The sequence below is a fragment of the Euprymna scolopes genome, chromosome 10, assembly GCF_053919585.1.
Source record: "Euprymna scolopes isolate OS-2025 chromosome 10, ASM5391958v1, whole genome shotgun sequence".
NCBI classification, from domain to species: domain Eukaryota; kingdom Metazoa; phylum Mollusca; class Cephalopoda; order Sepiida; family Sepiolidae; genus Euprymna; species Euprymna scolopes.
In genome coordinates, this window is record NC_136491.1 from 146,635,568 (window position 1) to 146,707,656 (window position 72,089).

At 35.3% G+C, this 72,089-nt stretch overlaps 1 non-coding gene and 1 pseudogene across 1 annotated transcript; both read right to left on the bottom strand.

Annotated features, from left to right (window-relative positions):
• Positions 1-12,073: 12,073 nt before the first annotated feature.
• LOC145286751 (U2 spliceosomal RNA) lies at positions 12,074-12,271 on the bottom strand. Its single transcript, XR_013869164.1, has one exon. It is a non-coding gene; the product is annotated as a U2 spliceosomal RNA (small nuclear RNA).
• A 123-nt stretch (positions 12,272-12,394) lies between these two features.
• Positions 12,395-12,519, bottom strand: LOC145286741 (U2 spliceosomal RNA; annotated as a pseudogene).
• Positions 12,520-72,089: the final 59,570 nt, after the last annotated feature.

The following is a 72,089-nucleotide window of genomic DNA, read 5'->3' on the forward strand; positions in this document are numbered from 1 at the left end:
ATGATGAGGAGTGGTTCTGTCATGATTTCTCCATTGCTTATGACCTCACTCAGATTGTTCACGAACCCACCCGTGTTCCCGATTCTGACGGCCAGTATGCAAGCCTCCTAGACCTCTTTCTCACAACTAGCCATGAACTGTGTTTAGCTTCTGTTCTATCTCCACTTGGATCTTCCGACCACTCAGTTGTATCAATTAAGATAAAAATGAAATGTAATAAGCCCCCAGACGTACCTCTCCATCGTACAGTATATCGATACTCTATGGCTGACTGGGATAGCTTCCATACATTTATATCGGATCTACCTCTGCGTTCACTGTTTAAAAAGATGCGTCTTCTATACTAATCAGACCTGACGGAATGGTTAATTGTAGGTATAGACCATTTCATACCCTTGAAAAAGTTCCAGCAAAAACCTACCAGCCAGCCATGGTTCTCTCCAGAAGGTGCTGCTGCCATTGCGCACAGAAATAACTTTTTCCACTGCTTCCAACGTAATAAATGTATGGAAAATAACGCCGCTTTCAGGACTACCAGAAACCATTGTAAGAAAGTAATAAAGAACGCAAGAGAGTTGTATGCTCAATCCGTCAAGTCCAGCGGCTTGGGTCCCACCAGTTTTGGCAAATAGCAAACAGAATCCTGAACAGAAGCGTGTGCTCTATCCCAACTATCATCAATGGACCTGCGGTAATCTCGTCAGCATCAGACAAAGCCAAACCGTTTGCCAATAACTTTGCAGCTAAGTCTACCCATAGCGGCCAATGCCGCCAACCCCCAATATTTCCACCTGTATCAGAAAACACGCTATGTGATATACATATATCTGTACGTGATGTTGCCAAGCTAATCAAAAACCTTGATTCCAGTAAAGCAACTGCCCCTGACAGTATTCCAATTATAGTACTCAAAAAACTTCAACCAGAACAAGCGCCCATACGTACAAAACTGTTTAAACGTTGTCTTAAAGAGAATAGCTTCCCATAACCCTGGAAAATCTCATCAGTATGCCCTGTATTTAAGAATTCAGGTGATCGGTCATCACCCTCTCATTACAGGCCAATAGGTCTTCTGTGCGTCATGAGTAAGTTGCTGGAATCTGTGTTTAATACAGAAGTAATCAACTATCTCAAAAAAAATTACCTTCTTAGTGACACTCAATATGTTTTCCGTTCTGCTAGATCTACATCAGATGTGCTTACAGTTATATCTCATAGGATTAGCGAATCACTCGACGGAGTCACCATTTCTAGGGCAATTGCTCTTGACATATCTAAGGCCTTTGATAGAGTATGGCATAAAGGTTTACTTCACAAGATCTCCAGCTGTATTATAGCTGGAAATGTATTCTCAATTATTAAATCATTTCTTTCTGATAGGTTCATAAGAGTAGTAGTTGAGGGGCATAAATCAGAAGCTCACAGTATTTATGCTGGTGTCCCTCAGGCGTCCATCCTGGGCCCAACTCTTTTCCTGATCTACATTACTGATCTTCCAAATCACACCCTTACATCATTTGTAGACATTTATGCTGATGACACTACCATTTATGGTAGTACATGTAAGACAGTAAACGTCCAAGTTCTCTCCAATTCTCTCTCCTCTGATCTCAGGAACGTGGTGCAATGGGGAAAGGAGTGGCTGGTTACTTTTAATGCATCTAAAACCAAGCTTCTCTCTTTACATCATCTACATTCTTATCCACATCTAGCATCAATTGAAATGAATGGCTCTCGTCTTCAGGAGGCCTCAAGTTTTGACAAGCTTCTGGGCTTGACCATTACTCCTGATCTTAAATGGAACACGTACATCAAATCTGTTGCCAAGACCGCCTGAAAAATAGTGGGATCTTTCTATCGATACAGTAGATATCTCATGCTGATGCAATTCTCTATCTCTATAAGAGCCAGGTACGTCCAAGGATGGAATACTGTTGCCACATCTCAGCAGGAGCTGCTAGAAAGGACTTGTCCTGCCTTGATAGAGTTCAAAACAGACTTCGTAGCCTCGTAGGAGATGATCTTTTTCTCTTCCCTGCAACCTCTATCTCACAGAAGAGATGTTGCGAGTTTGTCTCTGATGTATCGTTATTTTCATGGAAAGTGTTCGACTGAACTTCTGTCTATGGTCCCCCCTCGCCAAACTTTCACAAGAAACACTCGTCTAGTTGAAAACACTATCTATAATTCACCCACTCTTTATCTGTGCCTAAACCAAAACGTAGATTCCATGAACAAAGCTTCTTTCTTAGAACTGCACGCCTGTGGAATTGTCTTCCGTCTTCCTGCTTTCCGGCTGACTACAATATGGTTGTCTTCAGGTCTAACGTAAATAAGTTCTTGATGAGCCGTTCCATATAAGTTAAAAAAATTACCGAATTTTCATTGCTAATGATTACTATATTGTCCAATTTCTACTGTACACTGTTTAACCCTTATACTTGAGTCGCATCTTGGCCTTGATAATGTGGTGATGCCTGTGTAAAAAAAACAAAAAACATGCTCGATTACAAAACGCGCGTATGAAATATATTTGAAGAAAGTGAATGAAAACCTCAGGGAGCAGCCATTAAATTAAAACCAGTTTACGCAGGGTGCACATACCCTGTGGAGTTCCGAAAAAACTGTAGATGATATTGATGCGCCACAGCAACTAATTGTGAAAATCAGGGAGGATGGAAAGTCCGAGGTGGAAGAGTACTAACAAGACCTCCACTGGAAGTTTACAGTTCAAATCTGGTATTTGGGGAGACATTTTGTCACCTAACCCCCAGGAAACACCAATGACTGATGCCGATGATAAATCACAGGTAAACGGCTGTTGTGATAACGTGCAATCATCTGCATGAGTGATCAAGAGGTCGAGAACATTGAAAAATCTAGGGAAACTTTTTGTCACGCGGTCTCCAGCGATTACCACAGGTTACTGCCAGTGACCGATCAATGATGATGGCCTGTGAGACAACTCGTAGTGGGTGAAACAATATTAATAATGCCCCCTCCCAAATTTACGACCATGCTGATTTAATATCAAACATGGTTACTATATATTCTTTGTTTTTAACCAGTGTTCACATTATAGTATGGTTGTCTTCAATTAGTTATGTGGATTTCATTTCCGTATTCATGTATTCTGCACTGATATGAAAATGAAAACTATAGCGGAGTATAGGATTCCTAACCATATAACTGATGAAAATATGCTACACATTTTGATGTAACACATGGGGAAAATGCACATAGAAGAACAGAAAAGCAAAACTTTAAATGTAATTTCTCTATTAAAAGTAAGATATTTAAATATTTCAACATGTCATCTTGTGAGGGAAATTCAGCTCCCCAATAAGGGGCACTCTGGATAGAAACAAATATAAAAATTGTCTTAGTCATGACGGATTTCTCCTCCACCGGCCGAGGATAGAAAAAGGGATTTGTACCATCAAAACAGATACTCCTACATTGTGATCTTGTCTCGAAGGCCAAGAATTGTTTGTTTTATGTTTCTTTAATTGTTTGTTCCCCAAATTCATAATTTAGATTTATCAGTATTAGATTATATATTGTTTTAAAATTACGTAATTTTCATAAAAAATATTTATATTTTATATTTTTTTTTTTTTTTTTTTTTATTCAATTTTCACCCCAAACAAGGCACAGTGCCACTTTGAAGCAGGGGGCTACTATTAGGGAATTAATTAGCGGGGTCATTATGAAGGGAGAAGAGTAGAAAGATGTTTGTTAACATTACACTTGAACTTCTGCATATCATTGCAGTTGGGAAAGCAGAATCCCGGAAGGGAGTTCCAAAGACCCGCAGTTCTGGGGAAGAAACTATTGGAGTAAAAGGCTTTCTTGCACCTAGGGATCTCCACTGTAAAGGGATGAGACTTAGTAGCTTGTCGGGTTTGTCGGGGGTAGTTACGTCGGGGAGGTACAAGTGTTTGCAGTTCGTCAGAGCATTCACCATTAAAGTATTTGTAGAACAGGCAGAGGGATGCAACATCTCGTCGATGGGACAGAGGTTGAAGCCCAGATGACAGTTCAGGACCTATCAGGTTTGCGACTCTTTTTTGAACCCTGTCCAGGAGCGAGAGACAAGCAGCAGATGCACCAGCCCAGATGTGACAACAGTACTCCATACATGGGCGAATGGTTGCCTTATAGAGGTATAGGATACTGGCAGGCGTAAGTAGTTTTCTAGCACGGTAGAGGGAGCCAACCTTCCTTGCAGCAGCCTTGGCAATGCTCTCAATGTATCTATTCCAGTTCATATTCCCTGTAAACGTTAGGCCGAGGAGTTTAAAAGAAGTACTTTCAGGCAATGTGTTCTTGGCCATTGGTATTGGTGGTAGAGAAGGTTTCTTGTAGTTATTGAAGGAAACAAGCTTAGTCTTAGCAGCATTGAATGAGACCAACCATTTTTGTCCCCATTCCACTACGGATTGGAGGTCATCCTCTAGTGTTTCTGCCATTTTCTTGGATATGTGTTCATTTGTTTTCCCCTCATATCTGTTATAGAGAGTGGTGTCATCGGCAAATATATCCATCTCCGAAACAATATTATCAGGGAGGTCGTTTATGAATATCAGGAACAATAGAGGTCCAAGGATAGACCCCTGAGGCACTCCCGCATTTATGTCATATTGTTTGGATGTACGTCCGTCGAGGACAACTTTGATTTTTCTATTACTTAAGAAGGATTTAATTACGTTATGAATTCTTCCAGTGATTCCATATGATCTAATTTTCCTTAGAAGACCATCGTGCCATACCCTGTCAAAAGCCTTAGATATATCAAGGGCCACCGCTCTACCCTCCCCTGTTTTATCCAATGAACGGTATATACGTTCAGAAACTACAGTTAAGATATCTGCTGTTGAACGGGCTTGCCTGAATCCATATTGTTTGTCAGTCAAGAGTTTAGCAGCTGTTAGGTGCTGGACTAGGGCTTTATTAACTAAGGACTCAAATATTTTGGCGAAAAGCGGGAGGAGGCTAATGGGGCGATAATTTAGTGGGTCAGTTCTTTCACCAGAATTCTTGAAGACTGGTACCACAGAGGCGGTTTTCCATTGAATAAAGTTCAGTTTCATTATTAATCGAATTGGGTTCCTTTCTTTTTTTTTCATATGTTTAAATGCTCTTTTTTTTAAATACCGTCATATAGTATCGAAAGTAACAGTTCGACAAATCTTACCTACATTAGCTGCAGACATTTTTCAGTTAACAGGCCTTCTCGGTGGCTGTGCTTGAACACCCTCAAGCAGACATGACACTGAAAACGTTCATTGGTTTGGATGAAACAAAGAGCAACAAAAGCTGTATCATTTTGCGCTTTCATGTGATATACAACACCTGCCTTAGACAACAAAGCCCGATCTCACACCTCACAGATCCAAATATCTGCATGATTGGGCGCCTAGGTTTGGCGTTTCCTTCATGCTCTCCTGAGCTTCTCCCTGTTTATCTTGGCTTCTTCAATGTGTTCTGTGCGCCGGTATAACAGTCCCCTTCACTTACTGCGATCATACGATAGGGACTACCTATTGTCACAGGAACATAAAAGCTCACCAGACTCTCCTTGATGCTATCACGTATACGTTTTGGGGGCTTGTGCTAAGGTATTTGCAAACAAGAGACTTACCATAGAACAACTGTTTTGGGAGTCGATAGTCATTAAACCGGAAAACATGACCCGTCAAATGCATTTGATTGTTAATAACAATGGTAGCAATACTGGTTGTTTTGACCTTATTATGTAAAAGGGACAAAGCTATCACGCTTTAAACCAAGAATGTGTCTAAGGCAGTGATGATGAAACCTCTCGAGCAGTTCTATATGTTACCGGTACAAGGTCCATATTTCAGAGGCATAGAGTAGCGATGACACTACATATGTCTGATATAAATACATTTTAGTAGACCGGACTCTTTCTTGTAACCTTCCAAATGCGTCTGGTGGCTTGCTGATGATCTGTCTTGTATTCGCATCAAGAGTGCTATCATTTAATAAGGTACTACTAAGATAGATAAAATGTTTTACGACTTCAAGGCGCTTCCCACAGACGAGGTTCCACATACAGATCATCAGAAGCGGGGGTGTCCATGACTTTAGTTTTCTTAATGCTAACTGTCAGTCCTAAGCAGGTACACGCATTTATGAAGATATCCATCACTAGTTGCATATCTGCTGGGGAGTATGTTACCAGGTCAGCATCAATAATACACAACAACTCCTTAACAAGGCCATCACTAAAAAGTGTTTTGGTTTTGAATCTTCTGAAGTTGAACACCTTCCCAGTCGTTTGGAACCTAATATGAACACTCATATCTCAATCGTGAAAACCATACCAGAGCACAGCAATCAGATAGAGCGAAATCAAGGTTGGTGTAAATTACCCTACTTCACTCTATTATAAATGGGGAATTCTTCTGGAAGCCGACCATTAAAGTTGACACGACCTTTCATACTATGATAAAGTTTCTTGAACTTTTGCACAAAAGCAGGTGTACAGCAATTTTTTATCCAGCACTTTCCATATAGCCTCTCGGTTGACTGTGTTAAACGCCGTGGTAAGGCTGCAAACACCTCACAAAAGGCATACGCTGCTCAATACATTTTCCCAAAAGCTGTCCAGCAGAAAACACCATATCCACGTTTCCTCGTCCACCTATAAAATCAGACTGGGATTTCGGAAGGATATCAGGACATATATACTTCTCCAATAGGGTTAGCAAGTGTCGCGCAAATACCTTTCGTACCGGAGTCAGCAGTGAGATACCTCCATAATCTCCACAAGCAGACCCTGCACCCTTTCCTATGTACAATAAAACTAGGATGGCATCTATCCAATCTTGTGCAACCGGGTAATCCTTCCATATTAACAATATGAAATGGTGGACCGCACAATGTACATTAACACCACCATGTTTCAGTAGCTGAACAGGAATGCCATGCAACCCAGTAGCTATGTTTGAGTTTATCTGTATTATGCAGTAAACTGGTTTTAATGAGAGTCGGTTCAGCATCAAGGTCCAGATAAAATGAATATTGAGGGATACTTCCTATTGCAGCAACGTCAATATTGGTTTGATTGTGAAAAAGATCACGAATATGTTCATACCATCGATGCATAATTTCACCGGAGGTTTTCATCAAGGTTCTTCCTGGAGTAGTGTACTTGAAGAGGATTTCGGACCATAAGCCTGAAAAAGCAAAACGTAAAATGTCTTGGTATCTCTATGATCGTAGACTGTCTGTATCTCCCTGGAGAGGTCATACCACCATTTTTTTATTTGGCAAACACAACCTTGAACCCCACTCCGCACAGAAGAGAAATGGGCAGCGAAAGCTGGCCTGTCTAGAGATGAAGAGTTTATAAGTTTTAAATAAGCTTTCCGCTTTCTATCAATTTGAAGGTTAATTTGATTTAGACTATCAGCAAACTAATCTCGATCTAGGAATCTTCAATCCAAGAGCTTCAACACCTTTTGGGCACATTGTATCTCGTACTGCCTCCCAATTATGATTTGAGAAATCTATCTTGTTGAAAGCATCTTGAAAGGAACTGTGTATTACCTGCTCCTTTAATTTAAAGACATCAACACGCTGAGGCTTTTTGACTTTATTGAAACAGCTTTTCTTGCCAACTGTAATTTTCATTTTATCTCTGACCATTAAATGATTAGTACCACAGTAACACACATTACTCCAACATTGCCAAAATTTCACTATTTCTACACAATATTGTATGAAGCAAATGACCATATGTAAACTGAGGATGTAACAAGTTCTCCTTGTTTTTCTGATGAGAAAAGTGTTGACGATAACAAGATTTAGTTCACTGCAGAGATGGAGGAGCAGCATACCATTTTAATTGATTCTACCAATGCCATAGGAACTCAACAGAGACTAAGCCTAATTATCTGACCCAACCCGCGCATTGAAGTCACCAAGAATCACCAAACTCTCAGCACTTGGCAATTTGGTGATAACAGATCTAAGCATATGATATCGTGTTCTGACGAAGTAAAAGTCGTCGCATAGACAGAAAGAACATTCATGTAACGACCAGTAACAAAGGGAATTCTCAGTCTCATTGCACGGTCATTTATGCCAACTAGCTGCTCGATTTTGTCAATTAAGGAGTTTTTAACCGTAAAGCTGATTCCAGCCCCATGCCTCTCCTTTTCAGATCAGCCAAACCAGAAGATCGTGTAGCCTGACTCACGCTCAACCAGGTGATTCTCACTTGCGAAACGCGTCTCAAAAAGTGCAACAATCTCTACATTGTATCTTGGCAATTCCTTAGCCAAAATTGCAGTCCTCCGTTCTAGTCTTTTACGATTGTCAATAAGTGTTCTTACATTCCAGCAACAGAGCTGAAGTAAGTACCGTTTAGAATATTATCTTCTGCACCTATTCCTGCTAATATGAACAGCCATCAGCAGCAGCTTAGTTTAGGATGTATTTTCTCGACCCTTTCAAATTCTTGGGTGAGAAGTGCTATCCTGAAAAAACTGCTTAGTCACAAAAAACCCAACCGGACTCACAACTGCCTAAGTATTGTTGCGAAAAGCGATGTTACCCATTTTGTCATCGCTTGTGTACATGCTTCTAGCCTGTCAGGCCTACACACGTCATAATTTTTCTATCGCCACACGACTATTTTTTGTTTACAAAAACGTCTAGGGGACTATCTATGTAAAGATGTTATTATATATATATATATATATATATATATATATATATATATATATATATATATATATATACGCCCATATAAATTCGTTATTTGTTTTGTGTATTGATATTCTTATTAGACCCGCCCTTTTACAAAATATTTAAAAAACAAATTACAATTTGGTTATATATGGATCGTTGAATTGCATTCACTAGCAAACGATCTAGCTAATGTGCATATTTTTTTAAACATTTATTTTAATTAATTAACTATAGTTTTTTCGTTTTTCGTATGGGATGATCATCTTTAGTAATTTATTACACGTAATTATATCCATGCTGATATTCTACATGATTTAAACGTGTGTAATATTTGCGTAAAAAATTTATAGTAACCACAAACACTTTTCTATATGTTTATGTATGCGTATATATATATATATATATATATATATATATATATATATATATATATATATATATATATATTTATTTTCAAAAAATTGCCAAAAAACAATTAATTTTTAATCTACAGAAATGAAACATTATATATTGGGTATTAGAACACATACTAAACTCTATATTTGGGTTTTAGGCGGGAAAAATCGGTGAACATTTTTAAACATTAAACAGAATCAAATTTGCCAGGTAAAGGTCGAACACCGACATTACGAATATGCATGTATACTTTGATAGCTATCGGTTCATGTTTTAATTTTTAACCATGCAGGTAACATGTTTTCATCAGGCAAACATTAACGTGAAAGGAAGGAATAAACTGTAAGTTAAAAGTTTTGGTTTCGATTTCCGGTGGTGAAGCATGATTTTTCTTTTTAATCATTAAATCATGTAAAACTACTACACGATATTTTTGTGTTGTCTAGATGTTCCGACTGTCAACGTATATTTCTCGCTGCCTTACACTAGTTTGATGACGATCAGATGTCATCTGTCTATCATGGTAATCCCACCCAGACTCTATTCACGCTGTTTCTCAACTAGAAATTCTGATGAATTGCGATAGTTTTCCTTGCAGTTGATTGCAGTTTCTATTTGTCTGAGCTGTGTCCATCCTAGACAAGTGTACTGACAATTGTACCCAAAGGTATCTTCTCCTCAGCACAACGAAATACGAAACAATAAACAGAATTATTTCTGTTTGCTGCCGTGTTGCATGTTTAACCCTGATCAGGGGGTGGGGCTAAGTATATTTTCGAGCTTGCCGAAGGCTCTCTCACAGACAAGCGAAAGAAGGGAGGGACCTTAATTTTCCTTTGACAATAGTGCTGTCCCACTACCCATAATTTTCCAAATTTATTGCATGTTTTGCAAACTTCTTTCCCCCTGATGAGAAAAATTGTATTTTCCGAAACTCAGAGGAATACAGTCTTTCTAGTTTATCTATAAAGTAAGATAAGTAAACATTCTGTATAACTTCACAGGTTTTAATGTTTCTCTTGAGTCTTTTGAGAATTTAAATTTATTACTAATAAGATTTTTCTATTATATATATATATATAAATATATATATAACTACTTCATTTACTCACAAAAATTAATATACGAAAGTATAAATTCATGCGTAAACTTTAAGTATTTACTTCAAAAGTGCTCAATACGTAGGTAGTTAGTAAGTTATAAAATATGTATGGCGATTAAGCTACACTGAATATTCCGCGTTTCATCCACTCTATGACTCTTCAGGCTTATGCACGAATTTTGTGGTTGTCTGTTATTTTTATATACTCACTTTCTATTAATATTTTAATTAGCCAATCAGCTTTCTAGTATCCAGAACGCCCTTACTATCAGCCAATGAACATGCACTTACCGAACAAAGGCCTATTTGACCTCTGCTTGACTGCTTGACCTCTGTATTTAGCCTGGATATCTAGTTTCTTTACCTGTTTTAAATCTAGGTTAGGGTTTTTTATGTTAGTTTATATATATATATATATATATACATATATACATTCACACGCATATATACATATATACATATATACACATATATACATAAATATATGTGTGATATGTTATATATATTCATGTTTATTTAATTTATTTATTTGTTTATTTTCCATTGTTTTTCTTAGTTTTAAAACTATTTTGTATCGCTATCCTAGAGTAAATTTTTACTTGTGAACACAGTTGTTCGCTATTTCTCTTCTACAGTTTAATAGATGTTGGGGTTCTTAAAAGTACAGGATAGCCAATTTCTCATAGACGCATAATCAACATGGTTCGCCTAGGTCTCTACACGTGGTAGCTTGTCTTATTATTTTCATTGGACTACCGGTAAATGTCCGCTTTCCTTGACTTCCCAGTATTTATTTTCTATCGTTGTTTTCATACAGTGTTTTTTATTGTTGAATGTACTGAATTGGGGGTATTAAAACCAAAGCAAAATATGACGAAAGTAAAAATAAAATAGAAAAACCCCATAATTTATTATACCATACCTGTTGACACTGAATCATTTATCACAATATTCTGTGGATCTATATTTAAAAAACGTTGTTACACTATTTCAATTCTATGGAGCTCAGGACCGAATGAACACCCCATAATTTTATCATACCATATTTCTTCAAACTGAAACATAATTATCAAAGTATACTTACGAAAATAGATATGAAAAGTCTTTATTAAAGTCTGTGCCTATTTCCATTCTATGGAGGCCAGGCGCGAACGAAGACACCACAATTTTATTATACCATACCTATCTAAGTTAAAACATACTTATCAAAGTATTCTTATGTACATCTATATCAAAAACACTTGTCAACGTTGTTTTTAATTTTTAAATTTTTTATTCCCATACTTTGTGAACCAGGCGCGAACGCAGACCCCACAATTTTAATCAACCACCGTTCTGCCAGATCAAACATACCCATTCCTGTGTCTCGATACATCTTCTATCATTATATGTAATAAGTTTTTTTTTTAAATAGTCAACAATATAGGAACCTATTCCTGACCAGACACACAGACACATAGACACACAGACACACTCACACACACATTTAGCTGTATATTATAGATATATACATATATATATATATATATACATCTATATACACTTATATGTATGTATATATATATATATATATATATATACACATCTATATATATAAAACATACCGTCAGTTTATTTTATAAGAAATAAATAGACATTCAACAAGGCCGATAGCTATTAGTCGCGTGCTCTCGGGTAATGAATGAATACGTGAATGTAATATTGACATGAAATTCTTAAAGATAAACTAAAATGACCGAAAAGTGGGCTTAAATGACTTAAATAAATAAAAATAAATGACTTAGAATGACTTTAATGAACTTATGGATGAATTGAACGGCTTTAAGAATGACTTGAATGCTTATAAAATAACTGGAATCCATCAAAAACAACTTGAATGATCTGGAGAATGACTTGAATTGCTTTGAGACTGACTGGTTGTAAAGTGGGTGATCATTTTACATTAAATAAGTACAGAAAAGTGATCCCTCACTTTATATCACAATAATTACAGCATGCAGTAAGAATAGATACTACACGTTGATCTTGGCCAAAAAGCCAAGAAAAGTTGTATTTATTTGCTCCCCCACCGAGCAAATTAGGCACAAGGCGGATTTTTAATGTGAGGAGTGAAGGGGAAATGGGGGTCAACTCCCCCGAGGTGTAGGGGAGATGGATAGTGACAATTGGTATGAAGGGTTGGCCCTACATTGACCAAGGTCTTATATGTGGGGTTGCTCCCACATATGACCTTTGCTTGCAGTATCTGCTGGAACAGATACTACACTTTGATCTTGACCAAAAGGCCAAGAAAAGATGTATTCATTTACTCCCCCATCGAGAAAATTAGGCACAAGGCCGATTTTATTATACCATGTGAGGAGTGAGGGGGGAATGGGGACCAACTCCCCGGGTAGTAGGGGAGTTGAATAGTGACAATTGGTATGAAGAGTTGCCCCCACATTGACCAAGGTCTTATATGTGGGGTTGCTCCCACATATGGTCTTTGCTTGCAGTATCTACCGGAAAGATACTACACTTTTATCTTGGCCAAAAGGCCAACAAACGGTGGGTGTATTTATTTGCTCCCTCACCCCCGAGCAAACTAGGCACAAGGACGATTTTTAATGTGAGGAGTAAAGGGAAAACAGGGGCCAACTCCCCAGGGAAACAGGGGAGCTGGATAGTCATAATTGGCATAAAGGGCCGCCCCTACTCTGAGCAAGGTCCCACATGTGGACCTTTCCCCACACACGGTTCCTGCCTTCAGCATCGGCCGGAACAGATACCACACCCCGATCCTGACCAAAAGGCTCAGAAAAGCTTAAAAATCTAAGAACAGCATGTATTAACAACAGACCTTTGATATTAACCAAAAAGGCCAAGCACAAAAGTGTTACGGGCAGACACACCGACAGACTCACCGACCGACGGTCCGACGGATTGACTTATAGAGTCACTTACAAGCAACTAAAAATACTTATTACTTTACTTAATTGTAATAATCTACGTATACGAATTCAAACAGACGCATTTGTCAAGGAGGTGTATATTTGTGGAAGTGTCGCCGTATCTACATAAACAATTTATGTTAATACAGGTATGTTTGTATGTTTAGATGTGCATCTGTCAATGTATGGCCTAAGTTATCAGTCATAAGAGTATTACAGACGTAAATTTTAAAATATGATTAGAACCACAATTCCGTCCTTGTTTTCAGCTATATCCTTTTTTTTTTACAAGGTAGTTACCATTTAGCAAAACTGGGAAGCCACTTGGGGGTAAGGGTTATTGCGTGTACAGTAATCAATGAGATAGTATCGTAGTAATCGTTAGTATTGGAGATTTGATAAAGTGTCTTACTTAAGGGGAGATACCAGAAATTTTTTTATGATGGACTTGAAGACCAGGTTGTGGTCAGGTGGGAAACAGTAAAACGGACGAGAGTTCCACAGGCGTGCAGTTCTAAGAAAGAAGCTTTGTTCATGGAATCCACGTTTTGATTTTGGCATTGCTAAAGAGTGGGGAAATGTTTGATGGTGGTTTACGCTAGACGGGTGTTTATCGTGAAATATTGGCGAGGGGGATCGGAGATTGGAGCTCAGACGATCACTTGCCATGGAAATAACGATACAACAAAGACAGGCTCGCAACGTCTCTTCTGTGGGAGAAAGGTTGCAAGGAAGAGAAACGTCATCCTCCACTAATCCACGAAGCCTATTTTGTACTCTGTCAAGGCTGGATAGACTGTTTTTAGCTGCTCCTGCCCAGATGTGGCAGCAGTATTCCATACTTGGACGTACTTGGCTTTTATATAGATAGAGAATTGCATCAGCAGTGAGATATCTCCTGGAGCGGTAGAAGGATCCCACCATTTTTCCAGCAACCTTTGCAACTGACTTGATGTACGTGTTCCATTTCAGATCAGAAGTAAAGGGCAAACCTAGAAGCTTATCAAAACATGGAGTTTCCCTTGGACAAGTCCCATCCATTTAATTGATTCCAGATGAGGATCAGAGCGTTGATGATGTAAAGATAGGAGCTTGGTTTTAGATGCATTAAAAGTAACCAGTCACCAATCCCCCCACTGTACCACGCGCTCAAAATCAGAGAAGAGAGTATCAGAGAGGACATTGTCATTTACTTCTCTCTCTCCCTACATATATATATATATATATGCATATATATATATATATATATATATATATATATATATGCATATATGTATGTATATATGTATGTGTATGTATCAAAATTTATTGTAAAATGATATAGTTATGAATGCCATTTTATTCGGCAGATAAAATGTCTCACAATTCTTTGAAAAAAAAAAAAGAGGAAGTTTTCTGAAGTAAATCATATTGGTTTTCAAGTAGGAAATAAAAAAAATAACTGACAGGAACTATCATATTTGTGAAAGAACTTATGTATCTACATACATATATTTTAAGTTTATATAAATGTTGAATTATACATCATCAACGCTCTGATCCCCATCTGGCATCAATTCTGATGGATGGCTCTCGTCTGGGTGAGGCCCCGTGTTTTGACAAGCTTCTGGGTTTGACCTTTACTCCTGATCTGAAATGGAACACGTACATCAAGTCTGTTGCCAGGGTCGCTGGAAAGATGGTGGGATCCTTCTACCGCTCCAAAAGATATCTCACTACTGATGCAATTCTCTATCTATATAAAAGCCAAGTACGTCCAAGGATTGAATACTGTTGCCATATCTGGGAAGGAGCTGCTAAAAAAAGCCTATCCTGCCTTGACAGAGTACAAAATAGACTTCGTGGCTTAGTGGGGGATGCCCTTTTCTATACCCTGCAACCTCTCTCCCACAGAAGAGACGTTGCGAGTCTATCCTTGTTTTATCGTTATTTCCATGGCAGGTGCTCGTCTGAACTCCAATCTCTGGTCCCCCCTCGCCAATCTTTCACGAAAAACACCCGTCTAGCTGAATCCACTGTGAAAAATTTCCCCCACTCTATACCTGTGCCTAAATCAAAACGCGTATTCCATGAACAAAGCTTCTTTCTTAGAACTGCACGCCTGTGGAACTCTGTTCCGTCTGCCTGCTTCCCACCGGACTACAACTTGGATGTCTTCAAGTCCAATGTTAACAACTTTCTAATGAACCGCCCTCTTAAGTAAACCCTTCATAAAATCTCCACACCTACGTAATGTACTTGCAATAACCCTTATGCCTGAGTGGCTTCCGGGCCTTGATAAGTGGTGACCACTGTGTAAAAAAAAAATATATATATATATAAACACTAGCGAGAAAGCCGGCATTCCCGGTCGTAAAATATGCTTAAATATGATATTTTCATTAATACATATTTGGGATTTATCATTATTTTGGACCCAATATAATCTAAGCCAAAAGTTAAGCTTACAATTTATTTTTTTCCTTTGACGTTCATAAGTGACCTATCAAGATATGTTTGCTACAAGGCTAAAAATTAATACATGAACAATTAGTTACTATGATACGCATGGATATTCATAATGCAGGTGTTCGACTTTCACCTGGCAAATTTCATCTTTTTTTTAAATTTTTACACTTTTGTACCGATTTTCCCAGGCTAAAACGTGAAACACAGTTTCGCCTGGGTATAAATGCCTTATATTTGAAGTTTCATGTCCATACACTAAAAACTGACTGAGTTTTCTAGGCAAAAATTCTAAACAAAAATATATACTACACATAAATATATATGGAAAGAGTTTTGTGTTTACTATAATGTTTTTACGCAAATATTACGCAAGTTTTCATCATGTAGAATATTTATAGGAATTAATTAAAACGACTGTTTAAAATAATATGTAAATCAACTAGATCTTTTGCGAGTTAATACAATATCACGACACGTATATAAGAACGTTGTTTTTTTCTTTTTAAATAAATAGAAAAAATGGTTTTCAATATGAATATAAATACACACACAGACAAATTCATAGGAGTATATATTTTTAACTAGATATGTGCATGTATGTTTCAACTACAGCCTTATTAGACAAAATATTTCCGCTGCTAAGTTATAGATGAAATATGTACGCATATGTGTCGCGAAAATATTTGGTATGAACAAAATTGATACTATATTAATGTACTACTTGTAATTAGGCAAGGTAAATCTTTGCAGAATATTTACTCGATGACTATGAACAATTCTATTCTGGAATAATATATAGCCGTACAATTGTGTATGAGATTATATTATGCATATAATGTGATATATTCATTTTTGGAAATATCTTATTTGGGTGTCTGCATGTAATTTTCCGTATTCGCTTGTTTATGTGTGTCTTCGTTTCAAAATTAATGGCTCTTACTTTTTATTCAGTCTGAATCGAAATCTGGGATAGAAAATTGAATTGTAATGATGGTTGAACTTATATAGTCTGATGCCGAAAGTTTCAGCCCTTACTTGTGGGAAATTTTAAGAAATCGATTCCTACAAAATTCGTGCGTCAGAAGCAAAGCTGCGTCATTAAATACTTAGCAAATGTACATGGTGTTGACTATGTAGAATAATATATCTTTGAGCAGGTAAGGTAGCTTGTTTTTATGGTACCACTCCCGTTTTCGTATCTGTGCAATATTTTGTGTTAATAAAATCAGAACTTTATCTTTGGAAGGATTTTGATATGCCATATGGCTAAATAGCAACAGGAACAGAACAAAAAACAATGAATAGAGGAAAATCACACGGATCAGAGGAAATAATAATAATAATAATAATAATAATAATAATAATAATAATAATAATAATAATGATAACAACAATAACACCAACAGCAATAATAATAATAAAAATAATAATAATACTGATAATAATAACAACAATAACAACAGCAATAATAATAATAATAAAAAAAAAAAATAATAATAATAATAATAATAATAATAATAATAATAATAATACCATACCGTTATGTATTAACGGTTATCTTCTTGACTAAAAACACTCCAAGCGCAGCGTTCGATTCTAGCAGAAAAAAATTATAAAATGGTATTAATCTAATTTTATCTTTAAAATAAAATCAATTTCAGTTGCTAAAGCCGGTAACAGATGAGAATAGACCAATTTGTCGATAGTAAAACTCACATGTTTTAACTTAAAGTATTTTGCAGCTGACGAAAATTAGTTTCACTTATAAATATGGATTTCTATCGACACGTAATTTTCTTCACATTCCTTAAAAGCGTCTACAGGAACAGAAAACTGCTTCCTATAATCGCCAGCATACGTTAAATGAAACAATTATTCCCGAACGATAATCTGAAGTGCGATTAATTGTATCAGTGCAAACACATGTGGTGCCCACATTTTTATATTTCCATGCAATTATTTTCCGTTTTTTAATATATTTTCAAATGCAGAAATCGATGTATTATTTGCTTTCATAATTGGCTTCTCACGAATGCACGTTTAAGAGAGCTGCATGTGCTTTATTGCTTCTGGCGTTCGGAGGAAAAAAAGAAAACGTAATTACTTTTCGCGCCCCTCTCTATTCGTCTCTGATACACAAGCAGCAAAGTGTTGCCGTTCAAAGTAATAACACAAGGAAGTTGCTGTTGCCCGGAGACAACTTCCATTTGAAAGCACAACTACGAAGAGAAACGTTGTTTCTCAATTTTATTTAATGAAAAACAGCTAGCGTTGGCGTTTAAATTAAATTGGTGTCTGTAAAAACACAGTTTACACATGTTGGATTGATTAAAATTATGGCGCTATGAAAGTCGATATAAAATTTTAGGTTACGTTTTAGTTTTCACTGTTAACTAAGAAATAAAGTAACGTTTTCCGAATAATCAAACCATTTCCTTTTCAAAGTTAAATAGACAATAGTCTGAAGAAAATCGCAATGATGCTGGCGTGCCCCAATAGTTAAGTCTTGGTCAACTATTTTACAAACCTTAAAAATTTTTTATGTAGCTGAGGTCTCTTTCTCTCTGTCTATCCGTCTCCCTCTCTCTCTTTCTCTATACATCTCCATATATATGTATATATATATATATATATATATATATATATATATATATATATGATGAAAATAATGGAAATAGTATTCCGACAACATAGAGAAATAAAAAGGAACAAACCGTATTATAACACGGTTTGTTCCTTTTTATTTCTCTCTCTCTCTCTCTTTCTCTCTCTCTCTCTATATATATATATATAATCACGTTGACACACCGGTTCTCGTCAGATCATCGAAGTTAAGCAACGTTGAGCCTGGCTAATACCAGATGGGTGACCATTTGGGAATTCTAGGCGCTGTATGTGCTCTCCGCTTATCTCGGCATTGTTTCCAGTCGTTTTGTACCTCAACTTGCCACTGATATGCAACAATGTTGACTCAGGAGAGGCGTGGTTGGAGATTGCGCAACTCTTGCCACACAAATTTCACGTGCAGGCACCCTTACAGTGGGTATCCATAGTCTGTCAAGACTGAAGGAAGCCTAATAATAATAACATATATATATATATATATATATATATATATATATATATATATATTACACAATAAGAGTGGAAAATGAACTCACAAAAACTATATATTGGTAGATATAGAAGGGCCCATTCATTTAATAAGGGTATACAAACATCAAGTTGGGGGACAGAGGGGGCTTTTTATACCAATGTTTTTTGACACCTAATATTCTCATCAGAAGTTTAGAGAAGATGGTAGGTAACATAAAGGGGATGCAGCGTCTAGTGTGGGATTCATCAGGAACAAAATAAATCAATAAAATGATTGTTGTAAGGGGTAATTATATCGAGTTTTTAAGAAAAGGGGGGGCGTATTATATAAAGTGTAATGCAAAAAGGTGTATAGGGTGTCTAAAATAGTCTTAAATTTCCCCTCTTATTGTTTCCTATATAAGCTCCAATGAGCTACTATTTAACTGATTATCGTTCACGTTGTTATACATCCATCCAGGGCTTTATAGATTCATATCTGGATTACTCGCATGTGCCAATCTATATGGCATGAGCTCGTATATCGTATAGTGGTAAATAAAACAGTGTCTCTGATATGTAATGAATGCGTGTACTCAATGTATAGAAATATTTATTGTGTCTTGCATGTATATATAATGCTCATTGTGTGAACGGCCTCTTCTTTACAGTTACACGTAGTTAATAAATTTCACATATAAGCTTTTATACGCAGTTTTCCTTGCAATCAACATATATGCCATCTAGTCTTAGACCAAAACAAACCATATGCTTTCTTATTTGTACAAGTCTCCGATAGAATGCTATACCAACATTTTATACTTTACAAGGATTTTATTCGAATTATGGATTCTCCTATCAGAGTTTGGCACGCTGAGTCCCTTTCTACATTTTCACTGATTCTTCCCCTTGCTTCTAACGCGTTTTTCTCTAACTAAATAGCTTGATTTCTGTTTGCTAACTATTTCGTCAACAAAGTCCCAATCACGTGTTCAAAAACATAAATATGCAATCTCTCACGTGAGCTAAAATGGGTGTATTTCTTACAAAATTCCACAACTACGGAAAAAATTCTTATATTAGTTTTGTTTATTTCATTTCTTAGTACAATTGCTGACTAAACATTCCAAGCAGTAAATCCACCTTTTCCAAAATTTAATTATATAATATTATTAATAATAACATTAATCGATCAATTCACTCGACGTTGCCCCGGTATGCTAATATTATACTTCCAAATGACTTTTCAAATTACATTTAGAAATCATATGTTAAAAACTATGTCGCATGACTAAGGATAAGTATGAATAAAAATATCTAATGATCGAAGATTCATAGTTCACTTTTGTTCTCAATAGCAACAACTAATTAAAATCATATTTAACAAATTTTAAGACAGACATTTCATACTTCGAATAAGATTAAGAATAATTACGTAGCAATACCCTCTTCCAAATTAAGTAGTTTCCGTTATCAGTTTCAAAGCTTAAATATCTATTTAATGGACTAGGTGTTAAAAACAAAAACAAGCGTATACAAACATTCTAGCACAAATTCTAACCAAAGGCAAACCTTATATTTGTATATGCATTACTAGTATACATTACATATCATATAAATGTATATATATATATATGTATGTAATTATAAAACTCAAATTACCTTGTAACGATGTACTTAACCCACTTTCCGATTTACGACATCCGGTTGCGCACGCGTGCATGATCGCACCCTGAAATCTGAACGTTATTATTTCGAAATTATTATTCAATATGGGAAGAGTGGAGTTTAAAATAATTTAAACGTAATACAAAAATGAACGATGTAAAAAAACAAAAAAAAAACAAAAGCAGACAGTATTAACAATTGTTTATTTGGATAATTTAAACGCGGAAAAAAATAATTGGGACGCTGGAATATTAACGTTGTTATTTCGAAATAATTATTTAACATGAGAAGAGTAGGCTTTGAAATAACTGAAACGTAATACAGAAATGAACGATGTAAAAAAAGCAGATATATCAAAATTTGAATTTAACTATAATAAATATTATGGTATGTGTTCAGTGCACATTTACCTATAAGAATGACCAACCACTTATAATTCAGTAAGTGTAATTTTTTTTTTCAAAAACAATCAATTATAATAAACAGAACGACTCATAGAAATCTATCTATATTCTTTTTTTTTCATTTTGATATACTTTCATATAAATGTTTCTGCTATGTAAAAAAAAACAACCTATTTTTTTACGTCACAAGTATCACGCTCATACATGAATTCCATAGCTAATATAACATACTGACCCAACGGGTCACAGGTAGTATATATATATATATATATATATATATATATATAATTTTTTTTAAAAGCAAAAGATAATGCGGAGAAAGACCGGAATTATGAAAGTAAAGAAAGAAAAACAACACTACTCTACTCAAGCATACCCGTCTACATTTGTTTGTTTTTCTTTCTTTACTTTTATAATTCCGGTCTTTCTCCGCATTATCTTTGGCTTTTAAAAAAATTCTATATATTATTTACCAACAATGCTTCAAGGAAACTACTATCTACTCATATATATATATATATATATATATATATATATATATATATATACATTTAGATGTACATGCGTATGCATATATATATAAATATATATAATGTGTATATATGTATATATATATTTGTGTGGGGGTTGCGTGTTTGTGTGTGTGTGTGTGTGTGTGTGTGTTGCCGTATGAATGTAATGCCTAGAACATTTGCTTATTCCAACACTTCGGAAATGACCGTTTACTAAAACGTTGCTGTGTCTTCTCCAGCTGGCGCGTGGTACAATTGAATAAAGTTGTTTATCACATTTTACACCGATGAACTTAGCTCTCCGTACCAAACCAACGCTCGGGTAAATATTTTATCTACATTGATACATATACTCATCCCCTGGGATATAATCTAATATGTCTGACATTCAATCCAGGCATAACATATCATATTTATATTAAATGTTTTACCAAAGTTCCTTAAAAAATTATTGGGTAAGACTTCCAATAAAGAAAACATCTGACTCTTAATCCAACCGGCTATGTTTTTTACATCATATAGTCACCGCTCATCAAGGACCGGAGGCCAATGAAATATAAGGTTTAATAGGGATTTTAATGAAAATTTGATTATATATTTTAGAGGGCGTGTCGTCATGAGCCTGTTCCCGTCGAACTGGAATATAACCATGTTTCGTCAGTTGGAAAGATATTTGTATCCAAACTTGATGAAAAACACTGGCCACAGCGGAACAGCTGATACAAAAAGAAAATCAATGCATGAATGGGAGAAATTAATAAAGCAGCGATGTTATCTTTTAAATAAAGTGAAATGAGATGTTCACCCATTTTAGAATCACAACCCGTCATGTTAATATATTTCAAAACCTGATACATGTTTTTAAAAATATGCGTTTGTTTCAGCAGTTACTTTTACCAGTCATCTATACAGAAGGTGGGAGGTATTTTCACTCTTACGCTAACATCAACTTCTATCGCACTTACTGCTACTTTATAGATTTATTATTTGAGGCAATCACCATTTGAATTTCATTTTGACGACATTGATAGTTTATGTGACGTATTATACATTCTAAGAAGAAGAATTCCCCTTTCCTTTAATTACACTTTAGGTTTAAGTAATGCAGGCTTACACTAATATCGAACACCTTTGCAAATTTTACAAAGTATTTTCGTTACACCGCAATAAAACACACTTATAAAATTACAGTATGAGTATCTATTTCTTCTAGAACACGTTATAATTTTTATAATTTTTTGACATCCTAAATTAAATTTTAATATGAGGAAATACTTACATACATTCTATATTCAAAATAAAGTATCAACCAGAGATACCCAGCCTGTGACAATGTAAAGGAATACTGCATACAGCTTCATGCCTTTTAATATTTTTATACTAAGACTTTTCTGGTGGTTATAAAGCTAATGTGTATATTTTACTGCCCAAAATCTATGCTTTGAAATAATGCTTGTCATACACAATAACATAAAATATATTTTTCTAACTTGTGCCCGTAAAAACATACATTTATGCTGAATACATTTAAATAAATAAATTATACTTCTTTATTCATTTATAATGTGTTAACATTTATTTTTATTTAATAAGAAAACCAGTTGTCCTGTCACCGCAATGCTTTATATATGTACTTTTTACAACTATGCTCAATATTATCAAATTTCCTTACATATTTGGATCCTCCATTTACGAGCGAGTGGGTTAATTAATTATATATGCAATATACACAACTAAGTTAAGGAAGGCGTGGAATACTTTTTGTTTTAAATAAATAGATAAAATTTAAGTAGTTGACAGATAAGTAGTGAGTACAAACAGGAGAAATTGACTCAACAAAAAACAACCCGTTAATTCCACCTCGTTGGGAATAAAGTGCCTTTCCAATATCGATGCATACGGTGATTTTTTAACTAGTTGCATTGGCAGAAACTCCCCATTTATTTACTGTAAAGCTATTCACACACCAGAAGTTTTCCTGTAATTGCTTTTTTTCCATAAATTGCTTGCCTGTAGATCATTTCCCTGATCCCTGTTTCCTTAGCTTTTTTGATTTAAGATAAAAATACACCCTACTAAATCCGTATTAAATTTGGTGTTATTTTTTTAAAATTTAGTTTCAATATGCATTTTTAAGATGAATAAAAGTCTTTTTCACGTTTGCATTCTTAAAATAAGTTAAACTAATTGTATTTAAGATGTGTTTATTTGAAATTGTACTGTGTTTTTCAAGAAGTCGACGAAATTTGATTTGATATTAATTTATTTCCAAACTCATTCAAAAAAATTATAGTGAAGATAACAGGCCAATCATCAACAATTTGTACAAATGCATATTTTAGGAGATATAAACTGACAACCTAAGTACGAACTTTTAATTGCCCCAGCTTATCATTACAACACCATTATGCTTGAATATGTAGTTAAGTGGCAGTTTTAGTCAGTAAGAACTGCTTTAAAGTTCACCGCTTACCTACTTTCCGACTATATTTCAAACAATTATTACTGTTTATAGATAACCTTCTCAGCTATATTGTGGAAAAAATCAATTTTCGTTCAGTAAAACAAAATTAATGATGAATTTACTGGTGTTCAAAATCGTTAAAAAAAAAAAAAAAAAAAAAACGTGAGTAGGTGAGCGTCGTTTTTTCATGACTGGTTTCCATAGAAACCACGTCGCTTCAGTGATTACAGCTGCTACCAATTCACCGCTCACACGAAAAGAGAAGTAACAAGAAAAACAGAGAGAATTAAAGAATGAATGGTGATAATTGGAGTTTTATTTAAAGCAGGCGAGTGCCGTACATGGCTATTACATATATCTATGTTATGTTTATGGGGCAAAAAAAAAAAAGACTGAAATTAAACAAAGGACAAGTTAATTTACTGGAATCATGGAAAAATAATGGATTACATTAGAAAAATGCGAGCAGGAAAAGTAATATGGTTTAGCTTAACCATGGAAAAGTAAAGGCGTAGTTGTTAAAACTGGAAAAGAAAAGGCAAATATATTTTAAAAAATAATATAATGCATTTATAACTTAAAATATTGCAGCATTAATTTTTTTAAATTCAATAAAATTATATAATCGATTCTTTAATGCTGCAATAGTTAAAGTTATGAATTTATTATATTTTTTACTAGAATATCTTGTCCTTTTCTGTTCCAGTTTTAATAAATAGTCCTTTACTTTTTCATGTTTAAGCGTGACCGTATTACTTTTCATTTACGCATATTCCTATTGTAATTATTAAATATATAATATTACATCTATATTCGATGTTTACACAAAGCATTGTGTCAGCTTATAACAGAACAAAAGATGCATGGGACTAAACTTTATATATATTGCGCAGATACAAACACGATGGGAAACTAATGGAGGAATATTCACACGGAGCGCGTAAGAACAACAATTGTGATTGAAACTAGTAATTGTTTTTCTCTGCTATTCATTTTTATTCTGCTTGTATTTACCGTTAAGTTTCTAACGGACCTTTCTATTAAACGGCTGATTTTACGGCACCCGTTTCATCCACAATTGTTCGCTAACATCATTAATCATTACCAGACGACAGAAAAGAAAGAAAATAGTCCCCATTTCCCTCCACAGTTTTATAGTTTCATTCATTTTATTTCTATTGTTTTTATCCCCCAGGAAAAAGATTGATGAGTCACGACGAATAATTTTTTTCCGTTTTATTATTTGAATGTTGTCGTTTCTGGTTTTACGTCCCCACGCGCTAATACCAAAATATGAATGCTGGCTGATCGATAACGGATTTATTATTTAAGCGGGTGTTCATATTTCTACGGTACACCAAAGCAATGCTTTCCCAAAATATTGTTCCTTGTAATAAAAAAATAACACAAATAAATAAACTAAAAAAACAACAAAAAGAACAAATGCTACGTTTCTATTTTCTTTTTTTAAGATAGAATTGATAATTCGTATTATTTTTATTAATCTACGACTATTCCACTGGTTTCTTCACTAAGCATAATATATATATATATATATATATATATATATATATATATATATATATATATAATTAGTTGTATATACGCATTTATACGTCGCAACACATTCATAAGGATGATGCTGTCGGCCATTTACAAGTAACTAGACAACTCTTCAGGCGATAGTCTTTATAAAAAAAAAGTAGAGTCCGTAATATGAGTATAAACGACATTTTTAAAGGTAAGTAGACTCCGTAATATAATATAAGCAATGTCGTCTGAAGAGGCCTCTAGTTAATTGAAACCGGATGACTGAAACATACTATATGCAGTAGATGTTGCACTACTTTAGTATTGAGCACTCTTGTATAGACCTCGTTAAAAATTCATTTGTTGATTCGCCTTTGAAAAATATTAAACTGGAATATATATATATATATATATATATATATATATATATATATGATTAAATAACAATTATACATTTTTACCTACAGACACTAGTGTTTCATGCTTACGCAATCATAAGTGTTGGCTGACAATTCCTGCACGTCATGAGATTAAAACCAAGCCATAAATACACCTTTTTCTGCATGTGCCGATCCTCTAACTCTGAAGGAATTTGTAAATATTAAACGCCGAATACAGTAGGTAATTTAGACTGATCACATGAGCGGATGTCGTGAACATTGCATAGCCACTAGTTGATTGCCTTAGTTATTAAATATATATATATATATATATATATATATATATATATATACATATATACATATATACATATATATATATATATATATATTAGCAAAAGTACCCATCGTTGACTGGGTTCAAAAACAGCCTACAGAAAATGGACTCTGATTTATGAAAGTATGATAGGTTATGAAAAAGAAGGGTTGTAAAGAGATAGTTTCGAATTTGGAGGTATCAAAATCAAAGCAAAATGTGATGAAAGTAAAAATAAAATAGATAAACCGCATAATTTATTATACCATAACTGTTCACACTGAAACACGTATCACAATATTATGCGGATCTATATTAAAAAACCTTGTTAAACTTTGTGACATATTTCCATTCTATGGAGGTCAGGCGCGAACGAACACCCCATAATTTTATTATACCATATTTATTCAAACTGAAACATAATTATCAAAGTATACTTACGCAAATAGATATAAAAAGTCTTTATTAGAGAGTGTGTCTATTTCCATTCTATGGAGGGCAGACACGAACGCAGACCCCACAATTTTATTATACCATCCCTATTTAAGTTAAAACATACTTATCAAAGTATTATTATGTACATCGATATCAAAAGCACTTGTAATCGTTTTTTTTATTTTTAATTTTTTATTCCCATACTTTGTGGACCAGGCACGTACGTAGACCCACAATTTTAATGAATCATCATTATGCCAGATCAAATATACCCATTGCTGTATCTCGATGCACCTTCTATCATTATATGTGATCAGTTTTCTATAATAGTCAACCATATAAAAGCCTATTTGTGACCAAACACAGACACAGAGTTCAGCTTTATATATATATATATATATATATATATATATATATTGGTTTTGTTTTGATTTTTAAACGATAGTAATGTTTATGTCTCCGCCTCGGAGAACCGGTGTTGTTCTTAGAAAGTCGCCTATTTTTTATTTGGACGTATTATTTATTTATTTATTTATTTATTATTTTTTAAAAACAGTAATCTACGGACACGCGTGTTTCGGAGCCCTACTCCTTTTCAGCGTAGCTGGACTGTTGGTAGGATTCGAACTTTGGACCTCATGTATTTCAGTCCAGCGCCCTTATCCACTCAGCTATTACTACGGTATTATCCCATTGATTATTGTACACGCAATAACCATTATGCCCGAGTGGCTTCCGTGCCTTGATAAGTGGTGACTACCATGTAAAATAACTCTTTGACGTGACTACACCCGACAAACCCGACAACCAATTAAGTCCCGCCCCTTTACTGTAAAGGTCCCTAGGTGTAAGGAACCCTTTTACTCCAATAGTTTCTTCCCCAGAACTGCAAGACATTGGAACTCCCTTCTGGTATTCTGCTTTCCCAACTGTACTGGTATGCAGAAGTTCATCTGTAATGTGAACACACATCTTGCTACTCATCTTCCCTCATAATACCCTTGCAAGTTATGCCCCCGATTGTAGCCCCTTACTTCAAAGTGGTACTCTGCCTTGTGTGGGGTTAAAATTGATTTTAAAAAAATTAGATGTGCTCAACTATGTAGGTGCGATTTTTGTATCGGTTTTCTCTTGCGATTTTTTTCAATCAGCATTGATTAAATATACACTCACGCGAATAAAAATCCCATGAGATTCTATGCCAGATTGAATGATAACCTCGTCCGTCTAACATGTCTAGTGCCCGAAAATAACGTTTGATTCTAATCAATTGTTGCTTCTTTAGACTTCAAGTTATCTTGCGAATATGAAATTGACTAAGTCTCACAGGTAAAAAAAAATCCATGCAATTTCTTTGAATCAATTAAGTTAAATTGATTAACACTGGTGTGAGAGGAACCATACTAAAATCTATTGTTGTTGCATCTGTACTTGTAATATCAGTTTCCCACATTCAACCATAGACATTTTTTAAAACTTTTGATCTGCATGATTTTTCCGTTAAGCAGTGTGTTTCAGTTTTCTGTTTCTCCGTAATGTAATAATTATTATTTAATTGTATATATTTGAGAAATATTGCATTCATTTTCAGGGGGAGAGCACTCGAAATTTCCAAATCGTAAAATGCACCTGATTATATTTTAATTCATGCAGATTCTGTATTTATTTTATAGGGCCAATTCCCTTTTGGATATTATATAGTCCCTAGTATATATATATATATATATTAGGGAGTTAAAAGATAAATTCGTTGCCATTAACTAGAACCGAAACCGAAGAATCTACACAAAACATTTTTAACTACACAAAAAAAAAATTAACCCTATCAGAAAACATTGTTTTCACTACTCTGGGTACGTCCCTGTTATTCATGGCAACTCAGCGAAGGTTCGGGTTGTTTTGCACATGATAATGACAGAACTTCTTTTCGTCTGAAAAGAAGCAACGTATGTTTGGCTTCTTCAGTTTGCTGAGCAAACTGACAGACATGGTATGGCGGAGTTTTTTTTTTCTTCTCAATAATGCTATACTTGTCTGAACCCAGTAAGACCTACACTAAAAAGTCCTTCTTCATCCATTCATTCACAATTGTTGTAGTGCGCCTTAATCTCTGGCAATCTGCCGAGTAGGCTGCTGGGGAGTTTCATAAATTATTGCCTGGACATTTTCGATGAAGTCCTTGGTCCGTGTCCTTCTAGCGGCTACCTCGACCTTGGGATTCTGCTCCACCATCTTCATAGTGTAATCCGATGTGTTGACCTGTGACCTACAGTGTTGAACCGTCCAAATTTTCATTTCATGGGTGCTAGCAAAAATCATGCAGTCATAATTTGGATTATTAGAAAGTATGAGCTATACGGGGCGCATATCCGATTTCGCTCGTTTGTGCAACTTTCAGACATGAGAATATGCTCCCATCTATTGGGAGTTGTACACAACTGGCGAACTAGTAGATGGTTTGCAACAAAAGAGAAAACCGGTCCTCATCAAATAGAAATGTTACTAAGGCAAGAATTTTATCGTTTCCCACTGTATACACACACGAAGACATATACACGCACATCCATATATATAATATTATAATGAGATTAGATATATTACTTATAGAGTTTTAGTATTTCATCTATATTACTAAGTATATTTACTGTGAATTTTTTTTTACCAGTGAAGTTTGACGGTAAAAGTTTTAATACAAATAGTCTAACTGTTCTTGTCTGTAATGCTCTCTGTCAATATTTAGGAGTAGATATAAATAAGGATAGTGTGTTGAACAATTTTTTCCTTACATCTATATATATATATATATATATATATATATATATAAATGTTATGGATATATATATATATATATATATATATATAGTTATAAATGTTATGGATATATATATATATATATATATATATATATATATATATACATACATAGACACACACCAATATATATATATATATATATATATATATATATATAATATCCATATGACTACTTCATTTAACCCCATAAAATTATATACTAAAATGTAATTTTATGTGCAACTGTTCAGTATTTCCTTCAAAAGTGCTCAATACAAAGGAAAAGCTAGGTAGTAAGTTATAAAAATATATATAACAATTAAGCTACACACACGCACACACACACACACATATATATATATATATATATATATATATATATATATATATATATATATAAATATATATATATATACGAGTCAATGTACCCTAAGAATTAACAAAGCCGTAGTCCTCATTAAAATGAATCATTGATATGGAAATAAAATTCATTATACTTACTAGATATTCTTTTTTATACTGTGAAAATTAATTCGTGACTATAGGTTACAACCTAACATTGACATTGTTCTGGGTACTCAACCTTTTCCCCAAATATGAACCTAGTAGGCTTACATCGATTAGAGACGCTTACGCACGGATGTGAACCCATCTAAGAAGGATTATATTAAGATAACACCGTTCTTATTACTAGAGCTGGCCTTAAAGAATAGACTAAAAATAAATTACATAATTTCTTTAATAAATCTCGCGTTTCTATAATCACTGATCATGTTAAGAAAACCTGGTGCTCAAGATGTCTAATGTAACAAATAACGATTTTGGGACCCCGGTGAGGCAATGGTGATGATAGTTGGGGTTTGACATGGAAAAGACCTACACGAAGTATTTTTCTCAAAATCGTTATCTTTGCTTGAGGAAATGACTTTAAAAGTTGAAAAATTGAAGCGATTAAAAGTTTTTCGGTTAATTGTTAAGAACGTCCCGTCATCAAAACGAACCGTACTGTTAAGAAAATTGAAGCATTATTTAGAAAATTTTAGACTACATTTTTAAATAAAATCAGTGAGGATAATGAATTAATAAAATAAATATTAACTTTAAAGACAAAACTATGTTTTTTAAATAATAGCGACCAATGTTTGCTTTTTCATTTCAGTAACTTTTTGGAGGTCGAAACATTTTAGATTTCGCCGTTATTGATATGGAAAATTAGCGTTTTTTATTATTTAATATGAAAACGTTACGATTTAGGCTTAATTATTTAGACAGGAAAAACGAAAAAGACTTGTTAAAAATATATATTATTATATTTCAAGTGTCTGCAGTGAATTTAAACATATTTGTTTATCTTTTTTAATTTGTTTTTCTATTAGGTTGGTGCAAAAATAATGGCAGGTTTTGACGTTCAAATGAACGTCAAAAACATTATCTTTGCACCAACGTAATATTTCACATCATATTCTATTTGAAATGTTTATTAAAATATTGTAATACTCCAGTTTTATATTAAAAAAATAGTCCATACAATTTTATTCTACACATTCTTTACGAAACATAACCACGTAATTTTTATAAGTTTTTCTACTTAATAAAAAATACGTTGCAGAAAATTAGTGTCACATTTTAATTTTTTATTTATAGGGAATAATTGTTTTTAAGCAGTGTTTTTCTTCTAAAATTAGAGTTTTAAAATCAGATAACCCACAAATATTAATACGAGTAAATAAGAACACTCTTTTAAAGGTTTTTCGTTATTTGTGCATCTATGTTATTGTGCCAACATAACTTTGTTATTTAGAAAGCTATTCTTTATATGGGAAAGAGGTTGTCTTGTAACTATTCTGTACCTAATAATTTAATGAACAAAAATTTCATAAAAATTAAATTTAACTCGAAAATACTATTAAAAATAGAATAGTAACAGATGCACAAGCACTGGTCTTTCAAACTCTAAACACGAAACACTCGTTTAAAATGGCAGAGCTACAGCAAGTATAAATCTCTTTATGAATAAATTCATGTTATCGAAGGAGGAGCTAAACTCTCTAAAATATATAAATGGCTAAACTAAACACTAATATGCATCTATTTGGTTTGGTACTCTACATTCAATACATCTAATTCAACTCTACAAAGTTTTTCATTATTTCTTATAACTAGCACTTATTTTTTTCGTATGAAACTGGAAGATGGCCTAATACAGTTTCCTTCAGTTATAATCCATTTATTTATTTTACTAATCAGATTAGAATGTCAGTAAAAGCACGCCGTTAGTTTTAACCCGTGGTTCACAAAATTTACTGATCCACCTTGTCATTTGGATGAAACAGCAACCCCAACTTCACGACACGCGATCCAGTTTAGTTATTCCCTCGAAAACAGTTATCCCACTTAAAAAATAGTGAGATTTCTAAGTTAATTGCCAAGGAAGTAATTAGTATTCGGCAAGCAGTTAATCCACAAATACTCTTGTTAAGGAAATATTATATGGGACAGAAAGTCAATATATTTTGCTATAAGATGGTCAAACAGATTGACAGGAAATCTCTTGCAGCAATCAAAGTGAAAAGAATGAAGGAACAGATAGACAGACTGTTTGATATATCTTCTTGTAGGTGTAATTTTATTGCCTCGAGATGTGATGACTTTGCAGTAAAGTGCAAGATGGAAAATTGTCAAACAAGGCACATAATCCGCACTTGTCCGCCTAACAAGGAGGTAAAATTAATTCTATAGATTAACCTGCAATTATGTTCCTTTTTGTGGAAAATAAAATAATATATTAGTATTTATTATGTAATCTGGCTGTATTATTAAACATGCAATTTTAAAAATTTTCAGGTTCCCCTAGAAGAACTGCCATTTACAGCAATTTTTAAATTAATTGGTTGAACAACAAAAGACCTAACAACATTTACTGGCCTTCTGGGGAAACTTTGTATCAATAATTATAAAGATTTGCCTCAAGTAGAATTCTAAAGAATTAGTATCCCTGCTGATCATTATTATCTGAGAGCAGAAGAAACAAATAATTTAAGTGTGACGACCAGATGCTACTTTTGAGTATGCTTGTGGCATTTCTTGTGAAGAAGTTAACTTAGAAAATTGGGCCCTTGAATCAAGGAAGATGGCTAACATAAGCCACGGGATTAATGTGTTTATGGACTAGAGATGGCTATCCTCAAACACTACGGTAAATTAAACATTTTGGTCAAATTAATCATCCAAATTTATGCAGTTAGTTGGTTTGAGATTAACACTGATGATATTTTTTTAAACCAACAACAGTATATTTTAATATGATTCAGAAAACAAAACAGTTAAATGAAATCCAAATTAGTGTATTAAACAGTTCAAAAGATAGTGCTTTTGCACTACTTCCGGAAAATATAATTTCAATGATAAAATCAGATGAATTGGATGTGAGAGAAACAAACGATTTTGTCCATTAGATAAATAAATATTTATACATTAAATTTTATTAGTTTTCTCAATTTACTCAAACAATAGTTAGTTTTATTCATATTACATTGCAAAAATATAAAAAAATAAGTGTTTTGAAATAATTGTTTTTTTTTCGTGTTGCTTTTTCCAGAAATAGTGAACAGCTAAAAGAAAACAAAGTGAAAAAGATTACAGCTATCAATTTTGAAGCCACATGCTGGTCAAATTTGATTGATTTTTCTCAAAAAGTTGTATATGGGCAGGAAGCAAGACAGACACATTACAAAGTCATCGTGCCAGCAAATTAGTCCTCAATTTTCCCCAAAAGGAATTTATACAGAACAATTTAGTTCTATTTTAAGTTTATATTATTGCCTCTAATAAAAAATTAAAATACACGGTGCTGTAACTTGTATCCATTTGTTACATTGTGTAATACATCTCCACATATCTTTTTGAATTGTGAAATTTAAAAGACTTAGTTGCTAATTAGTTTTTTTTTTACAATTTTTGTTTAGTCAATGCATTAAAAGTTAATATTTTGCTAGTTTTGATTAATAATTAAAATTATGATTCATGTATTAATTTTTCTTTCAATGTATTTCATATAAATATATAAAATTTAATTTAATATTCTATAAAAATAGTAAAATACCAACGTCAGGGTTGTGAAAAATGCAATGAAAATGAAGGATTTTTCAGCATTTTTCTACACGATTTTTCAAATGAAATGCTCAATTTTCTGTTCAAGATGGGAATCTAATTTTTGGTATATGTTCTTATCACATAAAATCCCAACTATCATCACCAGTGCCATGTTGATTTTCTGAAAAAAGGTGCAAATTGACCTGTCCTGTTTTTAGCACATTCTTTAATCTCTCTCTCTCTATATATAAATTTAACTTTTGGTTCGTTCGCAATTAATAGTCTAAAAAGACCACTGGACCGATGGCTTCCACGTTTTGGTATAATATGTTTACTATATCCATGTGTATTTTTTATATATTTCTTTTTAATTATAACATTATACTAAATTTTTCTATGATAAATAGGTGTTTTTTGTACCGATAGGCTTTTTTTAGGGGCAATTATTTATTACCGCTTCCTGCCACGTGACCAGTGTTTCCAATTTAGCGGTTTTCCTGCTAAATCTGGAGATTTCGTTTGCAATCTTGCGGGGAATTCTAGAAAATCTGGAGATATTTGGCAAAAACACACCCGCAATTTTAGATTAAAAAATAAAGAAAAGCGCTTGAAAATACTTTAAAACGTAAAATAAACTCATTCATGTAAGTAGAAAAAGTAGCATTTATTGCCTTTGGTAACAATTATTTATTGATTATTTGTTTTGTTTTTCACCTTTTTTCGGCTAACCATTCTTAAATCTCGCTATAATATCGATTTTTCAAGTACATTTTAGGTGGGGGGCGTTCCAACCTCCGAAGTTTAGTTCTAAATACGATCTAAGCAACCCCGCTTAATGTAGAAGTATTTAGTCGAAAATTGTAAAAAGCAAGAAACAATAGCAAAAAAAGAAAATACAGTAGAATTTAATTATCTACCAACCTAAATACTTTTAACATGCTAAAACAAAGTTTTTTTATTTTTTTATTTTTCTAATTTCAAAATATGTTGCACCATTATTGTTATGTTTAATTTGCAGTATATTTCAATTTTACTTTTATTATAAAATGTTTGAGTTTATGATTTGTTTCCTGCAAAAACATACCCTCTCTGAAAAAACAGGTAAAACTAGCTGATAATATATGTAAGCCTTCTGGGGAGCTAACCGCTTCAATATAATTCCAGAAACATATAGTGAGAAAACATGGAACATTTGATATATTGAATATACTATATTTATAATTTTCTTATGGTAGGAAGTTATGATATGGAGTGTTGGGAGGGTTAGCGATTTTTGAAAATTTCAGATGATAAAAGTTAAAAATCTAGCGATTTTCTGGACATTTCTTTCTCCTGATCTCGCGTTTTTTTTTTAAATCTCAGTTGCCAGCACTGCATCACTAAAAGGATATTTTGGTCTCAACACTACAGGCTTTATGTAAACAGAATGTGTTTACAATATCGGTAAATTTTAAATGGGTTTAATCACCTGATTATTGATAATGTAACCATGTGAGTGAAATTTAATTTAAATTAACACCACGTTCCTATCAAATATTCATCGAAAAATGGTAAGTACAGACAGAATAAAAGCCGACGCTCAAAGTGTATAAATATTTTGACCCCTCTTTTTACTTAAAAATTCACCAAAAATCAGGGAATTAACCAATTTTAATGAAAATTGCAGTATTTATCAGATAATGATCGCAGAATATAATGAACTAATTATTTTTACTTAACTCTTAGTGAAAATGTTTTATTTTGTTAAAACAAAAATACCTTTACTAAAGTTAAGGCTTTCAGCAGTAAATTAAAAACCCTAGAATTTATTTTTGCTTTTTTTTATATAAATAAAGCATCGTAATTTGTTACAATAAAAATAATTTTTACTGTAACATTACGAAAAAAGCCACTAAAGTCCGTATTAATGAATTCGATATAACTCGAAGAAAAATGAATTTCTCGCATACTATTCAGGAAATTAAAGATTCAATTAGATTCCTATTCCAGTCACCTAAATTATTAAGGGTGAAATGAGTTTAGGAATTTATAGCCAAACCTAAATATTTTTTCTTGCTTAAATAAAAATAGCATTAATACCGTAAGTTAGATAAAACGTGCATAGAATGCTCTGCTTTACGGTTGTTGTAAAAATGGAACGGAAATTTGAATTTCGTTCCCTTTTAAATTCGGTACATTTTTACATTACGTTCAACTCATCGTTCACATTCGAAACTTCAACTTTTATAGCTTTTCGGGTATTCTGGCAAAGTTAGGGGTGTCTATTCCGAAAGCCGTTCTTAACATGGGTAAATTGGTAGGTATTTCAGAAATTTCGTGAAAAATAGTGAATAATTCCACCCCGTCTTTCCAAGCTTATAACTCCTCGAAAAATATAACTCAAGCTTTAATTTTTTTTCAATTAAAGAGCAAGGACCAAGGTTTGATTAAACAAAAAACAACGTGCTTTTTTTTAAAAAAGGTTTTAAACTTCGAACTTTACAGGTACATTTCTAAAAAACGCTACTTTCTTGTTTTAAATTTGAATATATCATTTATTGACCTTTTCTCTTCAATTTGTGATATATGCTGGGTAAATTATTTACTTTTTAATATACATTTCAAAATGGGAGGCGTGAATTATTCGATCCCCTGTCTTCCCAACCTTATAACTACTCGAAAAATGTAATTCAAGCCCTATTTTTCTTTCAATTAAAGGAGCAAGGACCAAGGTTTCATAAAAAAAAACATAAGAAAAAACAAAGTGGTTTTAAAAAAAAAGGTTTTAAACCTCGAACTTTAAAGGTAAATTTCTAAAAAACACTAATGGACCTTTTCTCTTCAATGTGTGATATATAAAATTTTGGTGAGTAAATTAATTATTTACTTTTTAATAGACACTTGAAAATGGGGGGGATGAATTAAAAAACGTTTGTCTAAAATATTATATTCAGATTATTGGAAAAAGCATACAATGTCACATTGACCCTGAAAATATCGAAAAATAGAATAAATAAAAAAAAATTGATAGATTTTTAAAGTTTAAAAATGTAAAACTATTCAGTTCGTAAAATTCATTACTGTTAAAAAATCTATTACTTTTAAAACAACTTTAATAGTTTATTTTGGAAGTATAATCCATAAAGAAAATAAACAACTCACTTTTAAAAGAGAAATTACGAGTTTTTTTTATATTTTATTCGCAGCTTTGTGATAGGGGTGCCAAAAATTCCTACAAAAATTCTGATACATCTACTAGATTGGAGTAAACGTACCCGGCAACCTATAAATATCGTCATTTCCAATGTGAATGGTAAGCTGGACTTACGTAAAAAATAACAAAAAGATATACCAAACTGACTTTTTCGTTTAAAAATGGAATTGTTTCCCTTTCGTTATTAACTTTTTTTTTTTTTAAAGATTTTGTGTTTTATATACATAAAGTACAACTGTTGAATGTTACTGTTTTTATTATATTCGTTTGGGGGCACAATTAAAAAATTAAGAAAGATTAAAACGAAGCGAAACTTAAGTTTTTCGTTCAATTTTTACAGCAACCGTAAAACAGCTCATACTCAGCAAGTTTATCGTAATTTATAAGCATAATGTTGATACACTAAATCAACATTTAATTAATTTTTTTGCATAATTAATGATGGAAGTATTTTTCTGTTTATTTTCTGAACATCTGTTAAAAAAATAATTTGTACATTCTCTTGAAATAATCAAACTTTTCTCTACATTCACATAACCATTTACAATATTCATGTAAAGCATTCACCCGTTCTGTTTTATAATACAAATTATGTTTTCAAAGAGAAACGTTTACTGCCAAATTTCTTTTAAAAAAGGTGCAAGTTTTCCTGAAAAAAAAAACTTTCACCTAACAATTTATGGTAAAAAATTAATCTTTTTTGAGGGGAAAAATAACAACTTTTATTGATTAAAAAAATTGCAAAAAATAATAAAAGTAAATAAACGAACAAAATGCACTTTTCTTGAGGAATGTGTTCCATTTTAACAAACTGAGCAACAGCAACGCGTGGCCGGGTACAGCTAGTTATACATAAAATGTTTAAAACCATTTGTTGTTTACTATCACAACCCTAATAAAACTCCAGGCTTTATGCTATTCCATTACTTGTTTTTTTTTTAATGTAAAAAAAGCGTTGTATTAAAATATAGGAATATGATATGTTTAGTTATTATGCAAGAGAAAAATTTTAATGGAATGTTGTTGCAATATTTTTGATTCATAATGGGGTATGATCCCACACAGTCGGGCGATTCTATTCATAAACGATGCTGCTAGGAACTGACGAATCAAATTAATTCACGTTCTGCTACCAAGCATTCAGAAACCAGAATTGCTCCATAGATATAAAACCTTTTCTGTAGCAATTTCGCATGTTTTTCTTTCCGCCACGACACGGCAAGAATCTTTTGCTCTGTGGAACTGTCTACTGAAAACCAATCACCTCCCAAGACATGTTTAGAACAACGAACCATCGGAAACTGTGCTGAAACTAAACATGGCGTACACTTCTAGAGGTTATGCGCCCAGCGTGCGTCTTTATTTTGATGGATCCGAATCAAAATTCGAATTATGGCAAGTTTAATTCCTAGGATATCTACGAATTCAAAAGCTACACAAAGTACTTCAAACACAACCTGAAAACAGAAATGACCCCGATTTCATTGAAAAGAATGCAACTGTCTTTACCGAATTAAGACAGTGTTTAGATGGCCGAAGTCTATCACTAGTAATGAGATAATCCCTGGACGATGGTTAAAAAACATTGAACATATTGAGAGAAATTATTTATACAAAGGAAAACCCAAAATTATTTTTTATATACTGAACTGACCTTTCTAAAACGAATGGAAGCCGAAACTATCACTGATTATATTATAAGAGCCGAAACGACTGCAAATTCTTTAAAAATATCTTATTAATTTATAAGTAACAGTCTGTTAATTTCCATGGTCCTTAAGGGATTACTGAGTTATTTCAAGCAATTTACTACCGTGATAACCCAAAAACAAAAACCCATAACTTTTAGCCAATTCCAGGTAGCACTCAGAAGTTACGAAGAAACTGAAAAAATGATCACAGAAAAAAACGAATCCACAAATATCATGAAATTTAAAAATACACAGATTTAAACACCAAAATTAAATTATACCCATGCCAGGAATAAAAACCGCAACTTTGCCAAAAACAATTTTTCTCCTACGTACAAAATTATTTGCTATAAATGTGGACGACCCAATCACAAGAGTTTCCAATATAGATACAGGACTAAAAATGGCGACTCCATTAAAAATGTGGAGAGCTCTGTTAGCGAACATACATTTTTATTTTCGTGTACGTTTAATGCTTCAACAAACAATAATAATTTTCTTGTCGATTGTGGGGGCACGAGACATGTGATTACAAAGAAATCTGATTTTATCAATTATGACCCCAACTTTAAGCCACAAAATCATTTTGTAGAACTAGCGGATGGGAGTCGAGTAAATGATATCGTTTTGAAAAAGGCGATGCTAAAATCTCGCTAAGGAACAATAAAGGTTAACTATGTTTCTGTAATCTAGAAAACGTTCTTATAATCCCAAAATTTAAACACAATATATCTTCTGTACAAGCTGCCACTAAACAAGGTGCAAATATAAACTTTGTCCCCAATAAATCAAAACTGGTATACCCGAGTTGAACTGTATTTGACACTAAAGAAAATGGAAGGCTATATTATTTAAAAAAGCGTAGTCCAATCGAAAACCGCCTACAATGATGTACAGACTTGGCATAAAATTCTTGGACATTGCAGTATTCCTGCTATCAAAAAGTTGCCGGCTGTAGTTGATGGAATGAAAATACAAACATCAAAAAACTTCAACTACGACGTCTGTACGCACGGGAAACTGACAAACTATCAAAACAAGATACCAGAGAAGAAGGCCAACAAATCCTATCAATGGTGCATTGTGACTTGAATGGTCCCCTGGAAGCGATGGCCAGAGAATATTATAGATATGTGTTGAGTTTCGTAGATGACCAGTCAGGTTTAATAATAGTTTACTTTTTAAAGAACAAATCTGATACCCTGCTATCAACTAAAAAATATTTATCCGGCATGGCTTCCTACTGTGAAGTCAAGTGTATTCGCTCTGACAACGGTACGGAATTCACCAATTAAGACTTCGAACTTTTACTAATTAACCATCATATCAAGCATGAAAAAAACAGCTCCTAGATCGCCACACAAAAACGGGGCTGCTGAAACAGCGTGGTAGACACTTTTTTTAAATCGCAAGATGCCTACTCATTGAATCAAACTCCCCTAAAACCTCTGGACGCACGCACTTATGGCGGCAGCCTATATACGCAACAGGTGTTTTAACAAAACACTAACACTCCATATGACGCTTTCTGTGGTAAAATACCAAATTTAAGCAGAATGCATATATTTGGTTCAACTTTCTTCGCATATACGGATAACAAGAGTAAATTGAATATGCAAGCCGACAGAGGTATATTTCTTTTTTTTTACACAGTGGTCACCACATATCAAGGTCCAGAAGCCACTGAGGGATATGGGTTATTGCAAGTACATTACGTTAGTGTGAAGATTTGATGAAGTGTTTACTTAAGGGGGCGGTTCATTAGGAATTTGTTTACGTTGGACTTGAACACATCCAAGTTGTAGTCAGGTGGGAAGCAGGCAGACGGAACAGAGTTCCACAAGCGCGCAGTTCTAAGAAATAAGCTTTGTTCATGGAATCCACGTTTTGATTTAGGCACAGATAAAGAGTGGGGAAATCTTTTACAGTGTATTCGGCTAGACGGGTGTTTTTCGTGAAAGATTTGCGAGGGGGGTCAGAGATTAGAGTTCAGACGAGCACATACCATGGAAATAGCGATAAAACAAGGATAGGCTAGCAACGTCTCTTCTGTGGGAGAGAGGTTGCAACGTAGAGAAAAGGGCATCCCCCACTAAGCCACGAAGTCTATTTTGTACTCTGCCAAGGCTTTCTCGGACACGTTAAAAACAATCTAACCAATTTAGAAAAATAAAATAAAAAGAATCCGATGTGTAAAATTCACAGACACGTTTAATTTTATAGACAAAATCCCGTTATATTTCCTCAAATAATAAAAACAAACGAAGACAATAAAAATTACGGAGATATGAGTATCCATGATGATGATGATGATGATGATGATAATAAAGGCGAAAGATATCCCAAAAGAAATAGAAGGCGACCCGATTATTTTGTGGTCAACAATATAAAAGATTATCAAATCGACTATTGCTATTCAATGGAAACTGCGCCAAAAAGTTATAACGAAGCAATTAATTCAGAACATTGTGATGAATGGAAAATAGCCATGAAAAAAGAAATAGATGCCTCAACCGAAAATAATACCTATACGGTAGTGCCTCTCCTAAAACAAAGACATATTATTTCTACCAGATGGGTATTTACAAAAGAGACTACAGCCTCAGGCGTAGCACAGTACAAAGCAAGATTTGTTGCTAAATAGTACTCTCAGATTTACGGTGTAGAATATTTATCTACGTTTTCACCGACCATAAACCTAACGACAATCAGCATTTTTTTGCAAATCGCATCGCAATATGACCTAAACATCCACCAAATGGACGTAAAGATGCTTATTTTAATGCCCTAATAGACTGTGAAATCTATATTTCTCTTCCAGAAGGATTTATAATGAAAAATAAAAATAGTGTGTGACGACTTAACAAGTCATTATAGTGTCTAAAGCAGAGTGCTCAGTATTGGAATACAGTATTTCATTATTATATTATTAAACAACAATTCAGACAATGCGCTGTAGACCCCAGTTTTTATATCCAACACAAAGACGATAAACTACTGATTTTGGTTTAGTGGGTCGATGATATTTTAATCGCATCAAATTGTGACGTAATGTTAACCAATGTTAAGAACAAATTAAGTAAAAGATTCAAAATGACCAATCTTGGCAAAATATCCTAGTTTTTGGGAGAGAATTTACTCAAAGCAAAGGACTTGTTACGATGAATCAATTGAGATACATCGACAAAATACTATTAAAATTTGGACTGGGAGAGTGCAAGAAACGCTCTACACCGGTCGAAAATGATATTAATAAAAATATACATACAGAATCTGAAATAATAAATGATAAACAATACCGTTAAATAATAGGGAGTCTTGTATATTTAATGACTCCAACCAGACATGACATATGCTATGCAGTAACAAAACTGTCACAAAAATTATCACGACAGACAATGAAGGATTTAAGAGCTAAACAAATCCTGCTAAAGAAACTAAAGAGCAGAAGTTAGTATTTAGAAAATCAAGAAATCCCTTCAAATTAGAAGGATTTTCGGATCCAGATTGGGGAAACGACGAAGATCGAAAAATGATATCTGGATATTGTTTCAGACTATCAGAAAATGAGCCGTTTATTTCATAGAAATCTAAAAAGCAACAGATTGTATCTCCCTCTACGTGTGAAGCAGAATTTACTGCGATCACACACACGATCCAGAAAGCACTCTACCTTAAAAATATCCTAAAGACTATTTTAGAGTCAGAATTAACTAAAACACCCGTAGTAATTAATTGTGATAATCAAGCCAGTATATTCTTAGCACAGAACACGATAATCAACCAAAGAGCTAAGCATATAGATATAAAATACCATTTCATAAAAATCGAGGTCAAAAAATAATATATTATTTTGAATTACATATCATCAGAACAAAATATCGCAGATGTATTCACGAAACCCGCAACAAGAATAAAGTTAAAGCGTTTTTTTTTATCAAACCTTGTTGGGGGATTCGACTGAATATTTTTTTCACGGCCCTGTATGTATATACATTTCTATATATCAAAAAAAAGATAGTCCGGGACAAGACGTTAAACTGTATCCATTTTGTTTGTATTAACACTTTAATCTACTAATGCGTAACTAATACTTTTACTGAAATAAAAAATGAAAAAATGTCACTTTTTTAAACCCCTTTTCTTTGTAATTTTCCTTTTCGACAAATTTTTAGCATGCTTATTTTAAATTACAATTGACTTTTATTTATTTATTTTTTTGCACATTAGTTTTCTTATTTTTCAAAAATGGCCTATATTTTTTCTGCATTCTCTTTAAACGTGTACACATGGCATGTATGTTTGTTTTCATGTATATTTATTTATATGTATATATGCATGCGTGTTTCTTTCTCCTTTTTTTACAAAACTGTATAATCAAATTTATAAAATAGCTTCTTTTTCACATACCCACCCTGTTTAAAGATAGAAATACGTTCCATTTCTTTTATTTCTCTTCTCTGTACACACATATATCTGTTTTGACTTTTGAACACAATTAAAAATGCCGTCTATTTACATGCTAAAATTTTAAGATCATAATGATTTCTCATTTTTGTTATGTATAATTAAATATGAAATAAATATGTATTTATTTTTTAGCAGAACAAACACAAGGGACTTCCCCATTATAAAAAATAGAGGGGGTGCAATATTTTTGATTCATAATGGGGTAGAGTATTTATTTGCTGCCCACCTCAGCAAAATGTGGCACAAAGCCGGAAAGTGGGAATCCAGCAGGCTCCCCTAAAGGAGGGGCACTCCTGCAATTTTAAAAATTGCCTGAGTAACCCCGTCAGCATTCCTGGTCGGAGCGCCTCAGGCAGCAAGCAATAAAATTGCACCACCGGAAAGCCCGGTGGCAAGGCCTGGGATGGTGGACCTCCTAGATCTTACCCAGGCGGCGTACCTCAGTCCAACAGGTGCTGGGCCGGTTCCCGGCCCCTCACCTGTTGGGCTGAGTGTCAAGTGACGAATCCTTGACTTGTACTACTCTGTCTCCCTGCAGCCGAAGCCGCTGGGAGACACATCCCATCACAATGGACTTGTAACGATGAATGGTGGGGTATATATATGTAATTGCCGCCCACATCGGTAATATTTGGCACAAGGCATGGAAAGTGGGATACCCGCAGGCTCCCCTAAAGGAGGGGCACTCCTGCAATTTTAAAAATTGCCTGAGTAACCCCGTCGGCATTCCCCGGTCGGGGCGCCTCAGGCAGCAAGCAATAAACTTGCCCCACCGGAAAGCCCGGTGGCATGGCCTGGGAGGGTGGACCTCCTAGGTATTACCCAGGCGGTCTACCTCAGTCCAAAAGGTGCTGGGCCGGTTCCCGGCCCCTCACCTGTTGGGCTGAGTGTCAAGTGACGAATCCTTGACATGTACTACCCTGTCTCCCTGCAGCAGAAGCCGCTAGGAGACACATCCCATCACAATGGACTTGTAATAATGAATGGTGGGGTAGATATTTATTTGCTGCCCACCTCAGCAAAATGTGGCACAAGGCCGGAAAGTGGGAACCCCGCAGGCTCCCCTAAAGGAGGGGCACTCCTGCAATTTTAAAAATTGCCTGAGTAACCCCGTCGGCATTCCCCGGTCGGGGCGCCTCAGGCAGCAAGCAATAAACGCCCCACCGGAAAGCCCGGTGGCATGGCCTGGGAGGGTGGACCTCCTAGGTATTACCCAGGCGGTCTACCTCAGTCCAACAGGTGCTGGGCCGGTTCCCGGCCCCTCAACTGTTTGGCTGAGTGTCAAGTGACGAATCCTTGACATGTACTACCCTGTCTCCCTGCAGCCGAAGCCGCTAGGAGACACATCCCATCACAATGGACTTGTAATGATGAATGGTGGGGTATGATTCCACACAGTCGGGCGATTCTATTTATAAACGATGCTGCTAGGAACTGACGAATCGAATTAATTCACATTCTGCTACCAACCAATCAGAAAGCAGAATTGCTCCATAAATATTAAACCTTTTCTGTAGCAATTTCGCATGTTTTTCCGTCTTGACACAGTAAGTATCTTTTGCTCTGTGGAACTGTCACCAGTCACTTCTCAAGACTTGTTTAGAACAACGAACCATCGGAAACTGTTCTGAAACTAAACACGGCTTACACTTCCTTAAAGAAATCCTCTAATCATTTACTTGGTTAAACTATGCATTTCCATATACTTTTTAGAAATATCTATTATATTATTATTATATTCATTTGCAAAAAGTCTAAAAACGCGTAGAGTTTTAAGTATGATTCACTGATTTACTTGAGATATTATCATTAACTTAAGATTGTTCATTTTACTCGTGATTCAGACAAAATGCGTTATGGGAGAGTAATTTACATCAAAACATTACGTACACTAAATTTTCCTGCAAAAATGCATCTAAAATATACACTATCATGAATATGAAATAATTTGAAAATATCCGTTTCTTTTTTAAATTAATATTAGCAAGTTTAAAATATGTATTTGCTAGTAATATGCAATTGTTTGTTTACTCAAGAATTAAAAAAAATCCAATAAATAAATACATTACTGGCGAGCAATATTTTAGAATCAAATTCAGTGCAGTTTGTTCAAATCCTTTAATCTTGCTCTCAGAAAAATTTACGGCGAATATTAGAAAATGTTTTAAAATATAATTTTATGATTTTCATTGAAATTGACACGAAAATACTTTACAAAAATTAATGGCTCTCATCGATTAATATAATTAATCGATAAAAAAGCGTATATATATACATTCATGTATATATATATATATATATATATATATATATATATATATATATATATATATATATAATTTATATTCAAACTGATGGTTGTGTAGTTCAAACGAGAGAAAATGTATATTTAAAAGAGTGTAGCCATCAACAATTGTGGGGGTTTCAGCCTTTTCTCCTTTTCTATTTTAGAATTATTATTTTATAATTTATATAATTTAATAATTTAAATTTTTTTATAATACATATATATATATACATATATATATATATATATAATCAGTATAGCTAAATAGATAATTATGAAAGAATTTGAATAATGTTGCATTATTTCTTCATAACTAAATTTATAAAAAAAATGAAACTTATCACTTTACTAAGAGCCAACACTTTTCCCTGGCGAGGTTTTATATCTAATGCGAATCTAAATTATTACGGACGGAAAGTAAGAGGTGTGATAGAAAGAGAGGCATAGCTTGCTACATTCAAATATATTTTCTTCGTAAAACTCTTTCATGACAGGAAATAAAAACTGAAGTAAAGGAACGAAATGTGACGTTTGACTAAGGTTTGCTCTGTTAACATAAAACAATAATATTCTACATGGAACTTTTCTAGCAGCATCAAACTTTGTATAATCATATTCAAGATATAGCAAGAATTCTAGTAAACATTCTAGTAATGTAATGTAATCGCTCTAACGAGGCTTTGAGCTATTTACTGTAGGAGCTAAACTACTACTACTTAAAGCTTAAAAACGTGACAAAGCTAAGTGTCAAATATAATAGATTATGACCTAGAAAACAGCAATTCCTCCCTCTCCTTCCGAAATATCACTCATGGAATGTGAAGAATTAAAGACAAAATAAGAGAAGTGATAATACATTATAAAAAAAAAACGGTTAATGATATATACTAGCAGGCTGGCTTCCTCTTACCTATTGAATTGATTACGAAATATTAAGTTCTTTTTTTTTACAAACATTATTTACAAATGCCTTTTACAAATACATATGATATATATATAAATCTATATGCATATATAATATTTACTTATATGTACATATATATATATATATGTATATATATAATTTCTTCTACTAAATAAAAATAATCACCTAAATAATTACATTTGTGTTGTAACCTATTGGAGTATGAGTAGAGAATCTGGAAGCTGTTTACATTCTTGCAAATATTAAATCAGATAGTGAGAAAAGGTTGACTTTTGAGACATATTGATTTAAAGTAAACTGTTTATGTTTTTATTAAAGCCTCCCCCGATAGCAATGTTTTAAAGTATATTCTAATAGTTGATTTTTTTAAAAAGGTTTTCGTTATTTCGAACAGTTTTGTGTTTCATTCCGTTTATTTAACGAATTCTTTTTGTTTACACACAGGATATTTATGTTTAAGTTTTTGTCTTATTGTACTTAATAAGTAATATGTAATTAATGATTATTTATTATTTCGGTCTCGGATTGTTAGTCATCTGGACATGCCCTTGCTTCCACCTGAAATGTCATCAAAGGATAACTTAATCAATACTCGAGCAGAAACTGGCAAACGAGTGTAAATCGTTTACGCCATCCATTTTATTGAATAGCCTCTCTTATACATTCCTTTCATAAAAAATAAACAAAGGATCTTTAAATTAACTGAAAATTATGGAAACACTAAAAACATGATTCGTTTTTGTGCTAGCAGAAAAAAAAAGTATGGTAAACTAAATGCAAAAATAAACTAAGGATTACAAGCAACAAAAGAGTTTCTCTTCAGATTGTTAACAACAAAATAACTCATTGAAAGGCAAACATTAAAAAAAATAAATTTACAACGTTATCCTACTCTAGTCAAAACAGAAAATCAGTTGTTGTCAATAACATTATCTGTTTACACACCGTCCAAAACAAAACAAGGAAAACAATTTTCCATTTTGTGTGGGCTCCTTCGTCAACACTCGTTACTGCCTCGGGTTTATTTATTTTAACTTGTGCTTTATATTGTAAATGCTTTTTTTTTATCTGCGTGAACATTCCCGGTTTAGGCTAATATTTTCACATATAAGTAAGCCATTTTGTCCAATTTCTTTTACTAAACACTGGCTTTTTTTTCATTACAGATAAACGTATACATCTAATGCGCTTACGAGATTGTAAAAGCAATTATATAATATAAGCTTGGCGCAAAAATAATATCGTTTTTTTTAATTTATGTAGTTGAACGTCAAAAGAATGTCATCATGTTTATAACAACCTAATATAATTTACGCATTTCTTCATATTAAGGAAATCCTTTCTGCATTTCCTCTTAAATCCATCTCTTGCATATGATTTATTTAGAAGTGTAATTTGTCATGTACAAAAACTTTATTGATTGAACTCGCGGCCTCTGACTATTAAGAATTTTAACTTTAAATGATCACCTTCCCTACCCAGCATAAATCTACATTGAGACTCATTCGTCTGTGAAAACACCACAACTAACAAACATTAAATTAAATAGAAATTATGTCAAATCGTTCAATGCATTGATGCGAATTTTGAAAATAAGTGAAAATAAAATGTGCAGATTTAGATTTCTATTTTAGGAAGAGTAAAATGTGTTTCCTTTACTATACCTGATTAGAGAGCTTTAAAACGAGTGTCTCTTTTCTATTTTGTCGTAAATAAAACACACACAAATATATATATTGTAAATGAACACGCACACACACACACACACACATATATATATATATATATATATATATATATATATATATATATATATATATGCAAATAGTTGATAAAACATGTTAAACAACACTTTGAAAAAGAGTTAAAAACATTTAATTTGAAACGGAAACACTAAATAAGTGGATAGTCCTTAATCCGCGGAGTTTCGAAGAATTAATTTCCTTCTCACTAGAGGGTAGGAATTAGAAAATTGCGGGATCGGATTTTGCATGCAAAAGTATTTGGTGAAACTGCAAGTAAGTCAAAGATCTTACTTGATAATAAAAAAGTGAAGCATAAGGAATAGGTTGAAAGAAAAAGGTGATTGCATGTGAATGGATAGTCTGCTGACAGGTAAAGTATCCAATGACGGTAAAATCCAAAAATGTAAATCCAAGAAAGTTAGTTAAATTTCCATTCGCACAAGTAAAATCCAAGGAAATCGCGTAATTGGAAGATGGCCCAAAATAACCCAAAAGGCCGAAATCCGTGGAATAATTCACAAATAGGTACAAGGAAAAATGGGAAAGAATTCCAATAATATTATTAAAAGAAAAATAACTTATGCGTTAAACTCGACTGCCGAGACAAAGTGTTATTAAGAAAAATGAGTGAAGTAGATAAGAAATATTATATATATATATATATATATATATACCCGTTCACATACACTTTTCACGATAAAGATAGAACCCAGAATTAGATAGAATCGAGCAATTGCATCGACAACGGGCAACGCCAGACCCAAAGTGAGTTTCGATGTACTGCATCTCATCAGTGACGTGCTCCGACATAGGCGCGAACCCAGGTCATGAAGTGTGCAATACTGACGACCCAACTATATGGGCCACGGCGCAATCTATTGACTATGCCTCGATTTTTTAAATTCTTATATATTTTTTTATCCAATTCTACATTCTACGATATGACAAGCCACGCGTTGTCCGTTGTCGATGCAATTGCTCGATTCTATCTAGTTCTGGGTTCTATCTTTATCGTGAAATGTGGATGTGAACGGGTATATATATATATATATATATATATATATATATATATATATATATATATATATATAATCTCCTCTTAATGTCTAATATATGTAGAAAAAGCGGGTCATCCTTCGTAGGGACGTGATGTCCCTCAATAAATAAGGTTGTTCCGAAATCGTGTCTGGAGAGTCGGCTAATTTCAGTTAATGTTTTTAGATGTGATATCTACCGCCTGCTAACCAGCAGTAACTATCTTAGTGGTATGACGCGTTGCTTGTCACATCGTAGAATGTAGAATTGGATAAAATATATATATATATATATATATATATATATATATATATATATATATATATATATATATATATATATATATATATATATATATATATATATATATATATATATATATATATATATATATAAGAATTTAAAAAATCGAGGCATAGTCAATAGATTGCACCGTAACCCATATTGTTGGGTCGTCAGTATTGCACACACTATGAGTGCGACGATCTGGGTTCGCGCCTATGTCGGAGCACGTCACTGATGAGATGCAGTGCATCGAACCCCACTTTGGGTCTTGCGTTGTCCTTTGTCGATGCAATTGCTTGATTATATCTAATTCTGGGTTCTAGCTTTATCGTGAAAGGTGTATGTGAATGGGTATTTATGTATCTATCTATAATATCCTCTTAATGTCTAATATATATATATATATATATACATATTATATATATTATTTATATACATATATTATTTATTTATATATATATTATATAGATTATATAGATTATTTTATATATATACACAAATAGTGTCTATTATATTTTTTAATATAGAACTGTCTCAATAGGCACGCGCATACACACAAATGTATATATATATATATATATATATATATATATATATATATATATATATATATATATATATATATATATATAGTGAGGAGCATTTGCGGAAGCTCTAAGAAGTTCATGCCAATGTCTAGATCGGGTTACCCTACGGCGAAAATCAGTTCTTCAAAAGGCTATAAAAAAAGTCGATTACAGTTATTTAGAGAGTAACCCCTGAAGTTGCCCCGATAACGTATCGTGTAAACTTATTGCCTTTGGGATCGCGTCGAATTGTCAAAGGGTGTTCGGATTCGAATCAACGGAGTTGTGCGGAACGTGTCGTATCAAATCTTTTAAGGTGTTCGTTTGTATCGCCGAAATTGTTAATGAGTGTGTTGTGTCGAATCAACGGTGTTTTTCGGCATCATGTCGTGTCCTATCGTCGGTGTTTGGGTTCACAACGACGGATCCTGTTGGGTCGGGTAGACAAAATTAATTCAGTATCGTGCAGCTGCGTGGGTTGTTTTTTTTTCATTCTCCTTCCTTGTGAGGCGGCAGGTATACGGTGTACGAGCAATTAAGTGAGAATTTTGTTTTTGTAAAGAAAACGCTGTACGCAGCCTTTTGGATCTCTTCAATACGTAAACCCAGTTTGAAGCACGCTGTCTTTAACCTGGTTAAACGGTCGTATTTTTGGCAGAAGTACTAAAGCTCGGGGTTGTTTTACGGCGTATCAGTTCTCTGCCTGCAATATGAATTCATTTATGGATTGCCTGAATACGAAGAAGATTTATTACGAGCATTCTCCCAAATCGATCACGTAGATCTGTTACACGTGCTTGCAAGCGCTCTTTTTAATCTAAAGAACTGTACGGGCGTTCCAGATCAAGCTGCAGTAGCTGCACGGTGGCACAAAGCACAATCAAGAAGACGGATATTTCCCGCAGGTGATATAATTGGAATAGACCAATTATAGGGCAACCGATGGTCTACTGGATCGTTATACAGTCGGAGGTGCTGGTATAAATCCCCGAAGAAATATCACACGGTATTGATGTCAGTTGCGTAACGCATTCTTCGGTTTTGTCCGGAAAACCATCAATCTGATCGCCAAACTGTTGTAAATGACGAATAGCTGGTTGTAACTGTTCGCATCAATCGAATATCACATACAGCTGAGTTGATACAGGATGCTCGCAGTCACTAGTGCGCAAGTCGTGTTGTAAGAAGCTAAGCATTAACATGGGAGTCTTAGTTGTGGATGCATATTTTCTCGGATTTTATTTGTTGCTTGGGCTGGACGCAATCAAGCGTCTGGGATGAGTAACTGTGCCTAGAGCCGATGAGGTCATTTTTAGATATTTCAGCAAAATCAATTTTGCTGCAATCCTTGTTGCTGAACCTGATTTCTCAGCAGAGTATGAACAGAATACTCGAAAGTTGATCTTATAGGGGAAATTGACAGGAGCCAACTCCAATTACCTTGAAAAATAGACTTAGTCTTAGCACAAATTTGTGAGTATTGTGATCATAAACTACAGATGTACATCGAAAACGGTTGGCTGATACCATATCCGGAAGACGAACTTGACCTCCAAAAGGTTCAATCCCCTTCATGGTTGCTGCGCCGGAGAACAGATAAAGTTCATTCTGTTTTGGATTATCAGGAGCTAAATGAGTAACTCAACATGTATGCTTAAAAAATGAAGGAATGGCGACAGCAAGGACCAAATGTTGCAATACTAGACTCACGTCGAGCTCATTTGCAATTACAGTTTGACACAATTTTTTACCGTTCCAAATACAGAGTGATCCCCCAAAAAACAGAGGACATTCAATTGTTTTTCTGGGCATTTTACGGTCAATGGAGAAAAAAAGAGCAAAGACCCTAGTGTTTTGGTGTGATGTCTTGAATATAATAAACTAGTTATGGCCAAAGTTTCATTTCATTCGGACAACACACTAAGAAACGGCGCCTAATTAGAGTTGGGGCCCGTTTTGGGGGGTCATCCTCTATTTAAGATCAAGGGACAATTATATTTTCGATGTCGCAGCTTTTATAATGTAAGCCATTGTTAATATCTCAGCCAGGATGAGATCATAAAAGCGGCTACGTTTGTTTATATTGACGACATTTTCTGAATGAGAGTGTGTGTTATTAACCCGTGCAAAAGAAACATTTGGAGAAGTTTGCTCTGACAAGCAAGGCCCCAAAAGAATGGAGCCTTGGTTCATTCATGTTGAGATATCGTGTCCAGGAGGAGCAAGGAAAACTGTTATGTGACCTTCCAGTAATCCCCGATAGATTTACCGTCGAATTGTATTTTCAGTGTGCAGAAAAACTGGCGGGCAATTTTCCGGCGTATGGCTTGTTACGTGTCATGAGGATGTTAGTAAAACGAATAGCACACACTATGACAACTGGAAGGGATATTCTCTTCTAGCAGAGAAGTCATTTGTTTCAGAGAGGACCATTACGATCCGGTGAAAGGTGACTGGTGTAGATGATAAGATATTACAGTGTGTGCGAACGCTACCGCAGGCGTGGTTGTGGAAACCAATAGTTTCGTCGTGTAATACGCAAACTGCTCTGAGCGAACCCTAAAAACAAGCATATAAATTTGGCTGAGTTTGATGCCGTGCTGTTAAGTGGAAACCTTGAACTGCAGTGGAAAACCAAAGCCACTCATTTAGGGATAGACTCCGCATGTCTATATCAGTGATTAATTGACACATTATCCTGACAGTAGAGAGTTCACCCACAGGAATCATCTCAAATGTTAATTAGCTGTCCAGATTTGGCTTCGAAATATGCACTGAGCATTGATTTGAGGCTCGTTAAGTTTTACGATAAGATAGCTGAACAACTTACTCGGGTACGACAATGTTGGCTTAATGAAATTCCTAAACAGATTTAGATGAAGAATCTTCGGGAGAGATGTACGACGCATTTCAGCACGGGTACGCTTACGAAAAGTAACAAGTCTATTCCAAGTCTACCTCGGGACTACTTCAGCGAAAACAGGTTCGTCCAAAGGCTATAAAAACCGATACCAGTCATTTGAAGAGTAATTACTAAGGTTGCTTTGGTAACGTGTCGTGTTGAGGAGTTCAGATTCGGATCAAGGGATGTGTTGTGGATCGTGTCGTATCAAACGAATCTGCGTGTGCTGTTTCCACAAAAAATGTTTCTCAGGTACAGGAAATTCATCGGTAAAGCAGATGTCCCGGTGTGAAGAAAACGTTGTACTACGTAAAGTCAGTTTACCCATTAATAACTGAAGCTGAAGCGCGGACGGTGGTTAAGGATTGCACGGATTGCTAATCCATGGGAAAACTCCTAGTGCATTAGAAGCCAGGCAAGCTTGACGTCCTAAAAATAAAAGTAAGGTTGACTTGGATATGACCTGCTTCGTCACTCATTTGTATCTGACATTGATAGACTGTGGTCCTGGTCCTTTTGCCATCTGAAAGCAGTTGCACCGACACGATTGTGCTAGCGTCATTAAGCAGTCGAAGATTGTGTTCTGTGAAAGGGAGTCACCAATTTAATTGCTTAACCATAATAGCGCAACATTTTGCACATTCAATTTCGGTGCATCCACCTACCTAAAGAAAACGGGAAAGTCAAGAAGTCCCATCGTATAAGAAAGCGGGTTGCAGCTAGAATATGATGTACGATATTGGAGGCAATGCACTTGCACAATGTTGCGCCTACGGACGACAATGATGCTATGACTGCACCTGCAAATGTCTATACAATCCGTGTCAATTAGATCGATAAAATGGTTTTAGTTGACAGTGTAGTTACTTATCCTTCCAAGAATGGGATGCTGTTTAGAAGAAGAATCTTCGGGAGAGATGTACGACGCAGTTCAGCACGGGTACGGTTACGAAAAGTAACAAGTATATTCCAAGTCTACCTCGAGCCCACTTCAGCGAAAACAGGTTCGTCCAAAGGCTATAAAAAACGATAACAGTCATTTGGAGAGTAATTACTAAGGTTGCTCTGGTAACGTGTCGTGTTGAGGAGTTCAGATTCGAATCAAGGCATGTGTTCGGGATCGTGTCGTATCAAACTGTCGGACGTGTGCGGGTTCGCATCGAGAAAATTGTTCGAAATCGCGTTGTGTTGTGTGGACGAAATTACTTTCACCGAGCTGCCGTGTGTGATATTTTTGTTCTCTCTTCCCTCGTGAACCAACAATTCTACAAAAATCATAAAAAAACCCTATGCGTCTTACTCAACATTTTGACGATGTTATCTATCGCGTCAATAGTTCATGCTATGAAGACTAAAACTGTCGATCTGTTGATAAATTTTTACAAGATTGACACCTTTTATCAAGGCCCGAAAACACTCGAAGATAAGTATTATTTAATGTAAAGTGGTACTTTAGTAATCATTAATGCGGAGATTGGATAGAATTTGGATTATTTAAGGGAGCGATTCAACAAGAACGTTTATATTGGAATTGAAGGGTACCATGTTATAATCGACGTGGAAGCAGGCTAGTGAAACATTTTTCTAGAAATTGGGCTCTACTCATGGAATTTGTGTTGAGAATTAAGCACAGATGGAATTATTTATTGTATTTGTAACTAGTCGAGTGTTTTTTTATTATTTGGAAATTTTCTTTTAAAACAAGTATGACTTTTCACAATGTTTAATACAAGATGGAAACATAAAAAGATGAACAATTTAATGACGTCATTTCAAGTGTGGCCGAAAACGAAAAGCTGCTAAAACAGTTTACGATATCAACCAAACTTTTGGCCTAGGAACAACTACTGAATGACAAGCCTAAAATTAGGTTAAGGAATTCTGTGGCATCTATAGGAGTTTTGAGGTTGATGAGCGTATTTGTCGGGCATCAGATGTTTAAAACGATCAATTAAGAGCCATAATCGGAACCAATTCACGCACAATTGTTCAAGAATTTTCTTCTTAATTAGATGTAAAGTACACGGTAGATTTAAAGCCACTTGAGAGATTTATAAAAGACAAAAAATCCTCACAAATATGTGCCTCACGAACTGAACGAAGACTAAAAGGAAAGGTCTTTAATAAGTATCATCTTCCCTTTTGTTTACCTACAAAAACGAGCCGGTTCTCGACCGGATTTTAACTTGCGATTGAACGTGGGTTTATTACAGCAACCGCCCAGCTCAATTCAGTGGTAAAACATCGAGGAACGTTCAGAACACTTCACTTCAGTAAAATAACGTTATACTGACAGGGTAGCGGGCTGTGACCATTCTCATTTATTACGGTTTTTGAATGCAGACGAAACAATTATAGCTAAACCAGTACGGCGGAGAAGTACTGTCAAGCAAATGCGTGAGATGTGCCATGGTTCGAAGCCGGGGGAAGAAAACTGATGCTGCTGGGGTCCAGTTCTTTTTAGAATAAATGCGAGGGAACCCGAGCAGCAGCAAGCGAGGAGCAGCAGGGCGGGAACAAAAGAAAGAGGGGCAGTCCGGATTCGCGTTTCGGCGAAAAAAGGCGATGCCTTTTTTTTTCCTGGCTCGTGGAATCAGAGGCTAATGTGAATGTTACCTTAAAAATGAAAGAACGTAATACGGTTATATCTGAGTAAGCCATGAAGAGCGACGAATATTTCTCCCATTTTTTTTACTGGGCTCCGAAAAGAAAAAAGTACCGAGAAGATAATGAAACGTTAATAAAAAAAAATTAAGTTATATGCGGTAACCGAAATGGAAATAATAAGATCCACAGTTTGGACACGCATGAGAAACAGGTTTGTGAATTTTTCCTCCTCAATCCCCCCAATAAAAAATAATTTTGTGTTTGTGTAATCTGGCAGATACTCGACCGGAGTTTACCGTGCGGGTGGACCGTTAAAGGAACTGTTGACACCATCTTGGATCTAATCTCCCCCTTTTTCTTTGGAATTAATGCCGACCGCTGTTTCTTCTCAGTCATCAATGAAGTCTCATTTTTTGCCACTTTCAATCCAAGGTCATTTTTTCGTTTGTTTGTTGTTTATTTGTTTTTTACATAAAAATTGATAAATACAACCCATATATAAACAAAGAATACATAAACTATATTTCTGCCTCAAACCTCCTTATCATTTCATATTGAAACTTTTTTACTCCTCTTTTCATGCTTCGCTTCTCAATGTTTTATTATAGGTTGGAGAAAATTCGGTAGACGTTTAAATTGCCTTACACTCGACTGGATTCACGGGACAAGTCGAATAGCTATTCTTTATTCTTCCCTAAGCCGGGGGCGCGTATTAACTCTAAGTCCGTGTGCTGGAGTTAAAGTTACTAATTTGCATTTAAACTTGGACCAAGGATGTAACGGATGCAACAGAAACTTCGATAGCAACACCCATCATCAGTAAACAAAAAAATCCCAATTTTCTTCGACAAGAATACCTGACTAAACTGACCTGTCAGAAGTGTAACGTATTGGGCTACGGATGTCTATATTATCCTCCATACTTTTCAGACTTCTCATCTACCACCTTCTATATCATCTCGACAACTTTCTGTGCTATCAAAAACGCCTTAAGCGACTTCATCGCAACCAGGATCCATGATTTTTACGTTATTGACATAAATATACATATGTTGCGTTGGGAAATGTAGATTAATTCTAATGGTGCTTTTGTCAATGAATAAATGTTTGGTTGAGCTGACATTTATTTAAAAGCTAAAAACCGCAAGATTTTCCCTGTCAACCTGCTAATTCCCAGATATTATTAGAACATTGACTTGACACACAGGATTCAGCGAGTGTGGGATATATGGTTAGAAAGATAAAAAAATGGAAGAGACAGGAAAAATAGCTTCTCCCATCATGTCCTACCTTGCCAAGATGCCCTTCGTGTATATAAATGAGCTAGCATCCCTTTCGTTCTTCTTTCTCAAAGAGCGATGAAGCGGTGTTTTGGTACAACATCTCACCGAAAACCAGACGATCCAACACCAGGGCTCGTAGTTCAATAGGCACACCTTGCACTAAGATTGTCGACCTGCAGTCGGCTTATCTCCGGGCCCCCGGAACTATGTTGAGAGGGGACCAAGTAACTTTCGGACGCCTCGGCGCAGTAGGAATTGCAGGAGTGGAAGGTGATAGAAATATCAGAACGCAAAAACCGGAGGCTTGCTGTATGACGACATTCTCGTGAAGGAAGCAGAGGTGACAGCGGAGAAAGTGAGAGGCCATGTCGCGAGGTATGGGTTGACTGCAAAACCGGCGGAGTCCCTGGATTGAGGAGCGGCGTTGTGGTTGAAACTATGCCGAGATGTCAGTGGGAAGAAAGAAAGAAAGACGGATTTTCTACTAACGTCGAAACTGGATGAGAAAAAGGATTGCCGTTTTTTTGTATGTATCGAGAGCGTTGCAAGCTGAAGAAGAAACACCCCTTTTTTGCATGAACATTTAACAGTATCGGCAGTTAAAAGAGAAAACTTTAATTGCAATACTAGAAGCTATTTCGGCATATCAAACAGGTTAACATGGCTGCCTGGAGACTCTCAACTCAGATGTTGCGACCCTTCACTGGGGAGGGTGACCTAATTAAATGGCTGGAAAAATTAAAGATGGAGGCAAGGTTGCAAAAAATCGAAGATGTGGTAACTCTGCTGCCGCTCTACTAAGAAGGGGAAGTCCTCACTATTTACCAGCAGATGCGTGATGAAGATAAGGGAGACCTTGCCTCAGTGGAGCAAAGACTGAAATTGTCTTTCGCTGAGAATCCATTTGAAGCACTCGGCAAGCTTGCAAGTCTGAGGTGGACTGGCGAGTCTGTTGACGTCTGCTGCGGAGATCAGGAGACTGGCAGGGTTACTTGAGGAGGAGCCTGGAGATGACGGTAAAGCTATACATAGTGAACGGCTTCCAAGAAGAAATCTCCGCGAACATGCGGAGAATCCCTGAGATCAATACGATGGAAGTGGACGATCTCTTGTTCCATGACAGAGTCCTAGTCAAGAATGTCAAGGGTCCAATCGTGGCTGCAGCTGTGAGTGGAAATAAGTGCATGAGACCCCACTTGAATGACGAGAGACAGGCAGCGAGGCGACAGGAGGGGAGGCCTGCCATCAAGTGCTTCCGGTGCCAGGGTCCTCACTTGCTTAAGGACTGCAAAGAGTCGAGACCGGGGATCACCTGCTACCGATGTGTACGAGCGGGGCACATTAGCCGCTATTGCATTGCTACACGGGACCAGGGAAACGAGTAAAGGGGAGCCATTGCGCCAGTGGTTCCCCCTTTTATGTGGAAATGGCGCACAACGAAACGTTGCCTCAGTTACCGGTAGTAGTCAATGGGAAGAGATCCATGCCCCTTGTTGACTCCGGTTGCACCACGACATTTGTAACGAAGAATGTCGCTAAATCATGGAGAGGAGCCAGGAGTATTAAGACCGTGGATGGCAGGGAGGTGAAATGCCTAGGAGAGACAACAGCGGAAGTACTGGTGCAAGGTGTGCCTATTGGACTACGTGTCCTGGTGTTGGATCGTCTTGTTGGTGATCTTGATGTGGTTTTAGGTGTAAGTACGATCAACCAACTGGGGGGCGCTACGTTGAGAGGGGGCCAAGTAACTTTCGGACGCCTCGGCGCAGTAGAAATGGCAGGAGTGGAAGGTGATAGAAATATCAGAACGCAAAAACCGGAGGCTTGCTGCATTGAGGACGAGGATTTCTTGGCGAGGTTAGATGGTGAGAGGTGGACAGTCGAATGGAAATGGATCTCCGGGCCCCCGGAACTACGAAACAAAGTAAGCTGCTACGAGAAAACACTGCGAGGAGACATAAGAAATGGTTTGGGGAAGAAGTGGAGTGGTCGATAGAGGAGGGAATTCTGAAACCGTGGACAGGGGAAGAAAAAGGAGTGCTACTATTACAGGTGGTTGTTCAATCCACAAAGTACAAAGTTAGACCGGTACTGGACTTCAGAGAATTAAACAGATACGTAGCCTGACACACTGGAAAGAGGAATGACGTATGCGAAGAGGTTATGAGAAAATGGGGGAGGATGTAGCGGGCCACTAAGATTGTCGATCTGAAGTCGGCTTATCTCCAGATCCATGTAAATGAAAAATTCTGGCAACATCAATTGGTCCGGTACAAGTGGAAGATGTATTGCCTGACGAGGTTAGGCTTTGGGCTCAGCTCAGCCCCCAAAATTATGACTGCCACGCTGAAGACGGTTCTAAATAAAGACTGTACAGTGGACAAGACTACTAGTTCGTACATTGACGACATTCTCGTGGAGGAAGCAGAGGTAACAGCGGTGAAAGTGAGAGACCATGTGGCGAGGTATGGATTGACTGAAAAAAAAAACGGCGAAGTCCCGGGATAGAAAAGCGGCGTTTGGGGTTGAAAATATGCCGAAATGGCAAAGGGAGCCTTGTTTTTAGATGAGGGAATGCAATACCCGAAATCAGAACCGACCTGACAAAATGAAAACTCTTCTAGGTCTGCGGGAGACTGGTGGGCCACTATCCAATCGCCGGCTGCCTCAGGGAAGCGTGCAGCTTTATTAAACGACAAACAGGCAGTGATGGCTGGGAGGGCCGTGTGACGAAGGAGGTCACGAACATGCTACAAGACATCATCGCGAGAATGACGGGAGAAGACCCAGTAAAGAGGGAATGGTACGTCAGCGGCGGAGACGCGGGGGTGATTTGGTGCGATGCCATCAGTCTGGCATTGGGCGTCGTATTAGAGATGGAAGCTGTTACTGTGGAAGATGCGGTGTGGCTAAGAAAGAGGAACGACTATTCCCATATCAACGTAGCCGAACTGGAGGCCGCTATGAAAGGAATCAATCTGGCCCTGAAGTGGGGATTGAAAACGATTGAAATCAAATCCGAATCGGCAACGGTAATTTCATGGATCAGGTCGGCAGTGACTGACGATAAGAGAGTTAGGACCAGAGGTGCTGCAGAAATGCTGATCAAGCACAGACTTGGAGCACTTGCAGATTTGATAGCGGAGTTCCAGTTGAAGGTATCTGTAGTGCTGATACCATCAGAAAAGAACAAGGCGGGTTCGATGACACGGGTAAAGAAGGCCTGGCTGCAAGAGAGAAAGGTTTCCTCAGTATACTGTGCAGGGGAGAATTTAGAAAGTTAGATGAAATGCATCACTTTGGTCGAGAACGGACGTTATTCCTGGCAAGAGAGGTTTACCCGGAAACCACCGAGAAAGAGGTCAGGGAGGTAGTGGATCACTCCTAGGAGTGCCAATCGATAGACCCCAGACCATCCAGACACGAAGCAGAAGAGTTACACGTTGCGGAAGACTGGAAGCGATTTTCCATTGATGTGACCCATTATCACCATAAGCTGTATCGGTCGATGGTCGACTGTGGACCGGGGAAGTTTGCCATATGGAGAGAGATCGAGGCATAAGCTGCATGGGTGATCGGAGGGGTCATCGAAGAAATATTTTTGGAGAGAGGGCCGGTTGATGAACTGTTAATGGACAATGGCCCCGCTTTCCGATCAGAAGCCTTTAAAGAGGTAGTGATAAGTGGGGAATACGGCAATTTTTTAGAGCAGCGTATCGGCCGAGTGACAATGGGATAGTAGAGATGAACCATCGCACCATCAAGGCTGCTGCGGAAAAATGCAACATTTCACCCATGGAGGCGGTGTTTTGGTACAACATCTAACTGAAACCCAAACATGATCAGACAACTGTGTCTCATAGAGCCATCTTCGGATATAAGTGGCGGCATCCGTGCAAAAAAAAAGGTAGGAATTGAGGTATAAGGTAGGCGAGGAGGTGTGGGTGAAGCCCCCCAATGCAAAATGTAGCACTCGCTAAGGGAAGGGGATCGTTACAGGAACGCAGTCGAAGAACAACGTGATCATGAATGGCGTTCCCGGCATATCCTACACCTGCGTCGTGTAACTCTGCCGGTGCGCACTGATAGTAGTGAGGAGGAGGAAGTCGAGATCCGCCAAGAAGCTAACGATGCACCCCAATTCGACTTAGCCCCATATTGTGGTTCTTTACAACCGGACGAAAATGTCTGTAGTGAACCTGAAAACGTCAACCCCCAAGAAGTTGTCCCTCAGAGGCCTCAACGTGAGAGGAGGAGGCCTGCTTGGATCAAGAATTATGATCTCGAAGATCACGAGGGCGTGTGGGGTATATGGCTAAAAAAACACACACAAAAAAACGTGTCGGGCGTATCTGCATCGCTCTTTGGGAAAGAAGAAGGAAAGGATGGCTAGCTCATTTATATAAACGAAGGGCATCTTGGGAAGGCAGGGCATGATGGGAGAAGTTATTTTTGCTGTCTCTTCTTTTCTAGATAGGATATAAAAGCTGGGAAAATTGTTCACTTGACGTGATTCGAACGTACGGTTAATTTGCGGGTCAGTGGGAAGAAAGAAAGAAAGACGGATTTTCTACGAACGTCGAAACTGGAAGAGAAAAAGGCGTGTCGTTTTTTGTATATGCCGAGAGCGTTGCAAGCTGAAGAAGAAAAACCTCTTTTTTTTTGCATGAACATTTAACAGTATCGGCAGTTAAAAGGAAAACTTTAATTTCAATACTAGAGCGAGTAACTACAGTTAGTTTTTATCTTATACATCTAGACAATGAAATATTAGTAAACAATGTAATTCATTAGCAAAGAGTTGTTTAGATAAATTGAACAGAAGCATTTGTTTATTGTATATAGCATTCGCAATCGAAGATTATTTGCAATAAAGAGTTACATTTTTTTTTACTAAGACGTCACCACTTATCAAATGTTCAAGCCCACTGGAAGATAAGGGTTATATGGTGTAACGCAGTCAATGGAACAATATAGTAATCATTAGAAATGTGAATTTGGTAAATCGGATTACTTAAGGAGAACGGCTCATCAAGAACCTGTTTTCGTTAATCTTGAAGACGACCATATTGTAGTCAGCAAGAAAACGGAAGTGTATTCCACGGGTGTGCAGTTCTTAGAAAACATCTTTTTTTTATGGAATCCACGATTTGGTTTAAGCACAGGTAAAGAGTGTGGGAAATTATTGATAGTGTTCTCAGCTAGTCGAGTGTTTATTGTATATGTTTGGCGAATGGGACATAAATTGGAGCTCAGACGAGCACTTGACATGAAAATAACGATAATGCAGATAGTCCCTTCTGTGAGAAAGAGGTTGTAGGGAAGAGAAAAGGTCATCCGCTACTATTATGCGATTATCAACGCAATATTTAGCACATCCGCTTTGATTTGACAAAAGTTTATATGACTTTATTTTATTATTTAAATAAAGGATTTTATATTATGACAACCCCTTACTATTAATTCATATAAATTGTCCTTTCTATCATCAATGCAAAGCAGTTTATATCCCTTAGTTTTATTCATATAAAAACGTTCCTGCTGAAATCATTAATCAAGAATATGATCAAATGTTTACCCGACTCCTAAGAGCACCTTGTTTATATTTTATCAATACATGATGAACTACATGATTAAAGTAATATTTATAGAAAGGGCATGCTTTATTGTGATATTTAGATAGCTTATAAAGAGTATACGTTATTTGGTGTAATTAATTACAATAGTAAAACCAGTGAAATTCTGAAAGTAAGTACATAGATTTTTCAGAGGTTAAAATTCACCGTAAAATATCGATGGAATTTGAATTGAAAACAAATAAAGTAATTGCTGATCGGCGGTGGTTTTAAATTAGTACTTGCTCAAAGGCCTGACACTTTTTGAGTGTCAGTGTTAGCTGATGTCGCTGTTTCGCAACTACAATAGGAATTTGCTCGACTTGCTTTAGGTTTGATGAACGAAAAGTAACAAAAAACAATTAGAAAAAAAATTAAAGTAAACGGTAGTTCTTGCAGGTTGCTGGCATTTCTGGATTGAAGTTTTAATCAATTTTTTGTGTTTAGCTTTAAGTCTCTTATCAAACTGAGTGCAATAGATTGGCATTGAATTCCGGTATTTGGTACGCGGCCTAGTTTTCATCTATTTCTCGTGTTAACATCTGCTTTCTCACCCAATTATATTCTTCATCCATCAAATATTTTCCTCTTATTTTTACTCTTTTCTATGATACCATTATTACATCAATTTTACTAAACTTTTTTTGTTGGAATTCTATGTAGCTGAAGTAAATATCTAACGCCGGGTCGGATTTAGGCTGTTTGTATAGGTTTAAAAACGTATCAAGTTTTTTCGGTTAATCTAATGCGGAAATAAATAATTATTAGAGGACCCGCAGTGTATATTACAGTGTGGAATGAGAAAAGTGTCGCCCTAGAAAAGACGACATGATTCTATTTCAGTTTGATGAAAGCGAGTTTTTTTTTGTTGTAGACCATCTACTAGTTGGCCAGTTGTGTACAAATCCCAGCAGTGATAGAAGCCTTCTATCATGTCTGAAAGTGAAACACACTATTAAATTGCATTGCTGTATTGCCACAAATAACAAGACACAGGATTATGTAAACGAAGTTTCCGGACACGGTTATGGTGTAGGCTACATTATGCAATCTCACATCTTTGAAGTCAGATTGAAAGTCGACACCAAAATGCCAGTGGATATGCTGCAGAGTGTGATATTCCGCTAGTGCAATAAAATGACTATTGGTAGACCCTGGGTGTGGCAGCAGGACCCCAAAGAGATCCAGGCTTGGTATCAGAAGAAGTGCTACGACTTTGCACTCTTCTCCCACTGCCCCTCCTCCCCCGACTGAACCCGCGTGACTACTCTATTTGGTTATACGTCGAGAAAATCACTAACATGGCCTCCCACAACACGAAAGCCAGCCTGAGCTCCGCCATCTGCCGAGTATTCGACGATTTCCCACCAGCGCTGGTGAAAAAGGCATGCTTCCTGTTCAGGATCCGTAATGATGCAGTGATTGAGGCTACATCATTACATTAATTATAGGCAACAATAATTATAGGCTACATTAATTATCGTCTACATTAATTATAGGCTACATTAGTTATAGGATACATTAATTACAGACTAAATTAATTATAGGCTACATTAATTATAGGCTGCATCAATTATGAGCTACATTAATTAGATGTCAGCAAACACTACAAAATCAAAGTTCCTGAATTGATTTCTTCAAAAATTATTTTCAAAATGATGATGTTGTTTTCTTTCGGGCGACAATTTTATCGTTTCACCCCGTATTGATGCCAGAAAGACGACGATTATTAGATAGCTAGGGAAAGGACGGTTGCAAATCAATACTGTTTACAACAATAACCATGCACATATAAATAATTATGAGATTTGTATCGGCATACCTTAATCAAAAAGTTGTCAGGGTATGCATTTGTATAACGATTTGCGTCCAAATTATCTGAGACGCTATAGTTATCAATTTGATACTGTTCCGGATAATTTGTATAATTTCTTATTTTGCTGTGTGCATAAGAATGAGCGGTGAAATAATTGGAAGTTGCGTATATTTGAAAAGACATACTAAATACACGAGCCAATAATCTGAAGCATTGGATTTAAATGGCTATAAATAAATTTTAAATATTTTTATATACCACACCCCAAAGAGAATTTAAGCAAGATTAAGTTTCCGCTAGAAGGCAACATTGCATCATAGTTAAAATTAATAATGGATAAGCTGTAGTTTGTGTCACACACGGATGTTTTTCTAATTAAGTTTAATACCTATTTTGTAAAAAAGCAATACATAAACGTCCAATAAAAATACATCATTAGGAGAGGCTCATATATTTATTTGCTTTATACTATAGAAGTATTAAGGAAACAGTATACATGTTGTTGTTTTTTAATTATCTTATTAAACCTATGAGATTAAATTCAATATCAATTAAGTTAGTAAGCTTCCTAATGTAGTTTCCAGAAAGTGTATACTTACAACATTTTTATCTGTTGAAAACGATAACAATTTAATATATATATATACATATATATATATATATATATATATATATATATATATATATATATATATATATATATATATATGGGATTGATATGTAGTTTGCTTGAAGCACTGTGTGTGATAGGGGTGTAAAAGAGATTTAGAAGGCTGTCACAATGCGAGGAATGAATTATAGTCGCTTTTGGTAAGAGGAGACGAGAACAAGTGCACACCATTTGAAAATGGAAAAATTTTCCGAAATTAATAATGGAATACGTCGCATAGACTTACAAGTAAGACATTTTACCATACAACTGAATATATATATATATATATATATATATAAAATATATATATATGTACTTATTGATTTGTAAATCGCCACTTGTTCTCGTCTTTTCTTACCAACAGCGACTATAATTCATTCCTCGCATTGTGACAGCCTTCTAAATCTCTTTTATACACACACACACACACACACACACACATATATATATATATATATATATATATATATATATATAGTAAATAATTATGTTAACCTCTTTTCGAAACTTTGTTGAGCACTTTCAGTTAAATTCAATTAAAAAGTATGTCCATTCAGCTCTTATATGCATATCATCATACAATGATTAGATCACTCCGACAGATATTAAAAACATTTAAATAAATTAAAAATAAATAAAAGTTTAACGATAATCGAATGGATGCTTTCTGTCGCCGAGTTCGAATGTTTTGACTGGTGTTAATCGCGGCACTCTTTTTTTTTACAACGTGGTCACCACTTATCAATTTTGCAGAGCTTGAAAGAACACGGACCATTTTTTTAGTAAACTGTCAGGAGTGAGAAAGGAAAGAACACATCGAGTAGAAAGTTGGAGATGGAGAAAGACGGTTCACAGACGGTGATTGCTCTCAATAAAAGGGATCAGAATGCGTTTGTCTAGAACCACCGTTGTAGGTTTCAAATGAGGAAAAAATCGGTAAATAAAGTTGCTGTAAAGACAGCTCGGGATTCGTTTTTTTTTATTCTACAAGGAAGTCACCACTTATCCAGACCCGGAAGCCACTCTAGGGCAAGGGCTATTGCGTGTACATTACGGCAGTATTGGGGATTTGATAAAGTGTCTTACTAAAGGGGCGGCTCATTAGAATTTTTTTTTTATGTTGGACTTGAAGACATCTAGGTTGTAGTCAAGTGGAAAACAGGCAAACGGAACAGAGTTCCACAGGTATACACTACTAAGAAAGAAGCTTTGTTCATGGAATATCGTTGATCCATGAGGATAACTCTTCTTTGCAGTTTGTAAGAAGATCCGTCAAACACAACAAAATGCTTCTTCTATTAGTTAATGTAACAACTTCAGACAACTGTTATTTTCCTTTTCTTTTTTTTCTTTTGAAAATGTTAAATGTTCGTTGCTAAACTGCATCTGTTTTGTGTTATCCATGTATCAATTGAACAAAACAGTAGAAAAATTAGATAAACGGACACGTGTATATACACACATCATATAGATGAGTGTGACATGTATGTAGACACCAATATACACACATGCCTTAGAAGAACATTTTATACCAATAGACGATGCCCGAGTTTAGACACGCGTACATGATATATACTCCTTATTTTACATTACACTATTTCTGCATAAATGTAGGATTCTTTGCGAAGAACTGCTTTGTAAATGATAAGGCTCATTGTAAAAGTATATACTCTTATTTTTATGTTTAACCTTAAAAAATAGAAAAGTTACGAAGACAGAAGTAGTACCATAATAATAGGCGCCTATTGTGTCTGATTTTTCTACATTGTCAATGTATTTTCCCAAGCGATAGTTGATAACTATGAATCAACGTCCCGTACGTTGCAATAGTAAAGTTTCCAATTGGTTGTTTAACTCTAAATATCAACAGAAATCGTCATAATACGATTAGAATATTCGGTCTTTACACAACTTCATCCTTGTCATCGAGTATTTGACAGTTCCTCGCCCTTACTATAGTCCAGACATTTCTCCCTGTTAATTTTCGTTATGCCTTAAGCTCAAGGAAAGCCTTAGAGGCTGATGTTTTAAATCAGTTGAAGAACGAAGGAGAGCACGAGGAGAATCTTTGAGACAATCACACAAGTAGAAGCCCATTGTGTCTTCCAGAAGTTGTTCGAATCGTACATAAAGGAAGTGAAACCACTTAATTTTGAACTTTTTGAGCTTTGATATACATTACGATATGCCTGCAATTAAAAGCTGTCACTCCCTAAGCGGGTATAATATTTTCTAGTTTGAAAATAGAAAATTATTCTGACTCCAACACACTGTACATCTCTGTGTAAAATCACCTGGCGTTACACTTTACGTTAGAAATTAATAAAAATAATATTGGAAAGAAAGAAATAAAAAAAATCCGGGCCAACATTTTTTCTTTTTAACACAAATTAAATTCAGTGGTTTTCTTCAAGTCTAATGTAAACAAGTTTTTGATGAGCCGTTCCATATAAGTTTACAAATTTACCGAATTTCCATTACGAACGATTACTATATTGTCCAATTTCTACTGTACATTCTTTAACCCTTATCCTCGAGTGGCCTCTTTGCCTTGATAAATGGTGATGCCTATGTAAAAAAAAAATTGTTTATTACCGTTTTTGTTATTTGTGTCTCGACACAAGCTTAACAGTCTCTCGCTGCTGCTCGACTACACACCATTTCATATACGTCTACCTTTTCCGACCCCATTTTTTCTCCCTTCATTTTCCACAGCCGTCTCTTTGGGCGATGCTTGTTTTTTTTTTTCAAACACATGGCGCCCTTCTTCGGTTTTCTTTTCGTGCCAGCTCGCGCAAACTTCCTAATTAGCATATGCGTCCAAACGCTGTTCTTACTCCAAAAGCTATCGCTTGCCATCCCTTCATCGACTGCGGCTGTTATTTATCCACGCACTCACACGTGCTCAGTTACATCTGTTTTGTTTTATAGATATTATCTTTACAAGTTTAAACTCTTTAATCATATCTTAACACCATTTTTGAATCTTGATATACATTAGTTCTGTATTAGACGTTAATTCGAACAAATTCTTTTGCCTTTTTTTTTCCAAATGTCAACAAATATTAATTTTCCTAATAAATCCCCATTTATCTTACTTGTATAGATTTTTAAATATTCTTTCAACATGTACCTATGTAAAAATCTTTCAACATGTACCTATTTAAAGTAGTTTAAACCCTTCATTCACATGTCATAATCATTTGAATTGATACAAAAACTCATTATTTTCATAATAACTGCGCATTATTTAGATGATTTCCTTACATTTGCCACTGATAAATAATCGGCGATATTTATATGCATTTTTGTAGCATTGCCATATATATATATATATATATATATATATATATATATATATATATATATATATATGAATAAAAAAGAATACGAAAAGTATAAAATCTTATAACTTTTCTTTATTTGTTTTCAATTGGTGACGTGCAGGAATACAAAATAATATTATGAAAAAAAATTAAAAAACTTTTTTTTATAAGTACATAATTTTCGACCCATTCTTCAGTCTTCATCGGCGTAGTGAAAGTATGAGCATGCACGGAGAAAAGGGGAATCTGTATATATATATACATATATATATATATACAAGGTTTTTAGTGTTATAAAATTTTATTACAGTTTTAAAAAGAATAAGTGGAGTCATTATTAGAATTCTGAGGTAGATCAATGAAGAAAAAAAAACTAAAAAAATTAAACAGGAGAAAAAGAGTCAAAAGACTATTTGACTAAAAACCTCGATGAACTTTCGACCGATCCCTTTCAAGATATGACGTCTGTAGCGATTAAACTTAAAGAATTTACACATAATTGAAAATAGAGGCGAGGGGAGGGATGAAAAAAGCCACACGGGGCGAATTAAATGAATGAATCACCCGAGATTTCCATATTTCAAAACTCGAGACGGGAGAAAAATTAACTTTCTGCAAATAAGTGCAGAAACAAAGAATATTGACGCAATGTAAGCATATTTTTTGTTAATTAGAGCTCTTTAAGCAGGTGCAGTTTATGCGACAGCTCCTTTTGCCTATAGAGCGATGGTCTACGCATTGTTACATTACTGGCCTTAAAAATATTGAGATGTTGTCTGGGTCAGCCCTTGTGTAAAATACAAAAACAGCCATCCGAATACGCTTCACCACATGCTTTATTGTTATACAATTATCAATAGGCGAGAACCTGGATGTACTCCGAAAATACCTGGATGTATTCTGTGAACGCCCGGATGTGTTTAACAATGTGTTTATTCTAGACGCTCGGGAAATTCACAAACACGCAGCGGCATGCTGCGCCACTCTGAGTTCAAGGCGTTGAAACGTCCGACCCACATAGTCAGCATCACACTGACATTTAAATTGGTATACGCCTAATTTTTTTGTGGAACGAGAAGTATATCTTTCCTAAAATCTGGTAAAGCAGTTTTAGCGCTTCACAACACACGAGGCTGCACTGAATAGAAACAGTAGGCTACAACCGAAGTAATTTTATCGACAAACCCATTACTGATAGAACCAATAGAAGGGAGTTTCTGAAAAACTGGACACTTAGCCGGGCCCAAAAACAGGGATGGTATTGATTTTACCAAGAGCTTAGCGAATATGCTTATAAATTATACTCTCAGGGAAACCATTTTTCGCAAAGATGTCAGTTACCTTCTTAAATTCTTTATTAAGTTTGCTAGTCGAGCAACCCGAGAATACACGGTTGAACAAAGTCTTGATCAAACTGATTTTTATTTTGATAGGGTAAAAAGAATCCCAACTTATATACGGATCTGTAAATATCGGTTTCCTGTATATAGTTGTACTTAACCGATTTCTGTCCTGTCTACAAGGACGTCAAAAAAGGGCAAAGAGACAATGTGCTCTTCCTCCATAGTGGATTTGAGTGCACAGTTCAGACTATTTAAATTCAGGAAAGAGTAACATCGTCGTGAGATTAAAAAATAACAAAAATATTATCTACGTAACGCCAATTACGAAAAAGTTTAAACACCCGAATGAACGGTAAGGATTCCTGAAAGACTAGAAAAATATTAGAGCGAATAGCATCCAAATGACTGTCTATAGCAACTCCATCGACCTGCTGAATTCCAATCATGGAATATGCGCATTGATTAATATAATTAATATGATATGAGCAGGTATGTAACTTCAGAGTATATATATATATATATATATATATATATATATATATATATATATATATATATATATATATATGTAGTAATTTATAAAATATATATGGCGATTAAGCTACACTGAATATTCGGCGTTTCATCCACTCTATGATTCCTCAGGCTTATGGGCGAATTCTGTGGTTGTTTATCGTTTTTATATGGTCCGCTTCTGTTGAGGATTTAGTTAGCCAATCAAACGATAAACAACCACAGAATTCGCGCATAAGCCTGAGGAATCCTAGAGTGGATGAAACGCCGAATATTCAGTGTAGCTTAATCACCATATATATTTTAACAATTACTAACTAGCTCTACCTACGTATTAAGCACTTTTGAAGTAACTACTTAAAGTTTACGCATAAATCTATACTTTCGTATATTAATTTTATGTGAGTAAATGAAGTAGTTATATATATATATATATATATATATATATATATATATATATATATATATATATATAGCTGGGTGTGTGTATGTGGAAAAATCATCCTTTTTCTGCTATTACTGGATTTGTGAACGAAATTACTAATTTTTCTGAGTGTCGTGTAATGTTGTATATGGAATAAACGCATTGAGTGATATAATTAATATGAACGGGTATTTATATAAGCGGGTATACAACTTTGGGATATATATATATATATATATATATATATATATATATATATATATATAGTAATTTATAATATATATGCATATCTTAGAGAATGGATTGAGAGAGAGGGGGGCAGGTTTGTAAATTATAGTTAGACACATTGACCGGAAGTCAAGATCAGCTGATCGGATTGCGGATCAGTCACGTGATCAGGTTAGCTGAATCGGGAAGATTTGTTTTGGGCTTAGAACGGGATGGACGGCTTGACAGACGTCTCCTCCCTTTCACTGGGGGGTGAGGTGACGCTGACGTGTGTAGAAATAAGACCTAGAAAACCTAAAAGAACAAACAACACGGACCAGATTCACTTTCCATTTTCTGCGAGACATCTGGAAAGTGAAATAAACTATAAAACCAATTCGTTGTCTTGGAGTGATTGACTCTTCGTCCAAAACATATACCACGTCTCCACTCCAAGACGAGTGATTTCCAAGACGCAGAAGGTATGTTTAACAATGACATGTCACACACACACACATTCACACTTAAAAGCATATGAACATATTTATTAGAAAGTACCGCTAGTCGATCACACACGACATTAACTCTTATATCACCCACACGATCCCCTTTATGATACAACAAATATATAATATACGTCATCTCTTGTAATCCCTTGTTAGAGATAACAACCCAATATATATATATATATATATATATATGTGTGTGTGTGTGTGTGTGTGTGTGTGTGTGTGTGTGTGTGTGTGTGTCGAATCTGCATTGTATACCTAGGATAAAATAAACCACTATATTAAAATGATTATTATTTAAAATGATTAGTATTTAGACTACGAGTGAATTGTAGGCATAGACCAATTCATACCATCTAAAAAATTCCAACAAAAACCTAACAGCCAGCCATGGCTCTCCCCAGAATGTGCTGCTGCTATCGCGCACAGAAATAACTTTTTCCATAGCTACCAACGTAATAGATGCACTGAGACTAAAGCTGCTTTCAGGACTGCCTGCAACCACTGTAAAAGAGTAATAAAAATGCAAGAGAGCTATATGCCCAGTCTGTTTAATCCAAGGTAGCTGATCAGCGGCTTGGTTCCCACCAGTTTTGGTAAATAACAAATAGGATCCTGAACAGAAGTGTGCGTTCTATCCCAACAATTATCAATGGACCAGAGGTCATCTCGTCAGCGTCAGACGAGGCCAAACTATTTGCAAAGAACTTTGCAGCTAATTCTACCCTATGCGACGAAGGCCATCACCTCCCCATATTTCCTTCTATAACACAGAACAAGCTAGGTAACATACAAATATCGGTGCATGAGGTCGCCAAGCTTATAAAAAACCTAGATTCCAGTAAAGCAACTGGCCCTGATGGCATCCCAATTATAGTGTTAAAAAAGCTTCAACCAGAACTTGCTCCCATACTTACGAAACTATTTAAGCGCTGTCTTAAGGAGAAGTGCTTTCCGACCCCCTGGAAGACCTCATCAGTTTGCCCTGTATTTAAGAATTCAGGTGATAAGTCATCTCCCTCTCAGTACAGACCAATAAGTCTTCTCTGTGTCATGAGTAAGTTGCTGGAATCAATATTAAATAGAAAAATAGTCAACCACCTCAGCAGGAATAACCTTCTTAGTGACACACAATATGGTTTCCGCTCTGCAAGATCTAACGCAGATGTGCTGACGGTTATATCCCACAGGATTAGTGAATCTCTTGACAAAGGCTTCCTTTCTAGGGCAATTGCTCTTGACATATCAAAGGCCTTCGACACGGTATGGCATAAGGGTCTACTTCACAAGATTTCCAGCTACGGTATAACTGGAAATGTTTTCTCAATCATTAAATCATTTATCTCCGATAGGCTCATAAGAGTAGTGGTCGATGGACAAAAATCGGAGGCCTGCAATATAAATGCTGGAGTCCCTCAAGGGTCAA